The sequence below is a fragment of the Silene latifolia genome, chromosome Y (assembly GCF_048544455.1).
Source record: "Silene latifolia isolate original U9 population chromosome Y, ASM4854445v1, whole genome shotgun sequence".
Lineage (NCBI taxonomy): Eukaryota > Viridiplantae > Streptophyta > Magnoliopsida > Caryophyllales > Caryophyllaceae > Silene > Silene latifolia.
Genome location: NC_133538.1, coordinates 276,488,347 through 276,560,435, shown reverse-complemented (window position 1 = coordinate 276,560,435; position 72,089 = coordinate 276,488,347). Strand labels below are relative to the sequence as shown.

Here is a 72,089-nt window from a genome sequence, read left to right as displayed (position 1 = left end):
AACACTATTTTATTATCATATCATAAGTTTAGGTTCAACTGAAATAAATTAATGCAATGAAAGTAATAAGTATAACTATAGGCACACAGACTCACATAAAAGACCTTAGAACTCAGATGACATCCTACATGTGTGAACATTTAGACATACTCATTACTACCATCCCTGTGTAAACATTTAAACATAATTATTATAAATATTCATGCGAGTATATTAGAACAATCAAGTTAACATTTAACGCCACCAACTTTACCAAGATATGACAATATAGTTTTATATTTATATATATCCGACCACTATTCAAATATGATGAACACACCAGAGATATTATAACATGCCAAGCATAAAATATGCAAACAACTGGACTCGTATAAAATATTTCACCCTCGATTAAGAATCAAATTAAGCTATTCAATTTCACTCATACTATCATGCCAACAATGTTATAAACTAAACTTTAATTATTTTTTTTTATCACTAGTTAAGATACATAACCAATGAATATGTGTGCTACTATCATCATATAAGGACACTATAATTTCACATTAATAAGGCTCATGAAATAATCGAACAACTGCATGAAAACTCAACATAGCATTCACATTTTAAAAGTTATGATTCACGTTGTAACTTCCAAAAAAAATCACGAATAAATAACCGTTCAACGAAAACTTGAGTTATATTACTTTTTATAACATACAGACAGTTAATAATTCGTGAGAAAAAGAATGAGGTCCAAAGCTCAAGAATTCAATTTTTAAAGGATTTTACAACTCAGTTGGTCCAAACAAGTATGTGACAGCAATTGGTCCGAAACTTGGGTCAGTTTGCAAAACTTACCATTTAATATAGAGACATCAAGAATTTTCGTGGCTTATCAATTTGAAAACATATGCGAATCTTCTGATCGATGGAGTTGGAATTATGCAAAAATTATTAATACAATTTAAATGAGGATTTTTACAAAATCGTTGGTCGAAACATCACTGCACAGGAACTTCCTGACCACAGCCCACTAAAATATTTATTACTCCTAATCCGTATATCCTATAAGCATGAAACCAACGCCAAATGAACACTAACTCACGAGGCTATCTCTCATAAAATTTTCATCCATAGGAAATAAACAGAAACGAAATGGCAGTAAGGTCAATTAAAGAGTAAAATCAAACAAAACGAGTTTCAGCACTAGGTCATTCTTTACTATGTTACAAGCTCTTATGAACATACTATGTATACTAACCCATCCCAACTTAAATCTCACACTTTGTACTTACGTAAACATCTATCCCATAGAATTCCTTCGCATCTCGATCTACTCCTTACATCTAAATCACGATTGCTATGACTAGAAACAAGCAATTCAATAGTGTTTCTGATTACTATCACAATACTATACTAGCATGGCTTCGGGATCACATAACCGCATATCACTAGATATAATAGCACTATCAACACGTCATTCACATCCATCCAGATAAATATCATCAATTCGCAATTATTTTCACGCTCACGATTACCACAATCCAACACTTCATTGATTATCAATCTGAACACGAAAATTTATTTCTCATCTCCACAACATCATATGATCACGTCATCATTCATACAAAATACTTACCGTAACGTTGTCCTGCAGAATGGTTAGAATATATGGGTCTCAATGTATACATCAACTCGATTATATCCAAGGTTTTCCTTCTAACTACCCCATTCACTCAATTTTCTCTCGGGTTACCTGGTTCAAAACTGAGAGGGCAAAAGAGCACGTATTAAGGGCGCCTTCTTAACCGCACTGTGAGCTCCTAACAGTTTATTCCCAGGGGTTCATTTTATTTAGACACATCCTACGTTCATTGGGTTCATTGGTTTAGGCCTGAGGATCGTTCGCTCTGATACCACTTTGTAACACCCCGATTTATGAAGGAGCCTTTAGCAAGACATTCCCTAATAAACCGGACTGTTACCATCTCGGTTTCCCGAGGTAGTGAATAACAAATTAAACTCCAAGGCAGAATATATAATTACTTTAACTTAATTATTACAAAACCTCTTTTACATCAAATTACAAGGAACTAACATAAATGAAAGTGAAAGTCTTCTAAATGATGATCTAGCTACTAAGTCTTCGATCTAGTGTCTCACGCCCATCAAGCTCCCACCTATCTCATAAACCCGTCAAAGCCCGCTCCTCAATATTTGGATCATCACAGGTGTTCACGAATACACCGGGTCAACCACGAGGTTGAGTAGGGAATACAATGAAACAACAAAATATGATATGCATGCTCCTCCGTCACCTCCATCTCCATCTCAACTCATATCTCATAACCGGAACACCCGACCATACCGATCCCAGAGAGACTATATCGACCGTAGCCGATCTGCCCACTCGCAACAGGACACCAGGGGCAAGTCTGCAGAACCCGCCCGGGCCTTATCACAACATCATCTTCACCACACCACATCACCACAATATCCTCCATCTCCAATGCATATGAATGCTCGAAAGAAATTAATGCAACACAATATATATATCTTTGAACTGATCAATCATAAAATCATGCCGGTTACCAAATGTTGTGATAACATACTCAATACGATCAATTCAGTCAATCACCTTCCAAAGATATGAATCATAACGTAAATCAACAGCCACGAAGCAAGTCAACGTTCACAGTTTGATCATACGAAACACAAACAAGTCAACACAATTCAACATCAACGATAATAAGTCAAGTGTATTTCCCTACCTTTTCGCAATCCAAGCACACACAAGCAATCACTTATGATCCTTCACTTATCCATCACCTACATAACATAATTATGTATAATTACCATCTACTCAGTCAATTAATCATGCACATAACCTAGACTCATCATAACTTAATAGGAATATCAATTTAAAGAACAAACACGACTTTTCCTGATTTTCCTGCTCATGACAGACTCGGTATAAAATGAATAACTAATTCCAGAAAATTCTAATTGATGCAAGGCCAATTGAATTGGAACCCCATGAGTCTTAGCTACAATTTATATCTAATGTGTTTTTCTCAAATTCCAAACTTATCAAGGGTTTTCAGACCGATTTCCAAAAACTGACAGAAACCGTCGCATAAAAAGTATTGATTCATAAAACGAGTTTGACAAATGATTCTTAAGTAAAAACAACGCCTAACTCATCTAAACTCTTTAAATTAAATATATGAAAAAGACCCAGCACCAATTCAATATCTAAATTATGTTTTAGAAGTAATCTTTCAGCCTCTACTGATTTTCGGACTTTTTAGATAGGCGTTCACAAATAATTTCTTCAGGAAAAAATACACGGTGAAATGTTACCAATTTTCACAGGCATAAACTAGGCTTGGAATAAATATGAGTCTCTTCTTTAACTTTTTGCATCCCACGGCTTTAAGACAGGTAAAACACTCAAATAACACAGACCAACGAATCTGTAAATTGCTGTAACTATTCCATTCATTTATCTCATACAATTTATAATCAAAAACCCCCAAACCAATTCTAGGGTTACGAAAATTATCCCAATACTACTATAATTATGCTAATAATTGAATAAAGAGGTAATAGGATAGTCTACTTACGAAATAGGATGAGAATAGGCTGAGAAATCGCCTCGCAATTCCTCACGCGACTCCCTTCACACACGGCTCCCTCTTCTCTCTTTTCTCTCTTTTCTCATGGTTAAAATGAATATGGTGATAGGGAGATTAGGGTTTGGTTAGATGGGTTATACATATAGGATAGGTGCTATTAAGACGATACGGGCGTAGCCTAGTTAGATTAATTAAAACCCGAGTCACCTAATTACCCGAGTCACAAATACACTACACGACCCAGCTGGTAACTCGGCCTAATATAATATCATATTAAAATAACGGGTATTACATCATCTGTACAATTCCTTGGGTTGTATTAAAACGGAATTTTAGGTTACCTTTCTTTCCATGTACTAGTAGAAAGAATATGTATCATAGATGAAGATGATAACGATGAAGATCAATCCCTACAAACAAGCCTTTCTCACGACCTATATTTTCTGCCATATCCCAACATTTGTGTTGCTCATTTAGCCCGGCCTTCTAGTTGTGACGGTTTCCTGGCTAAATGAGCAACACCAAATGGTGGGATATGGCAGAACATATATGCCATGAGAAAGACTTGTTTTGGAGGGATCGATTATCTTCATCGTCCTCATCTTCATCTTTGATATATTTGCTTTCTTGTACATCTAAAGAAAGCTTGCCTTCAATGCCCTTATAATACAACACAAGGAATTGTATAGAAGCAGGCTGAATATGAGGACACTAATACCTTATGAACACAGTTGTAGGACTTAAAGTTATACCCTCGCGTGATAGGGATGTAGCTACTAAATTATATTTCAAATAAACCTATTATGCTTAGTTGTCGGTCGGTGTACTTAGGTCTATCACCGTTAGTATTTAATCTTACTTTTGTATACTTGCTAAGGCACCCTTGTATAAATATGTAATCAGTAGTTTTCTATTTCGGATGTTGTATCAACATAATATATGAATACTATGTTCTATTAATCAAGTTTATTTTCCTTTTATTTTGTCAATCCTCGAGCATCTATCTTTCATAATAACTTCGAATGCAACTTTCATAATAATTTAGCTGGCATGCACTTGATGAGATTCTGTTCTGTCTCTCGATGCTGTAATGTTGATTCATAATTACGTGAATCCTATACTTGATTTTGTGAAACTTGGAGTAGTTGTTGTGAAACCTAGATCTGCCATTGTGAAACTTATTCATTTAGTTACTAACCTACTATGCTTTCCTATTATTATTTTTAGTGAATTATGGAGTCTTGGTGCAAAGGGTGTGTCGTTAATGCTTTTGAAGAAGACGAATCGTCATTTCGTGCGACTTATGTCTCAAAAACAAAACGCAATCAGTTTGTCTTTTAAGGAAGCTGATTTGGCAGAAGTTAAATTATCTTCCCCTCGCTATCACTCACAACATTCTGTTTTCAATATTCAAGGAGTTATGCATAATATATTTTCTAAACTTTATGCCTTTGAAGACAAGGCAAATATGGCTATTGTGTGTCGAATTGGTCTCGATTATTTCTTATTCATCCCAATGCTCCCGGTGTAACCGCTGCATATTGGCTTTCTCTTGAAATCAACCATGTGGAGGGTATTCTAATTATTCATAGGGGTGCTAACCTAATATTCCAAACGTGCAAATGTTTCTTTGTCGATGATAATATGTCAGCTAAATTCATCCTTCATTTTCACCAATATAACCATCCAAGTGCCACGAACCTTCATACAATGCTATTGATCGCTACAATTTATGAGAACTTACGTTCTTTACCTCCGATGATGTCTCTTTGAACGAGCCCACTTTAATTGCTATTGCTGTCAACTTATTACGCAATTGTATAGATGCATGTTCTATTGATTTACCTTCTATTATGGACCTATAGCCTACATTTGTATCCCTTTTCCTAAAATACTATCTTTATAATTTTCGGCATTGAACTTGCTATCTTGTTTGCCGTGTTCTATTGTCGATAGTTTATAAATATAATGTATGACTGCTATGTTTTATTAATGAAGTTTGCTTTGTGTTCTTTGTTTTTTGTGAATCCTTGCGTTCCCTATTGTTTCATAATAACTTCAAATGACAATTTCAATAATAACTTCAATAATAACTTCATGCCCCGTTGACATTTCCGGCCCCCTACTGTTAACCCCGTCCCCCAAAAAGGGTTCACCCGTCCCCTCCTAGGGTGTCTTTTGGTCTTGGCGTTGGTCGAATGACTATGTACAAGGGAAAGAGTTTAGGGTTGGATTAGGCGGATCCGCGGTAGCGGATCCGCCTAACCCAACCCTAAACCCTTTCCCCGTCCCGTTAGGGACACCCGGCCCCCTCACTGTAACCCCGTCCCCCAAAAAGGGTTCACCCGTCCCCTCCTCGGGTGTCTTTTGGTCTTGTCGTTGGTCGAATGACTATGTACAAGGGAAAGGGTTTAGGGTTGGATTAGGCGGATCCGCGGTGCGGATCCGCCTAATCCAGCCCCTAAACCCTTTCCCGTCCCGTTTTATGACACCCGGCCCCCTCATCGTTAACCCCGTCCCCAAAAAGGGTTCACCCGTCCCCTCCTAGGGTGTCTTTTGGTCTTGTCGTTGGTCGAATGAATATGTACAAGGGAAAGGGTTTAGGGTTGGATTAGGCGGATCCGCGGTGGCGATCCGCCCAATCCAACCCTAAACCCTTTCCCGTCCCGTTTTAGGACACCCGGCCCCTCTTAACCCCGTCCCCAAAAAGGGTTCACCCGTCCCCTCCTAGGGTGTTTTTTGGTCTTGGCGTTGGTCGAATGACTATGTACAAGGGAAAGGGTTTAGGGTTGGATTAGGCGGATCCGCGGTAGCGGATCCGCCTAATCCAACCCTAAACCCTTTCCCGTCCCGTTTTAGGACACCCGACCCCTACTGTTAACCCCGTCCCCCAAAAAAGGGTTCACCCGTCCCCTCCTAGGGTGTCTTTTGGTCTTGGCGTTGGATCAAGAACAGTTTCAGACTATAAATCATATAGCTTATTTTTTTAATCCTATAGCTTATTTTGTGAGACTGGGGGTTTATTTTGTGCATCTCAGGTCTTATCCCGGGATTCAGACTATATAAATTTTATGCCTTATTTTGTGAATCATAGAGGTTAATTTGTGAAACTGGGGAGTTATTTTGTGAATCTCAGGTCTTCTCCTCACATTCAGACTATATAAATCTTATGTCTTATTGAAAAGAATCCTTGAGGTTATTTCGTGAAACTGGAGAGTTATTTTGTGAATCTCGGTCCTATCCCCCAAAATAGACTATATAAATATTAGTTCTTATTTTTGTGTATCCTTTCAGCTTATTTTGTGACGCTAAAGATGATTATTGTGAAACAGGCTACAAGATGAAGCGACCATCACAGGCGGTTGTTGAGCAAGCTGCCGCTCCTCCGCCAGCAAAAAAACAGAGGGTGCGTACAGAGGGACTGCCTACAGTGAGGACTCGAATGTCGCCAAAAGGGTTGTACAACTTTCTGAAAGATACGAAAAATCCACCGAGCGATCAACAGATTCAAGCTATAAAAGACATGGGCTTTGGCGGTCATTAATGATTGAAACAGACAAGGTTCCCGGGGACCTTGCTTATTGGCTAGTGTCAAATTACAACCCAGCAAAGGGATGGTTATTTGACAAAAAACTCCCTGTATTAGAGGAGGACATCCATCTTTGCATGAGCATTCCAATGGGTTCAAGACCTGTTGAGGAAGCGTCACATGTGGATAAGTGTCCTGCTTATTTAGCTACGTTGGAAAACTTCCGAAAGCAATATCCACACAAATATATCGATGATCACCATGTCTTGAACAAATTATCCATGCAGAAAGATGGTGGAGATGACTTTAAACGAAATTTCATCGTTTACATATTCTCGTCTTTGTTGGGTGGTGTGCAAGGGAATCGCGCAAGTTTGAGGATTTTAAAAAGTTTAGGTGATACTTCACGATTCCGAATTCAATTGGTGCAATTTCATCAAACAGAAGTTGGCTGACCAAGTTGAGTCTTGGCAAAAGGAGGAGTGGAGAGATGTCAAACGCTTGAAAGGAGATAATTTTTTTGGTGGACCCATTATGGTGCTCGTGTACATTTACTTGGACCGTTTCGTCTACAAATCAAGATTGGTCGTAAGAAAGTTTCCAACTTGTTGTAATTGGACGAAAGAAAAAATTGCAAAAAGAATTAAACAGGAGTTGAAGGCAAATAAAGGTTTCGGTCAAGGTTCTGTGGAGCCTCCCCTTGTCATGAGCTACCACACACTCGCACCCGCACCTCAGCCACCGGTCACAAAGCTTGAGCATGTTCAGTCCAAATCAACCATCCAATACCACGAAGAAGGCAAACCAGATATAGGGTCTGATATTCCACATTGCGGTGACAAGGAAACTGATGGCCTTAGTGACAGTAAGTGTGAGATTGTTCACAAACTTGCTGAAGCCGCAAAGGTAGCGGCTGCAGCTTTCGCTAGCTACAGATCTCTTGCTATTCAAGCTACGATCAACCTACCTTCCTCAGCAGCGGTCTCTACTATGGTGGCAGCCGTTAATGGTATTGCGGACGGGTATATTTCATCCCAACAGGATGAGTTTGATGAGAATGTTGGGGATGAAGAAAATGCCGATGATGGGAATAAGGAGGAAAATATAGAGATGGGTAATAATGAGGATGCTAAGAAGGATGAGGACGGTGAACTAAATTTGGACAACGTGGTCAATAATATCGTTGGAAACACGTTATCCATTGCAGCGAATGTTGTGGAGAATGATCACGTTGTTAATGACGATGTGGACAGGATGGGTGGATGGTCCGACGCTGATTTACGTGCGGCATTGGAAATTATGGATGACACTTTTGTACCGATTCGTCCACCAGATCCCAAAGTGACAAGCAAACCCATTCGGAAACGTTGTAAACCAAGATTGCCAACCCCATCAGATTGCCCACGGTGGAGGTCGCTGCAGACGACGATCATTTTTTGTCTTCGAAGAAGACAGATCTATTGATCCTCGGTCCCCACCTAACACCAACACCGGTTGTCGAACTAGCCGAAACCCCAATTGTTATTGATTTACCTGATACTCCAATGATTCCAGTCGTCCGTCCACCATCTCCGAAATCGTGTGTGGAAGAATCGAGCAATTGCCTGAAAAACCATTGGTCACTCACCGTACATTCGTCGTCGTCATGGAAACCGTTTGTCGGGTGATGAAACCACCGTCCGTGCCGAAAACGAAGAAGAGGGACCGGGTGAGGAAAGCATACAAGGTGAGGAAAGAATAGATCAGTGTCAGAGGGAAGAGGATGAGGGAACCAGATTTCCTACATTATCGGTACCATCAGTTTCTGATCATGTTGATGTCAATAATGTTGATGTCAATAATGTTGATGTTTAAGGGAAATATCCGTATAAAACCCATAATTTGAAGGATTATAACGCAAATTTAATACGTGATTTATAGTCATAAACGAAAACAACAATGAAACGATAAAGATAAGAATTAACCTTCGGTCCTAGTGCAAATTGGCAATGAGAGATCAAAGTAGATCTCCTCCTAAATGATGCACCCAAGATTGTCCGAGAAATGCCCTTGTGCTAGAATGAATCCTCTAATTGCCTTGCAATATTGAGAGGATTATTTTGTGAGTTTTTGCTTAGATGAGAGATCTAGGTTTCAGAGAAAAATAATCTCCAAAACCCTAGTTTTTTTACAAATGAAAATGCTTAGGTTAACAAAAGAGAGAGAGCCTCTCTTTTGTTCTTATCATTCGGCCAAGCCGAGTCCAAGGGGAGGAAATGGGCTTTCATTTCCTCTTCATCTTAACTCGTAGTCCGACATGTAATTCGCTAAGTGTATATGACGCGGTTTCATTATAAACTGTCATCGGTTATCGGTAATTAAAGCATCAACTAATAATACGGGTTAGTTGAATTATTAATACATGTCCGACAAAGACAATATTGTATAATTATATTCAATATACATTTAATCAAATATAAATCGCTTATATTTAATTTACGAATTAACTGCTTAATTCGCCTTAGCCGTTATTATTTAATCCGTATTAAATAAAATATCTCAACATCCCATTTTGACTAATTATTAGTCAAATAACTCAGACTAACTGGTTAGTCAATTTTTGGCATCTACATGACTGTATTTCCATACCGTCACATCTCTCAAACGTATCCTATAGGTGTGACTTTTAGGGACCAGTTGATCACCGCCATCTGTATGACAATAATGTCAAACTTATCTAGCAAGCCAACCGTTATTGATAAACGTGGACCAACTGATTATGATACAAAAGTATACCCTTTGATCCTTTTAGAGATTTATAAGTCCTTGCACTAACTGTAAAGGACACCAGCCCCAACAAGCTCCCACTTGTTCGTACAAGTGTATGTGCAATGACGTTATCCGCACTAACTGGAGGACACAAACAACAAACTCCCACTTGTCCGTACAAGTGTATGTGCGATAACCGATTCTCATATTCATTTAAAATTTCTCCCACTCAATGTAAAACAATTTGCAGATCCGGATCCGCAAAGGTCGTATTTTACAATCGATCTGTATCTAGAGTGGTTTCCCCGACTAGAGAGTAACTTAACTGATAAAACGAATTCGTATTCGAGCATGGCCATGCATTTCAGTTACAACTCCTCGAGTGGCCCTGAGAAATATCGAGTACCTGATAAAGGCTGAATATTTCCTTCAACTCGAACTCCTTCCGATCTAAGCACAGCATGAAATGACCCAGAAACAATCTACTTGGCCCCCTACGGATGACCGTGAGAAAGAAACCAAAGTCACCCAAAATCTGCCTTAGTCTCAAGAGACAGTCGATAGTCAAAAGAATCGACTCTTAGGATCACCATGGAGGTCCTATCCACGACCGGGCACCGAATGTTGTAAAACATTTAGGACTCCATGTTGATGTCACAATTGTGTCCTACGAGATATCTGTATAAATCGCCTCTGTGATTGGTCAGTCAACCTGTTGACTTATGGCTCGTTGAACCCACCATCAACCAACGTCACAAAATAATTACCTTGAGTTATCAGCTCACGTGGGTAATTAAGGACCATAAAATATAATGTTTGTTCAGTTCACTTTGTGGTGTTCAAAAATGTCGTACAAAACAACATGAAAAACAAAATATATATAAATATCAAAACGATGATGTCGTATAGAGTACAAAAGAGAATGAATCTAATCCATAAAAGAGTACTACAACTTAGGAACACGTTTAATTCCCATGAAATTAACATGCCCTTCATGCTTATCTTGTCGTAATGGTTTAGTGAGAGGATCTCTATGTTATCATCTCTGTAGCAATCTTTTCTATCACTACTTCCTTTTGCTCCACGTAATCTCGGATTAGATGAGCTTTCCGTTGTACATGTCTAGACTTGTTGCTAGACTTTGGCTCCTTAGCTTAGAAGATGGCACCTCTATTGTCGCAATAGATGGTGATCGGGTCATTCGAACTAGGCACTACAGATAGTCCATGTAAGAATTGACGCATCCATATCGCTTCCTTTGTAGCTTCAGACGCGGCATAGTACTCGGACTCGTCGTAGAATCTCTTTGTAACATTTGTTTGGAACTCTTCCACCGGTGATCGCAGCGCCATTAAGAGTAAAAACGAATCCAGATGAGATTTCGAGTCATCACGATCCGTTTGGAAGCTAGCATCTGCGTAATCGGTTGCGCATAGCTTTTGTTCGCCTCCATAAGTCAATGCCCAATCTTTAGTCCTCCGTAGGTACTTAAGAATGTTCTTGACCCATCCAATGTGATTCACCCGGATCTTTGTTGGAATCGACTTGTCATACTCAATGCATATGCCACGTCCGGACGTGTGCATATCATGGCATACATGATTGATCCTATAGCCGAGGCATAAGGAATCCGTGTCATGCGCTCTTTCTCTTCCGGTGTCTCTGGTGACTGAGACTTGCTCAAATGCACCCCTGGAGCCATAGGAAGAAACCCCTTCTTGGAGTTAGTCATGCTTTGAATCTCTCTAGGACTTTGTCTATGTAAGACTCTGATCGAGAGATAACATCCGTCGTGATCTATCTCGATAGATACGGATGCCTAGAATTCTTTGTGCCTCACCCAGATCTTTCATCTGGAAATGGTTTTTCAACCATACTTTCACCGAAGTTAAGAGAGGTATGTCATTCCCAATCAAGAGGATGTCATCGACATACAATATTAGGAAGACAATCTTGCTCCCACTCGACTTGATATAAAGACATGGTTCCTCGACCGATCGAGTAAATCCATTTTCTTTAATCACTTGGTCGAAGCGATGATTCCAACTCCGAGATGCTTGCTTAAGTCCATAAATGGAACGCTTAAGCTTGCACACTTTCTTAGGATGTTGTGGATCGATGAAACCTTCGGGTTGTACCATGTACAACTCTTCCTCCAAAAAGCCGTTTAAGAAGGCGGTTCTCACATCCATTTGCCAAATTTCATAGTCATGAAAAGCGGCAATCGCTAAGATAATCCGAATGGAACGCAACATGACTACGGGTGCGAAAATTTCATCGTAGTGCAAACCTGGCACTTGGGTGAAACCTTTAGCAACTAGTCGTGCTTTATAGATGTCTTTTTGACCTTCCACTGAATGCTTTATCTTGTAAAGCCATTTGCATTGAAGGGGACGAACCTTAGCAGGTAAGTCAACAAGATCCCATACGTTGTTCTCATACATAGAGTCCATCTCGGATTGCATGGCCTCAAGCCATAGCTTTGAGTCGGAACTAGTCATGGCACCTTTATAGGTTGCGGGTTCACTACTCGTTAAGAGTAGAACGTCATCTATGTCATGTTCCTCGACCATACCAATGTATCTGTCTGGAGGAATAGAGACTCTTCCCGACCTCCTAGGTTCCTCAGGAATATTCACCGCAGCCGGGATTGAAGGAATAGGTTCCTCCAATGGTTGCTCGGTATTTGGTTCTGGAATCTCCGACAGGTCGAAGGTTCTATCACTCTTTGTATTCTCGAGAAATTCCTTCTCTAAGAATGTCGCACTAGCCGCAACAAAAACACGTTGTTCGGTTGGCGAATAAAAGTAATGACCAAGTGTTCCTTTAGGATAACCTATAAAGTATGTCTTGACCGATCGCGGGCCGAGCTTATCCTCGTGTCTCCACTTGACATAAGCCTCGCAGCCCCAAACCCGTATAAAGGACAAGTTGGGGACCGTTCCCTTCCATAGTTCATATGGAGTCTTGTCAACACTTTAGACGGACTTCGGTTAAGTATTAGAGCAAACAGAAAGAGCATAACCCCATAATGAGTCGGGCAACACGGTGTGACTCATCATGGATCGAACCATATCAAGTAGTGTTCGATTTCTCCGTTCGAACACACCATTCAATTGAGGTGTTCCATTGGAGTTAACGTAAGGCAATCCCACAGTCTTTAAGGTGTTGATCAAACTCGTGAGAAAGATACTCGCCACCACGATCTGAACGTAGTGTTTTAATCTTTCTACCCAATAGGTTTTGTACCCTATTCTGGTATTCTTTGAATTTCTCAAAGGATTCACTTTTATGCTTCATTAAGTAGACATAGCCATATCTACTTAAATCGTCCGTGAAAGTGATGAAATACCTATAGCCTTCTCGTGCGGTGATTGACATAGGACCACATACATCCGTGTGTATGAGTCCTAATAAGTCAGCAGCGCGCATTCCAACACCTTTGAAGGAAATTCGAGTCATCTTACCGATGAGACATGATTCACACGTGCCAAATGATTGAAAATCAAAGGCCGAGATAGCTCCATTCTTTATGAGCTGTTTTACGCGCTTCTCATTAATGTGTCCCATACGGCAGTGCCATAGATACGTTTGATCTTTGTCACCAACCTTTAACTTTTTATTCATTACGTGTAATATTTCGGTGGTCTGATCTAAAACATAAATTCCGTTCATGGAGACTGCCTTGCCATAAATCATATCGTGTAATGAAAAAATGCAAGAATTATTCTCTATTACAAATGAAAAACCAAGTTTGTCAAGTGCAGAAACTGAAATAATGTTTTTGGAAAGACTGGGTACATAATAGCAGTTATATAAAGATAACTCAAATCCGCTAGGAAGCAGGATCACATATGTTCCCCTTGAGACGGCAGCCACTCGTGCTCCATTCCCAACACGCAGGTCCACCTCACCCTTTACGAGGGGTTCGATGTTTCGGAGCCCCTGCACATGATTACACAGATGAGAACCACAACCAGTATCTAGTACCCAAGTTCCGTAACTTGCATGGTTAATCTCAATCATATGAATAAAAGTAGAAGAGGATGAAGACATACCAACAGGTTTAACGCGACCTGCCTTTAAGTCCTCATGATAAACAGGACATGTACGCCTCCAATGCCCAGTCTTGTGGCAATGATGGCATTCCATGTTTTCATTCTTGCTCTTTGTCGCGCCTGATGAGGTGCTCGACTCACCAGGCCCACTCTTACCTGGACCCGACTTCTTAAACTTCGGTTTACCTACTGCTAGGTTTGCCTGAGCTTTGCCCTTACCCTTCCCCTTGTTTGTCACAACGAGAACATCCTGTTTACAGCTCCCACTGAACTTCATGTCCTTCTCGGTCTGTACGAGAAGGGGAGTGCGATTCATGGGGACTTTTCTTCAAATCATTCATATAGTAATTCGCTCTAAATTGCGAAAAACCATCGTGGAGTGAGTGAAGCATGCGGTCAATAACAATGTTCTCGCTGATCTTACAATCAAGCGTCTCCAGCTTCTCGACATTCTCAATCATGCTGAGAATGTGTGGGCTAACAGGTTGGCCCTTCTGGAGTCTCGCATCAAAGAAGCGAGTGGTATGCTCATAGGTCACGATTCTCGGTGCTTTCGAGAATTCCTTGGTGAGCGTGGTGAAAATCTTGTTTGCACCTTGGGCTATGAAGCGTTTCTACAAATGGATTCCATTGCAAAAATGAGCACGTTTTTAATCGCACCCGCTTCCATGACGAAATCGTTATATGTAGCGATCTCGTTAGCTCCAGCCGTGGGGCCTGGGTTTGACGGCATGGGCTCAAGCGAAATTTGAGCTTCCCGTCGTCGGCGGCGGCATTCCGTAATCTTTGCCTCCCGATCCGCGAAGTTTGATCCATCATTCTTCGATCGAGTTGACCGATTCATCGATTCATGAAGATCCGAAGCCAGGACTCACGGTCCAATGTGGCACTTGGCATTGGGTCGTTCAAGTGACCAGCCATATTGTTATTAGCAGTTTATGTGAACGTGATCTACACTGAAAAAGAAAGAAAACGCAAAACGAAATAAGCAACTCATCGAGGTGATTTAAGTCTATTAAAATTCATTTTAATCGTGTAGACTCATTGCACTTGTATAATTGATCTCCCTCAAGAATAATACAAGTGATCCCAAGACTCAATTTCCGTAAATTGATAAGCCAACTGTTTAGCCATTCTTAGTAAAAACTCTTGGTCGATAGATTTCCGTAAATCCTATCTATAGTCCACCATGATCACAGGATCGTACGAGTGACCATAGTGTTGAGATAAAATAAGTCAATCGGTTCCAACTTACCCGACGTAGAAGGGGTCATATTATACCTACCGACGAAGAAGGGATTCATTGGAGTTTGACCTATAAAGACCGTTCTCAATTTTTGTTTATACGAGGAAGATCACATCAACTAAGTTTCAATTCATTTTAAGTGAACGAATAACTAGCAACTGCGTGAATGAATTAATTTAGATGATGGCTTTAAATCGTGTGACATAAGAATGTCATAGAAAACTAACGCGTGACCTCTACATGAGTCAGTTTTCATGCAATAATTAGGTGGTTTGGTTTTTAGGCGGAAAATGATGCATATTATCGTTACGATAAAATAAATAAATGAATGCAATACGTAAATAAAAATTCCTAGTGTGGCCTATCCTAGTAAAAAGAACATAATACAACTTTGGAATCCACCGTTGGACCCGAAAAGCTTGTCTTGATGTTCCATCTTTGTCCATGTAGCGGGAGTGAGCATCCGGTCTCCTTCTTTAGTCTTCTCAAAATTACAATTAAAATTTACAAAATATAAACCTATTTACATTCTAAATAAAAACTGTAATTAAAAGAGATAAAAGGAGATACGAGATCTCAAAATACAACCAAGACCGTGTTCCATCATTACGGTAACACGTTCTACTAAAGCCACACTAAGTTACAACCGTTTGCAAAAATAAATAAATACGTAATTAAAAACATTCAAAATAATCAAAAATGATAAATAAAATGCATCAACTAAATTAAATTTATTCGTGACATAATTCCGTAATTATGTTAAATTATCCAAACCACCTTTTAACAATTAAAATTATGTGACAAAACTGCTTCATCAACTTAATTTTAATTCATGATAATCCGTTACTTTAAATCGTTTTAAAGTAACTAAATTGTTCGTGGGTGAACCGTTTCACTATCAAGCGAGTGCATAAATCCGTATTATGCAATAATTGGCCGAAAAAAAAAACAAAACAAAATTTTTCCACTGCTGTACGTGAACAGTACAAAAAAATTTTTTTTTTTTTTTTATTTTGGAGCTAAAAACCGTGAGCTCAAAAAGAACAATCGGCTCAAAAAAAACGTGAGCTTCATCAAGACATAACAAAATCGATTTGTAATAGCCAATTGTAAATTAAACATAATCCGTATTGAAGCAAAATTACAATTGACATGATCTTCACAAATTGTTATAATTATCGTTTAAAACAACAATTCGCAAAGAACAAAACGAAAACAAAACAAAAGATCGTCACAAGGCACAATTTCCAATGCACACAAAAAAATTCAGCCGTGTTAAAAAAGAAGAATAGTGACAAAAAAATTTTATGTGTCGCACGAAATTTTATGCAAACAAAAGATAGATCTTTAACATATTGTAATGAATATCGATTACAAAAACAATATGCAAAGATCAAATCGTAAACAAGACGAACAACAACCAATACCGTGTATACTTGACACGGTTCCCAAGACGGAAAAAAAAACGCAGCAAACGCAGCAAAAAAAAATTTCTGCCGAGAGCAATAACAGGCTGCCGCACGGTTTTCCAAACAAAAAAAATATCGTTTCAAATTCGTTTGATGAAAAACACATAGAAAAATTTACGTGGCCTCTCTCTGATACCACTTGAAGGGAAATATCCGTATAAAACACATAATTTGAAGGATTATAACGCAAATTTAATACGTGATTTATAGTCATAAACGAAAACAACAATGAAACGATAAAGATAAGAATTAACCTTCGGTCCTAGTGCAAATTGGCAATGAGAGATCAAAGTAGATCTCCTCCTAAATGATGCACCCAAGATTGTCCGAGAAATGCCCTTGTGCTAGAATGAATCCTCTAATTGCCTTGCAATATTGAGAGGATTATTTTGTGAGTTTTTGCTTAGATGAGAGATCTAGGTTTCAGAGAAAAATAATCTCCTAAACCCTTGTTTTTTTACAAATGAAAATGCTTAGGTTAACAAAAGAGAGAGAGCCTCTCTTTTGTTCTTATCATTCGGCCAAGCCGAGTCCAAGGGGAGGAAATGGGCTTTCATTTCCTCTTCATCTTAATTCGTAGTCCGACATGTAATTCGCTAAGTGTATATGACGCGTTTCATTATAAATCATCATCGGTTATCGGTAATTAAAGCATCAACTAATAATACGGGTTAGTTGAATTATTAATACATGTCCGACAAAGACAATATTGTATAATTATATTCAATATACATTTAATCAAATATAAATCGCTTATATTTAATTTACGAATTAACTGCTTAATTCGCCTTAGCCGTTATTATTTAATCCGTATTAAATAAAATATCTCAACATCCCATTTTGACTAATTATTAGTCAAATAACTCGAACTAACCGGTTAGTCAATTTTTGCATCTACATGATTTGTATTTCCATACCGTCACATCTCTCAAACGTATCCTATAGGTGTGACTTTTAGGGACCAGTTGATCACCGCCATCTGTATGACAATAACGTCAAACTTATCTAGCAAGCCAACCGTTATTGATAAACGTGGACCAACTGATTATGATACAAAAGTATACCCTTTGATCCTTTTAGAGATTTATAAGTCCTTGCACTAACTGTAAAGGACATCAGCCCCAACAGATGTCAATAATGTTGATGTCAATAATGTTGATGTCAATACTCCTGCTATTGTGCGTCCTAGAAGAGAGATAATTCCAGCTGCTGCCTATCGATCTCCGTATCTCCAAAGAAACATCAGTGTTATTACTCCTTTTAATAGGGAGGAGAAAATACTGTTGGATTTCGGGCTTTGCTCAACAGTAGAACAAAGGTATTTGACTATGAACTTGTTTTGTAAATCTCATGTCTCATTTTGCGAATCAGACAATTTATAAATCGTAGGGCTTATATTGTGAATCCAATAGACTGTTTTGCGAATCTGACGGCTTGTTTTGCGAATCTGATTGTTTTGATTGTTGAGTGCAGTGATATTCTTTTTCAAAGTAACACTCAGAGATTGACAAGGAGCATGTTGAGGACTATACCGAAGGTGATCGAGTATGTTACTCAAGTCGTAAATATTTGGTGTGAGATCCTAAACAGTAATGAGAATTTAAAATCACCGGTTTCTCCTGTTCGTTTATTTGTTCCATACTCCAATGACGGTGTTTGTTCCCCCCCCCCCCCCCCCCCCGGGTTGTCTGGATAATATTGATGTTTCTTCAGTTCAATTAGTAAGTTTTGGTTTGGTGTTATTATGTTTTGTGAAACCTATTTTCATCTTTATGTTCTTCTTTTCATTTCATCTTGTCTTGTTTTCAGATTTGCACTCCAATCATGTCTACATCATGCCCACCGTTCTTCTTTTGTTTCGACCTTCGATGGAATAAATTGACAATCATACACCCTATGAATGGAGTAGATGTTAACTATTCTGATTATGTGCAACCTACGGTGCGTCTTTTCCTCCATTTCGGTTATGCAAAGTCGTGAATTTACTTTTTTTCGTGAATTCACGATCAAAGTGTTTGACAAGCATGTAACGCATCCACATAATTAAGTGCTAATTTAGGTTGTGTCTGTGCAGAAAGACAGGCTCATTAATTGGGTTTCACCAAGATTCGCAGCAGATGGGCGACATGATGCCCGAGTTGTTTATCCCTCCTTCAATTTTGAAGTCTGGTGAAATGGATACTGGCGTCTATTTGTTTCACTGTTGGAGCATTACAAAGGGAACAAAACTGATCGTCCTTTAATTATAACTTCTGTAAGATACCTTTACTTAACCTTGTGAACCTAAGAGTTAGATTTGTCGGACACGGAGTTAATTTCACGAAACACAGGGCCGATTCTGTGAACTTTGGAATAATTATAAGGACTTTTTGTTTTGCATTTATAGGTAAGTCAACCAAACGCTATGCATTGAAGTTATGCCTTGAATTATGACCTCCGGTGACAACATGTTGAAAGCTCTTTGTCGAACGAAGTGCAGAAGAGTGGAATTGTGTGCCTATGTATGACCCATTCCCTTATTAATCATGTTTTGTGAATCTTAGATGTTATTATTGGTTTTATCTGTTGTTCTTAATTTCTGAATCGTGGGTCTTATTATGTGAATCAAAGATCTTGATTTGTGAATCACGGATCTTAAGTCGTCTTATTAATATTTGTCAGGGGCTACCGGCGTCTACCTTATTCTGAAGACGACCTTGTGAAGTTTATTTGGAACCGCAAAGGAAGAGATGTCACACAGTAAGTATTTTTCCCCTTTACTTTTATTTTTTTGTGCTTTTCCCTTGCCCCTTTACTTTAATTTTTATTTTTATTTGGATAATTCTAGTAATGTTTCTTAATGTGCCTTACTACGAGGCTATGGTGTGTCTTGAGTGGATGGAAGTCACACGAGCGGCTTTATCTACGCTTAGACCGCGTCGATGGGTTATGGATCAAGTAAGTAGACTACTATCAGCGTTCATTTCATTGTATTATCTGTAATCTTTTGTTTCATTCCTAATATTGTTTTTTTAGGTGATTGATATGTTTGGGATTAAGACGACACTTCATCGACCACTGGATCTTACAGACTTGCCATCGATTGTCATCGTGGTTAGCTTTGAACTTGTTTTAATATTCAAGTATCTTGATTATCCCAAATTGATATGGTTTGTAAAATCACCTTTTGTGGTATGTAGAACTGTACAAAGAAGAAAAACCCTTGTATTTGGAATCAATACATCAGTGGGACATACAAACCGGTGAATGGTGCCACAATCCGAAAGGTCTGGTCCCTCAACAATATTTTTTTTTTCTTTTTTTTTTTTTTTGTGGCGGACATGTAGGGTCAGAAATTGGAGACTAATCTTTATTATATCAGGTTTTTATACCGTTGATCAAAGACAAACATTGGTGGGCTTGTATATGCGATATGGAGAGTAAAACGAATTACATCCTCAACTCAAGCGAAAAAGTACGGTCTTATGATGTACATAATACAACCATAGACACGGTATTAATTATTTGCCTAATCTAACCCTTGACAGGTTTGTGAATCGAGTATATAAAACATTTTTAGTGTACAATCTGTATTAACTCGAAACATTTTCAGGTGGCCAAATTATCTCCTATTTTGGCAAGTAGTTCCCCGTCATATTATCCCATGCGGTTTCTGCACTCTCACAGGGTTATAACTCTCAAAGTTCCTCAACAATCAAATAAGTAAGTTATTCCCTAATGTGTCTACGCTACGGAAATTAAATATTGTTTACTAAACAGTTGAACACTATACTACATTCCGTTTTGATTGTGGAGCTCACGTGTTGAGGTATTTGAGTATGTTGGGTTTGTGAGCTCGGTGATTGCGAGAATCCGGACAATTATCGGTAAGAAACAAGTTGAACAATATACGTACATGAAATCTGTATTTGAAACTGTGTTGTTCATTAATTTCAACTATAATTTCTTACAATTGCAGAGAGAATGCCGATTTTGAAAGTCCTGTAATGATGCAACTACTTTCATGGGATGCAAATACTAGAACGGTGCGATCCGGTTCTTTAATAACTTTTGCATATCAAATCCCCATTCATTCATAGTATCCGCGATATTTTGAATAGTAGCGAGCCATGCTTGTCCGTGTATATATTTTGAAATATTTTATGTGTTTTATGATATAGGAGTATAAGTAGCAAGATGTGCTTGTCTATGGTGGTGATATGATGTGAAGCGGGAGATCGTTCTTCGATGTATGCTTCTCGGTTGGGAATTTATTCTTCATGATTGTCTTTGTGAGCGTGTAGTAGAAACGGGCAGCATTTATTCTTTTTCTTTGTGAGTTTTGGGTGTTATGCGATGTATACTTACTTATCTCTGGTTGGTTCGTCGGAGGCATTTGTCCCTTATGCGTGGAATTTAACTTGTGGTGGATACAATCAAGTATTATGTTAGTATAGTATTAGATGGTATATGCAGGATCTATCAAGTATTCTAGTGAATATGTTATTAGTCATTTAGTTGGGTGCTAATCTGCTTATTTAGTAGATCTCCTTTTGTAATAGTTGATTTTAATCAATGGAATTGATTAGTCGCTTGAATTTGTGAAATTTGACGTGGATGATTTATAAAGCGTCGATTCGCAAAATGAGACTGAGATTCACAAAAGAATGTCCGAGATTCAAAAAAAGACGATATTCACAAAAAGATGGATTCACAAAACAAGTCGACAAAATGAGACCTGAGATTTACAAAAGAATGTCTGAGATTCAAAAAAAAGACGATATTCACAAAAGATGGATTCACAAAACAAGTCGATTCACAATATTAGACCTCGGATTTATATATTGTCATTCACACGGTAAGATTCATGAAATAACGTCTATAATTCACACTAATCCATTTTATATAATATTTAAATTGTGTCATTCACAAAATAAGACCGTTTAGCCATCGACTTTCCTTTCTAATAAGATTACGAATCTTCCTAATAATCGCGAAAATTAGACCCGTGGATTCACAAATTAATACCAACAAATAAGATTTCCGTGTCTTTTGTACATATTAAGATTTAAGATTCATAAAACAACCTCTTACATTCACAAAAGAACCTCTCAGATTCACAAAAATAAGATAAACAAATAAGATGTCCATATTTTTGGAAACCAATAATATGTTGCCAAACTAAAAGACTGCTCCTTTCAAAATTGTCAGTGTCTTCTTCAATCATCATATCTATTTCTCAAGGCTTAATAAGACTCTTTCCTTCATTCTTCATCCTCATCCCCTTCCTCTTCTACTTCTTCGTCCGCTAGCTCTCCCTACGTAAAAGACAAAGCTGGAATTAGAAAGATATTTACAAACATTAGATGTACAATAATAAAAGTGAGGATAATGCAAAATTGGGTGACACGACGTGAATCACATTCATATAAGCCAAATTTGTTGTCATTTATGTTACAAAGTGAGGAATTATATCGGTTACTACATACAATCGAGTCTCATTTCGTGATTCACAAATAAAGATATGTGATTCACATAACAAGACACATGATTCACAAATTAAGACCAGGATTCACAAAGCAACCTCTGGGATTCTCAAAATAAGATAAACAGATAAATAAAATACTTGATTAATATCGGATGTAGTTGCGTAGATGAATATAAACCCGATTCACCGGAGGAAGGTCTCGCAAAATCATATGGACAATTCCTTTTGTCATGGTTACCCTTGCGCTTACGATTAGCACACAACCTTTTTGCTTTTTCCGCCTTCTTGATTGCCTTATTTTTCTTGCTCACCAACCGTTTACCACAACCTTTGTTCCTAGACACATTAGGCGGTAAGATGTTGGTTTCTTCCGAACCTTGCGGCCAGTAGAAGCTCAATCATTTGTTTTTGTCAACGGTTGAGTGTTTCCCTCTAGTTTTATCCTGAATTCCTTGATTAACTTGGCAAACTCTCTCACATCCGACTCTTCTTTCCTTTTGAGCATACCAACAGATTAATTCGAATCTCGGACCACACCACGGACATTCCAACTGTTTTGTCTTGGTAATGTTGTATTTCTCTATCAGATTCCCATTCCAATCATAAACGTCACTTTTGAGTGCATTCTTGCTCCACCTTTGCAAAATATATTTATCAGGTATGTCCTTAAACTTTCCCGAACAAACCCAAATGATGTGACTGCATAAAATACCTCTCCTTTCAAACAGTTTACATGTGCACCTTACATCATTCGTGCTTCTACCGCACTCAACCGCAAATTTTAGTCCTTTCTTTGCATCCTCAACTAACGACACTTCAAAGTTCGTCACGGGATCTCAGCGGAGTGTATCCAACCAAACTGCAGGTATTTATTGAAAGCTTCACCTGGTTTTGGAACTCATAGAACATCGCATGGGTATAGCTTTTCACTTTGCTTGTGTCTCCCATTTTGACCCATACAAAGTGTTTCGAGGGATTGAATTCGCATTCTCCTCTTCACGGAGCTTGACGAGTGCTTTTGGTGGTCAGTGGCGCTTTCATAGCGCACCAAGAACTCGGTTAATGTCCCGTATTTGTTTTCAAACCGCTTAAAGAAACTATTAGCACTCTCGACCTTTGTGTAGTTAAGTAGTAAACCGCCCATTGGCACATTTAAAAATAAGCGGGTATCCATGTGTGTCAATCAGCGAACTTCCCATTCAACCACGTATTGTCTTCCAAGGAGAAATCGTTCATGACTTTAAGCCACTTCTCTTCAAATTCCCCGGGCTCCAGGTCATCGTCCCATACAACACCGTTCAGACGGGTTAAAAAGTCGGTATCTCTACAAATTTTACTCCCAACCTTGTCGGTTATTTTCTTCATGATGTGCCACATGCAAAACCGATGTTTATTTGTTTTGAACTTAGCTGCAATGAACAAAATCAAATTATCGACCGTCACCATCATTTTTATAATAACTAAATTCACGCATTTCATAACAAAGTCATACGATGCACTATTATGTAAATCTCAAGTCTTATCCTCCGATTCGGACTATAAATCATATAGCTTATTTTGTGAATCCTATAGCTTATTTTGTAAATCTAAGGGGTTATTTTGTGAATCTCATGTCTTATCCTCGGATTCGGACTATATAAATTTTGTAGTTAGTTTCGAAACATACCTGGAACTCGCTTTAATTATTTCGGTCTTAAATCGGTGATGATGTAGTTAGGCTCCTTCCCACCCATAGGCTTTGCCCGAAATCGGTCAAATACCCACATGAATGACTCCTCGTTTTCATGTTCTATAAGCGCACATGCAAATGTGATTGACCTTTTATGATGGTCAATGCCCGTGAAAGGCGTGAACGTCATGTTGTACTTGTTTGTACCATAAGTTGGGTCGTATGAAACTCCATCCCCAAACAGAGCATACGCTCTTTGCATGTCACAATCCGTCCAGAAAATCCTTGTCAATGCGTTCTTGGAATCTTTTTCATAAACAAAGTGGAGCCCTTTTGTTTCGACTAGGGTGTCTAAGCGTGATTTGAACATTTCCCCATCATGACTGTTCATTAGACACTTCATTTCCCTCTGAAAATTTTTGAATTGCTTGACTGTTGCCCCGACATTTTGAAAACCACCCAATTGTTGAGTGCATAGTTGGTGTGTTAAGCTAGGACCAACATTTGCTTTTGAATTGCGACAATCATTTGCATATGAAATTCATTGATATTTTCAAAGAAGTTTCTCAAATTCCTTATTTTTCACAACATCAAGCGGGTGATTGTGACCCTCAATAAACACGTCAACCATGTACTTGTTCTCATGGAACTTGAACTTTATCATTCTTTGGACAGCCCCACCTTCTAATCTTTGTTATTCTTGTGGTTGACCCTTTGTTGGAACTCTCCGCCTCTCCTCCACCTTTTTTCACCCTACGTTTAGCAAACGTGGTTTTTTCGGTTTGCTCTTTGTACCACCTATTTCGTTATCTCGATGCAACGGATTCATCCGCCTTTTCTCAACACCGCTTAGGGCGGTCGTCTTTTCTTCTTATTACTGACCTTCCCGATTGCAAACCATGCACTTTGTTATGATAATATCATCACGAAACCTTTTGCTTGAAGATTTCCTTGATTTAAACCCACAAGCAACAACAGACGTTTCATAAAACAAAGATCGCTGAGTCTAAGTCATAAATGTTTTCCCAATCGGCGGTGTAAACTTTTCATCAATCCTATTTATCCATCATTGGTCGCCACTCGGTGTGTAAGTTATAAGAGTAGTAGGTGTGGAAATAGTTGGTCTTTGTAAGGCTTGTTAAAACAAGAGAGGTAGAAGCTTCACCGCAATTAACATTGGAATCAACAATCAAAATTGTAGATTTACAAAATAAGCCAAAAGTGCAAGATAGGAGATTAACAAATACAGTTCCACAATATTAGCATATAAGGTTCATAATCTCTGTCACAAACCAAGTTTGAAATCTTATAGTCTATATTTCAATAAATAACCTACTAGATTCAAATAATTAGCTCTTATATTTACAAAATAAGCACTCGATTCACAAAATAGACAATGTTAAACAATCTACTCGCCACAAACCAAGCTTCATAATCTTATAGTCTATATTCACTAAATAACCTATCAATTCTCATAATTAGCTCTTATATTCACAAAATAAGCTATCTGATTCACAAAATAAGGAGAATAGCAAAACAATCTCAAAAAAATAACATCTCAAATTCATAAAAGATTGATGTTTCTTCGGTTCAATTAGTAAGTTTTGCCAAAAAGAGCAACATAGGAGATTCACAAATCAAGTTTCACAATATTAGCATCTAAGTTCCTCTGTCACAAACCAAGTTTCGGGATATTAGTCTATATTTTTCAAAATAACCTCTCAGATGCACAAAATTACCTCCTAGATTCGCAAATAAACTTCTCAGATTCACAAAACCAGACCAAAATAACGTCTCAAATTCATAAAATAGGGACAAAACAGAATACCTTTGCAATAGCACTCTTATCGAGTCGCCGTGTAGTATCGGGAGTTAGACTGCAACATCAGCAGGAACACTATAATAAGTAGGACGAAATTGATAAATTTTGATCAAATTGAGGATATTATAGCATACATTCACGAAATAACTTCTCGGTTTACAAAATTCACTCTTATATTCACAAAATAACCTCACATATTCACAAAATCGGGATAATAGCGAAAAAAGGAGATTACCTGTTTCAACAAAGAATATTATCACCGATTCTTTGTAATGTCTCGTAATCTCCATTGAAATTGAAGCTGCAACGTCAATTTGAGCCTTATTAGCTCTTATATTAACAAATAAAGTTTCACAATAATAATGTTTCAAATTAACAAAATAGTAGGAACACCATAATAAGTATGACATCGACAACCATAGATAAGAAAGCATGCAATATTACTGATACAAGACAATTAAAGCATTCAATGGTGCGGACTTGTGCAAACTTTTCTTAATTTGTCATCTTATTTAGTTTTAATCTTACCCAGGTTGTATATATTAGTTATTTAAGTTTCACAAAATAACCTTCTAGTTTCACGATCTAGGGTCTCGATTCACACAATAAGAAATAAATAAATTGCATCAATAACGTTTAACAACAGAGATTCACAAAATAAGGCCCAAGATTCACTAACTATAGGTTGAGATTCACCAAATAAAGTCCGAGATTCACTAAATAAAGTATCGATTATCGGTTCAAATAATTAAAAAAAAAAAAAATTGGTGAAGATTATGAATTCACTTTTAAGAAAAGGTCAGGTTGTATGTATCTAGATATTTTGTTGATTTGTTAATAACAGTTCCATTCCCAAGAAAAGGACATTGAACAATCAAGCATTCAATCAAAAAATTTAATATATGGGTAATGTGAACAGGCACTGTTGACAGTTGTGCCAAATACCAGGCCTATAAATATCTAATTTCTGAAACATAATAGTATATACCAATAACCTCTCTTCTCTCTTACAGAAAACATTTCAAAAATCCCTATTGCACACAATGTCTCATTTATTTGTATTTCCCAATACTTGTGTTTTGGCGAATGTTCCAGGTTATATGAATCAAAAAGGAAGTATGTTTGTCTGACCTCTCTAAATTGGCTGATTGTTTAATGAGCCAAGGTTATGAGATAGAGTCTTTGGTGCCTGTTATCTGCAGGCGGACTTGTCATTTTATGGGATTAGTACTAATTCAATTTGGCACAAATGACAATGGTCGCAAATGGCTTTTAAGTTGCGAGGAGAAGTTCGAGCAATTTGGGCGTACTAGATCTCGAATGGTCAAGCTACCTATTCCCGAGTTCGGGGGGCCTTTTCTATGGGTAGCATCAAGGCTTGATTCAAAATATTTTAGCTACACTCCTCCAGATGTAGAAGAGTCCCATATTCATCTAAACATGCGGGAAGATCACTCGATGCGGATGAATCTTTGCACCTATAGCTATATCAATATTGCTCTATGTGCATTGCCTCGAACAAATAGGGGTGATTGATAAACTAAACAAATATCATATCTTGTTTAATTTTTCAGCTTTTCGATTTATTTTATTTTTGAATGTTGTTGTTTAGTTAATTCAAAGCCATGAACCTGCGAAATTTTATGTGATGAAAAATTACAAGATTTTTAAGTTTTCTGAATATTATATTTAGCTCTTATATTCACAAAATAAGCACTCTAATTCACAAAATAGACAATGTCAAACAATTTCTGCCACGATCCAAGTTTCAGGATATTATAAACCAGAACAAAATAACGTCTCAAATTCATAAAATAGGGACAAAACAGAATACCTGTTGTAATAGCACTATTATCGAGAGTCATTTCTGATGATCGAGTTAGACACTGCAACATCGTGATAATACCATAATAAGTAGGGCGAAATTGATTATTTTTGATCAAATTCAGGATATTATAGCCTACATTCACGAAATAACTTCTCAGATTTACGAAATAACTTCTTAGATTCACAATATAACCTCACATATTCACAAAATCGGAGAATAGCAAAAACAACTTCATAAAATAGCGAAAAACGGAGATTACACTGTTTCAACAAAGATATTATCACCGATTCTTCGTAATGTCTCGTAATCTCCATTGAAATTAAAGCTGCAACGTCAATTTGAGCCTTATTAATGAATGAATTATAATCAATTAATGAATGAATTAACAAAATCAACAAATTTTACACCGCGAATGACGAAATTGCTCAATTGCTCGCTTTTGATCGAATTCAAACCCTAAACTAACGAAATACTTGATTTTGATCCTTATAAATTTACAAAACAGTTCGATTTTGTTCAAATTTGATCATTATATCATCAATTAATGAACGAAGTTAAGAAAATCAATTTTTCATCAAATAATATGAAATTACCTGGAAATTACCTCGAAATCTTCTAAGATTTCGATTAATTTGATGAATTCGCCTCTTTGATCGTCAGAATTTGATTATTTTGATGAAATCGTCTCACAAATTTGATGATATCGCCTCAAACTCAGTAGTTTTGGAAGGAAAGAATTTGGGCCTTTTGTTTAGATTAGAGAGAATAAGGTATTTGGGCTTTTTTTAGATTAGAGAGAGAAAGTGTTTTGGACCAAATGAAAAGTTTCTTGTTGACCCCTAATTTTCATCCTTGTTTTTCATCCCAACATTACAAAATCAACCCATCCATGTATAATGCAAATCAGTCCAAGGTAGTAATTTGGTGAGACCAGGCGCCTCGCCATAATGAGGTCTCACTCGGATCCGCCTCTATATATATATATATATATATATATATATATATATATATATATATATATATATATATAAGATATAGGATATCCAACTTGGATCCATTCCAGTGGCGTTTGAACTCTGAACAAGGATGAAGATGAATGAAATTTTTTCCAATGGACTAGGGTGAGATTAATGATATATAAAACTAAACGTATATGAAAATGACTCCACCCCATTTATGTTCTGCCAATTGTCATCCCTAGTCGTGACACTACTACTGACATGGAGCTGCTTCAGCGCAATTGCAATCACAATCACAATCGCAATCAAGCTCCCTCCTTGATGTCGTAATCACTTGTATGGAAAATAAAAACTGTGAAATTCCTCCATCCAATTCAGAAAAACTTCATGTACAACAGAATTTGGAGAAAATCCAGTTTATATAGACAGATAACATTTAACACAAAGATGTATCAGCGAGCTGCTTGAAAATCACCAAAGTCGTCATCAGCTACTTCCTCGTAGCTCTGACTTTCTTTTGCACTTGAATTGGGTACAGGTTGCACTTTCTGGGTTTCCTTTGTGTCTTCGTCCACACTCTTTTCAGGACTGAAATTTGGTGATGTGGGAGTCCGTGAAGAAGTAGGCGAAAGCGTTGGTGGTGGAGGAGGGGGCGGTTTGATGGAGAGCAACGGCTCATTGGGTTTACTTTTCTCAGTTAATGAAAAACTACTCACTCCTTGCTCAATGGATTTCGTCTTTACATTGCCAGCGGGTTTCTGTCAAATGTAGCAGAAATTCTAGTGCTGAAACTCAACCACATATTTAAAATACCAACTACTCCCCTATTTCTCAACTACTCCGTATATGATATGTGACTGACCCAAAAAGAGAGTAGTGCGACATAAATCAAGAAAACAAGCAAACCAAGTAACCAACTATAGCCGTGCGACATAAATTTTGTTTTGACCACCTTCATATATATAAATGTGTTATGATGATGGGCATATTTTATGTCGGGAAATATTCAACATAAATATGTTCGCCATCATCATAAACTATCAAATTGTCAAGTTCAAGGTTACCGTCAATGGATTTTTTGTGTTGGGCTATTGTTGAAGGGGTTTGAAAATATACAAAAACCAAGAGTGAAAAATAGACTCACATTTTTCAGCTGAAGAACGAGTGTCTCCCCGTCTTTTAAACTGTAGTCAACTGCTGAAGAATTCTGAAATTGCTGCTCCATTTCTTCAGCTGTTTTTTTCTTGTCGAGGTACCTAAATAAGTATAATTCACAACTTTGAGAAATTTTCGAACAACTTGAGTAAAACAAACACGATCCTCTGGTAGAATGATTGAGAAAAATATCTATAAGAAAAAACAAATAGTAGAGTAGGTAGGAGATACTTCATGTGATCATGTAGAGCAGCTTGGAAGTCATATGCCTCGGTTCTCTCCCGAAATCCAATCCCAATGAAAGCATGTCGAAGGCGTCCACCTGGATTTAGTGCAAATTGGAATTCACTAAATTCAGATAGTAAATCAATACAAGACTTAAATAATGGTTCCTTTGTGAGCAAATATGCATTCCACCTCCCAGGTATAGTTTCGGACTATGCTACCCAACTGCAAGTTTCTACGTAGGTATGTGTTCGGTCACAGCTATTTTTGTGAAAAGTAAGAATCATATTTTTGGCCTAAAATGAAGTGTCGAAGTGTCATGCGATGTTGAAAGGGTGCCAAAGTGTTGCGCCGTATCAGAAGGACTGTCGTGTCCACGAGCAACCACAGTACAATATATATGGAAGCAACATATATTCTAGATTGATTGTCTGCAACATAAATACAGCCTTGTACACAACATGGACTTTCAAAATTGCTGCAAACCATTACAATAATGTTTTCCTCTAATTCAATAATGAGTTAGCTTCCACATGCAGAAAAAAGTAAATCTACATATTAATAGAAAACAAAGATGACAAATCATTCACCTATGTTTTCTTCGATCCGGAGCACAAAGTATCTGCACAATGAAACAGTAATTTAGATGCTACACAACCACTTACTCTTTTAGTACAGCAGTGGATATATCACGCAATAACTTATATGGTTGATGGGTTTGTGATAGTGTCAAATTGTGACGAGTCAATAGGTTAATGTTATCACAATAAACATGCTTGATACCGGGTTTTAGTTGGACTTGTTGTAATATACCGGTTTGCACTTTTGGTAGTAATTTTAGAGTCTTAGCTTATAACTTACCAAGGCAAAGAAGGAAAGCAAAAGGAAAGCCAAGGGAATAAGTGCAAAATCAAGAGAAGCAAGCAAAAGGAAGAATTGAAGCCTTGACATGCACAAACAAGAGCCAAAATGAAGAATTGAAAACTCGGCTTCACAAGGGTCAACTTCAAACGAGTATATCTCGAGTTCTAGACCTCGTATCGACGCAAGGCCAATTGGAGGTGAAAGCTTGTGATCTTAGCTTTCCAACGGTAGGTCACACGCCTCGTTTGTCCAAAAAACGAGGGAGATATGGCCTTCGCAAGATGCTGCTGTCAGTCTGAAGAGCAGCCTGCGCAATTGTGTGAGCAGCCTGCGCAATTTTGTGCGCAGCCTGCGCAAATACGCGCTGTAATTCCAAATGCGAGCTTAGGCGCAGGCTGCGCACACGCAGCTGCGCCCGATTGCGCAGGCAAGAGTTAATTTGGCGCAACCTGCGCATCCTGGGCAGCTCTGTTTTACGGGCTTTCTATTCCGCATTTGGGCTTCTTAAGTGAGAATCTTTTTAGGTTTCCGTGAAGCCATATATATACCCAAGATTGGAAGACCTCAAAGGGCATTCACCTACCATCCTTTCATCTCATCTAATCTCATTTTTAGGGTTCTAATCTTGTAATAATTTAGAGACTATTTACATTCAAAGTTGTAATCTTTCCTTATTTCTTTGGGTTTTGAAGACTATGGAAGGCTAAATCCTTCCCTTCTTGGTGTAATTCATCCAAAGTCTCCAACTTTGGTATTGTAACTCTTTTAATCTCCTCTTATTTATCTAATGATCTTTCCTTATGCTTAATCTTCATGTTGAATGAGTTTATGTTTGGGTTGGCCATTCATGCTTCTTATTTGTTCAACTATTGTAAATTCTAGAGAAATGGTTTAATCTATCTAGGATTGTTTGGAGCATGCTTGTTGTATATTGATTTGGTTTAAAGGATTCATGCAATAAGTAGGAAATTTCATGTCTTTTCTCATTTGTATGGTTTAATCTTGTGAGAATTGATCCTAACTTCTTGTCTTGGCACAACTCTTAATGCTCATGTTTGATTTGCACTCATGGTTTAATGAATTGTTGATTAAACTTGGAGGACATGCATAGATGGTTTAATTTGTGCATGTTATTTTCTTGACTTGAAAGTATTGGGTAGAAATTAGGAGGAGAATTATTAAAGAGTTAAAATTTACCATTGTTGGTTACAAAGGAAGAATTGCACCAAGTTCTCTTAATTATTGAATCATCTTACTCACCAAGTGTTTGTTATATTGTTTGTTAGACTAAGATTGCAAATTTTACTTTGTTTCATATCACCAATCAACTCAAAAACCCTCCTTTTCATGTCTCTCTATTGTTTGCCATTGTGAATAACCATTGTTTGTTTATAATCTTGTCTTTAGTAGTCAATAGTTTACAATTCAAGTATTTAGCTTAAAAGACCTTCTCTTGGGACCGACCCTTACTTGCACTATATTAATTTATCATTTAGAGTAGTCTAGAGTATAGTTTGGCTTATAAATTGTTAATTTGGTAGGTTAATTCTAGTTTTTACGACACCTAGTTTTAATCATACCAAATTTTGGCGCCGTTGCCGGGGAGGGGCAACATAGCTAAAGCTTGTTTTTGAACTATTGGTCTTTAATTAGTGTAGTTAGTCTTTGTAAATATAGGACTCCTTTACTTGCCTTAGTTTGTTTACTTCTTTGATTTGATGGCTACTCGTTATTGTCGCCAAACTCATGATGAACCATTTTACAAGTTTTTTAATAGAATGAAAGAGTTTTAACTCTCTACGTGAATACCCTTATGAGATGAGAAAGCTTTGTAAGGTGGTATATAATGGGTTGAATGAAGAAACTTTGTTCCTTACCGATAAATTGACTAATCAAGAATTTATTGGCAATACCTATAACTATGAAGAGAAGTGGAAATTTTTCCTTATGTTGGCTATTGCGAGTAAAGAATTGGAGTTGAGAAATTTACTCCCTAGTGTAGCATGTGAGGCTATTCATGAAGAGGTTATTCACACTTTAGACAATGAGTGTTTTGATGATGGTTCCTATGATAAAGAGAATGATCTTGAGTTTGAAAACCCTCCTCCCCTTAATCTTGATACGAGCTACTCTTATAAAGAGTATTGTTTTTGGGATGATGAGAAGGATGCTTATGTTTTCACTACACTTCCATGCCACTCCCCCGTTGTGGTATCTACCGACACCTTATGCACTAGTGATGATGTTTCCTCGAGTAATAGTCATGTGGATGAGGACAACTCCTCGGTCCTTAGTGGCCTTGGTGAGGAGTTGTCGTGTGAGGAGGCATTGGGTCAAATTGTTGACAAAGATGAACATGAGGGAAGTAAGGTTGAGGAAGAGGTTGTTTGCACCTTTGACAACTCTTATTTTGAGGGTCTATTTGATGAGGAGGATGATATGTGTGACTTGAAACCTTCTTTGGCTTTGCCATCCATTAAGATCCCTATCCACATTCCTTGTACCGAAGTTGACGCCTCACACCTTGGAAACAACTCTTTGGTTCGTAGTAACTCTTACCCGGAATTGACCTTTAAAGAATCGGGGAGTGAGGTGTTTGAGAAGAATGACCAAGAAGCAATGATTTTTGAGGTGGTTGGGATAGAAAAAGAGAAGGTGGAGGCTCTTGAAGACATGATTTGGGAACCTCCAAAGCCTATGAAACTTGTAAGTGTGGGGGTCAAGGAAGATGCTAAAGAAGAAATGGAAAATGAGTTTGTAGAGGTATACCCCCTCAAGGAGGAACCACCTCAAATTTGTTTTGAAAAGCCATCAAGCTTATCACCCAAAGAAGCTCATGAATCCCATCATTCTTACTTGGTTTTTACCAAGTCCATCCCATCATTCAAAGAACCTTATCGTGACAAGAAATCGTTCCTTAGGCATGCAAAGTTGAAATATGTGTCTTGTGCACACTCGGTCCTTACTTATGCTTGCTATGTGGGTGATCTATACTATGGTCATGCTTCTTGTTTATGGGCTAGTGTGTATGACAAGTTACTAAGGGCGTTGCGTTGTTCCGCTCTTGATTCTTGAAGAAGAAAAATGTTGAAAAGGCGTCGAGCAAACGACGAAAACCAAAAGCGCTTTACGGGGGGCAACCCGTACTCCTTCTACATTTCTTTACTCTCCTTTGCTTTTCTAGTACTCTCCTCCACATTGAGGACAATGTGGAAACTAAGTGTGGGGGAGGAGTTTGGTTGTAACATATGTAAGCTTATTTCTTGTTTTGATGCATCATTTTGAAAAAAAAAAAAAAAAAAAAAAAAAAAAAAAAAAAAAAAAAAAATTGAAAATTCCGGCTAGGTAAAAACCCACAAGGGTGGGCACCTAGGCAAGATTGGAAAAGGTGGCCGAGGACGGAATGAAAACCCGAAAGGGCATTCCGGGCAAAATGAAAAATAGAGAAGCGAGCCACCATGAGAGGAAAGGAAAAGCTAAGGTGAAAACCCGAAAGGGCACCTTAGGCAAAATGAGGGATTTTCAACAAAAAAATCAAAAAATTGAAAAATGCACCACCAAAAAGATGGAGGGATAAGAAGGGAGCAATAAGGAGGATTTAGGAAGGAGGCTAGATTTAGGATTTAATTTCTTTTTGAGTCAAAGAAAATTGCTTCAAATTGGTGGTTTTTCATGTTGGCTACTAGGTTGTTGATCTTTATTGGTGTTTGGCCAACTTAGTAGCATAACTTGCATTGCTTGGAGTGATAAGGGGGTGATATAAGGGGAGTATGAATGATTTGGAGGATTGTGTAGGTCACTTTGCTATTGCCTTGGGATAAGGCAAGAGTGACCATTACTACTTTGGTGATATAAGAAGGGTGGAGTTGCGTGATGAATCAGAGTTGGTGGTGTGTCGTGTCCTTGTTTGAGGGAGATATAAGGCGGGGGAGTGAGTGAAGAGTTTGTGTAAACTTTGAGTCTAGATTTTCTTTTTAATCGGTGGATTGTTCAAGAGGGAGACATAAGAAGAAAGAGGTAAGGGAAGAGTGATCGGATTCTCCTACACTCACTTGATGGACTTGTGTACCTCCCTACTTAGTCTTGAGTTTTACTCAGGACGAGTAAAGTCCAAGTGTGGGGGAATTTGATAGTGTCAAATTGTGACGAGTCAATAGGTTAATGTTATCACAATAAACATGCTTGATACCGGGTTTTAGTTGGACTTGTTGTAATATACCGGTTTGCACTTTTGGTAGTAATTTTAGAGTCTTAGCTTATAACTTACCAAGGCAAAGAAGGAAAGCAAAAGGAAAGCCAAGGGAATAAGTGCAAAATCAAGAGAAGCAAGCAAAAGGAAGAATTGAAGCCTTGACATGCACAAACAAGAGCCAAAATGAAGAATTGAAAACTCGGTTTCACAAGGGTCAACTTCAAACGAGTATATCTCGAGTTCTAGACCTCGTATCGACGCAAGGCCAATTGGAGGTGAAAGCTTGTGATCTTAGCTTTCCAACGGTAGGTCACACGCCTCGTTTGTCCAAAAAAACGAGGGAGATATGGCCTTCGCAAGATGCTGCTGTCAGTCTGAAGCGCAGCCTGCGCAATTGTGTGAGCAGCCTGCGCAATTTTGTGCACAGCCTGCGCAAATACGCGCTGTAAATCCAAATGCGAGCTTAGGCGCAGGTTGCGCAAACAAGGTGCACAGTTGCGCATCACAAACAAGGTGCGCAGCTGCGCAGGCAAGAGTTAATTTGGCGCAGCCTGCGCAGCTCTGTTTTACGGGCTTTCTATTCCGCATTTGGGCTTCTTAAGTGAGGATCTTTTTAGGTTTCCGTGAAGCCATATATATACACAAGATTGGAAGACCTCAAAGGGCATTCACCTACCATCCTTTCATCTCATCTAATCTCATTTTTAGGGTTCTAATCTTGTAATAATTTAGAGACTATTTCCATTCAAAGTTGTAATCTTTCCTTATTTCTTTGGGTTTTGAAGACTATGGAAGGCTAAATCCTTCCCTTCTTGGTGTAATTCATCCAAAGTCTCCAACTTTGGTATTGTAAGACTCTTTTAGGGGTCGTTTGGTTCATTACTTAGGAATGGAATGGATTGGAATGAGAAACCATAGGAGTATGGGGTTCTAATTCCATAACTTCCAAAACATGTTTGGTTCATTGGAAAAATAATAATGAAAGAATGGAGTTTGAATCCATGGGGAAGAGGTGGGTATGGGATTCCAAGGGGTTATGGTGGAATGAGAATCCATCAGGATTCTAATTCCATTTCAAAACACCCCAACCAAACACTAGAATGACTAGAATCCATTCCATTCCATTCCAAACCTCCCAACCAAACACCCCCTTAATCTCCTCTTATTTATCTAATGATCTTTCCTTATGCTTAATCTTCATGTTGAATGAGTTTATGTTTGGGTTGGCCATCCATGCTTCTTATTTGTTCAACTATTGCAAATTCTAGAGAAATGGTTTAATCTATCTAGGATTGTTTGGAGCAAGCTTGTTGTATGTTGATTTGGTTTAAAGGATTCATGCAATAAGTATGAAATTTCATGTCTTTTCTCATTTGTATGGTTTAATCTTGTGAGAATTGATCCTAACTTCTTGTCTTGGCACAACTCTTAATGCTCATGTTTGATTTGCACTCATGGTTTAATGAATTGTTGATTAAACTTGGAGGACATGCATAGATGGTTTAATTTGTGCATGTTATTTTCTTGACTTGAAAGTATTGGGTAGAAATTAGGAGGAGAATTATTAAAGAGTTAAACTTTACCATTGTTGGTTACAAAGGAATAATTGCACCAAGTTCTCTTAATTATTGAATCATCTTACTCACCAAGTGTTTGTTATATTGTTTGTTAGACTAAGATTGCAAATTTTACTTTGTTTCATGTCACCAATCAACTCAAAAACCCCCCCTTTTCATGTCTCTCTATTGTTTGCCATTGTGAATAACCATTGTTTGTTTATAATCTTGTCTTTAGTAGTCAATAGTTTACAATTCAAGTATTTAGCTTAAAAGACCTTCTCTTGGAACCGACCCTTACTTGCACTATATTACTTTATCATTTAGAGTAGTCTAGAGTATAGTTTGGCTTATAAATTGTTAATTTGGTAGGTTAATTCTAGTTTTTACGACACTGAGTTTTGCCCCTACTAGTTTGGTCTCATGGGTAAGAGTGTTCTATACTAGTTTTTGTGTTAGCACAGAGAGTTCAGATTATCATTGACCAAACACATCCAATCTGAGGAGCAAGAGTCCGTTTCAAAAAAGATTTCAGAAAACAGACCTGCTGCTATCAATGACAGGTTCCACAGGATGCGGCTCCCCTTTTCTCAAAAAAGCGCGAGCATATAATTCGCCTGAACCAATTCATTAAGGGACCCACATATAAGACCACACACAGTTCGCTAACTCTAAGGTCATGGACAGATACTTTACTAATTTATTTGAAAGCCATGCAAAATTACCCGTTGATTTGTCCTCCAGTCTGATAATGCACTCCTCTCCCTTGCTGACAGCTTTCAAGACTCCTTCCCATGACCATTTATTTACATCCCATTCATCAGCCCTACAATTTATTAATCAAACCTAACAGTGTCAATAAACATACAAGACCACCAATAGCATACACAAAGTGTCGGTCGCACAACACGAGCAGTGAATTTACATTCAGGCAGTGTTGTAAATGTTGTCATGTTCCTGATTGGATCCTTGTTCATAGAGCAAGTTTAACGTTAACCAAATTTATCAAAAAAACAAAGGAAATAAATAAAAACAGTGTCATCAGAGAGAGGGGGGGTTGGGGTGGAGATATCAAGTCATCCCATGCCCACTATTAGACTTTGCTATCATTTTCCAAATACGAAAACAAGTACACAAAACCATTTGCAAATGGTGTGTGTACATGTTTAAAAAAAAAGCCGCAAGAGAGAATATCGACTACTAACACGGGAAACCTAACGTGATACACTACTAATACTTTTGGGGTCTTACTAATAGTTTTTGAAATTACACCGCATCACCCGCAGCCGGTTACATTCTTGACATCTTGATACCATAACATTGATATTGTTAACGCTATTGGAAGCGATACTGCATTCTTCCTTATTGTTTTAGCAATCATAACGCGAGCTGGATCAATTTTCTATTTTATTCTAGTACCTATTTTACTCCGACTCTGCTTGTTCCCTCACGTACCCATAACCCATGTCTGACACTCTATACTTGGACATTAGTATGACACTTGTACACCTCATTAACTCATTTTAAGTCAAATATGCAGATTTTTCATACAAGTAGCCTAATCCGATACTTGGACACACACCCGTGACGTAGGTAGATATGGGGACCGTTTGCTGTGCAGCTAGATACTTCTCAACGAATCTGAGTAACATAGCATTCAAGAAACCAGCTCATTAATACAAACGAGGACAGCTGATGAAATGAAGGTCATAGAATTTCGGTAAAAAGATTTTTGTCACAAATTAGTGGGACTCAAATAAATGAATAACAGATTCTTAAGAAGGATTATTAACTCACTTGTGTAATGTCAATTAGTACTCTAAAAACACTCGTTGAGAACTTCAGAATTTCAAATCCCATTTTCAATATAGCTTGTTAGGTATTGTAAATAACTGATCCTGTAATACAAAATTTGATGTTTTACAAGAAACGTTTGATGCATTACTTCAATCATTTTTTTTCACCGACACTTCACAGACTCACAGTAAGTAGTGTCTTATCAGCATGATGTTTGATTAGTGAAAGACATAAGAAGCCAGACCATAATTCATAAATAAATAAATAAATAAAACACCTCCCTCCTTAGAACGTGTGAATTAACAGCTACATATCCATTATAAATATAAGAAGTAGGAGAAAGAACAAATCAAATGCATCATTCTTAAAAGATGATGCACACATCGAGAAATTAACGACTGCACAATCTCATGGTAGTACACTAGTCCATGATGTTATGCGGAAGCGTGAATATCCTTCTGTTGGGCCTGTGTCCACTGTCCACTGCTCATAATAGTACGATATTGTCCGCTTTGGCCCAAGCCCCCACAGATTTACTCCTCGGCTCCTTTCCAAAAGACCTCGTACTATTATATTCTCTGGACACTTATTGCACCCTAACAAATCCTCCCCTCAAACCAAGGACCATCATCTTGACTCGTACCTTGACCTCCTTGGAGAACTACCCACACCCTACGGCTCCAACTGTCTAGACAACCTTAGCATCCCCTTAACCGACACACCATGTGTCTCCCTAGGGGTATGTGCTACACTTGCGTACCAAACTCCTCTCTATCCAATCTACCCTGGACTCGGCCTCAGCGCGCCACACCTACACCTACACCTGGACCGCCTTCAGACTACCATGAACCGCTTTTGTTGCCTCCATTAAGCCTCAACCCACCACACCCACCACACCCACCAAGGTCGCTGACGGTCGTCTCTTGGATGGATGGTCTTCTCTTGGATGGCCTGCCGTCTCACCACCGTGAGACCAATGTTGCCTCCACTAAGCCTCAGCCCACCTACCTCGCCTCGCCGGTCGCTGACGATCTTCTCTTGGATGGCCCGCCGTCTCACCACTGTGAGACTCGCCGCGTCGCTGACAATCTTCTCTTGGACGGCCTGCTGTCTCACCACCATGAGACCAATGTCGGAGTTCCGCACCTTATAATGTAAGCCACCTTCAAGTCTTGTCTCTATGCTTCACCAACGTACCACCCATCTCAGATCCAGTGACTCGCAAATGCTATCTGTCCCGCTCTCCAAGCTCCGCCATTTGTACGTCATGGGCCTAGGCCCAAGTTTAACCGCGTGAATATCCTATTGTTGGCCTGTGCTGCATCTGTGTCCACGGCTCATAATAGTACGATATTGTCCGCTTTAGGCCAAGCCCTCACGGATTTACTCTTGGACTCCTTCCCAAAAGGCCTCGTACTATTATATTCTCTGGACACTTATAAAGATGATCTTCTATCTTTATTCTACCGATGTGGGACATGGGTTTGCACCCTAACACATGACATAAGATAAAAGGTAGTAGCAATATGCTGCTTCTGCTTCCAAGTGCGTTAATGAGTTCTTTTGAGCTTTTCACCCTTTTTTTGCTTTTCAAAATTAGGATGTTCTACAAAGTTCCTAATAATGGTGGAAAAAGAAGCTTTAAAACCCAGGTCAAACAATGACTAAGTGTTCCGAGCTCTAGTGATGGAAGACTAGAAAGTTGTCAATTTCTTGTCTACCATGAGTTCCACATGCCTATTTTCTCCAAGTATAAATCAACAATAGCGTGCCTACAGCCACCAGTATTAGCCAAGCCCTACATTACGTTGACACTTCACTTTTTGCCCATACCCACGTGGCCATGTCCAAACAACACTTAAGGATAGGGTACTGAACAATGCCCAAAACTTCTCAAATTTAACAGTTTCCCTAGCACTGATTAAATGGAATCCTTGCACAAGAAAAGTGAAGGATGAGATCGTTACTGAAGCATTAATATGATATTTGACATTTTTTAAGCCTTGATACTTAAATATCTCTCAATTCCACTATTAAAAAGAACACACACTTCTGACTTTTAGTTAAATTCCGGTTTTGAGACTTGTCCCCATACTTGTGTCCTTCACATTGGACCGAATCAAGAGGAACAGACACTTGGTTATGTACTTGTATGTGACACCCATACTCAAGTGTGGGTAACTTGGGTCATGACCATGTACTCATAAGTTGACATGTTCCATAGGGGGCAAAGCAAAGCTCCACATTAAAAGGTTGAGTTTTCAAGTCAGAAGAACTAATAGATTAAGTGAACGAAGAGAAAGATAGTATTGACGTATCAATAACACATTGTGTCATCTACTCATCATGCATCGATTACACATACACTTGACCTCTATATTGAAGCTTGTAAACTAGATTAGTTTGGTTTAACATGCTCTAATAATGTCAGTATTATCTGACACATTTGGTACTGTTATTTTCTCATTGCCATTCTTAATCCAGAATTTCAATGCAAATCAAGCTCGGTAACCCTTATAGGTCGTCAGTTATCCTAAAACATGGACAATTACGCTTGTAGAAGAAGTGTCAGTGTAAAGTTGTGAAATATTTATTGTAAGAGAATATGAGTAATATACCTGTATGAAGCAGCGGTTTTCCTTGGAGGTATCTGCAGAACAAATTGCCAATGCAAAGAAATTAAAGAAAAAATTAAATAAAAAATAAAAAATTCCAAAGGAAATTAGTGTCTGTTAGTTTTTTGTTCTATAATAGGTAATATATCTGGCACATAGTTCGCTAAGCAATTATTCTAATATCCCAATCAACCAAATTAAACCAAACCTCAAACTCCAAATTTCAAGCCAGAAATAAATCAAGAACAGGAAAAGATCATGAACTAAAAGGGTCAGCTATCGTATCACTTCAAATTTCAAATAGAAATTAACATATCAATCCCTATATCTCAACAATCATATTCTACCGCATCAATCAGTCTAAAACTGAAAAGGGTCGAAATTTGCTAAAAAATCATACTCCCTCCTATTCTACGTAAACTTCTCTCTTTCCTTTTTCATCTATCCACAATATCTTCTCTATTTCCTTATTTGGTAAATTTTTATACTTATTTTAATCATCTTACCCCACAACAATACCCCACCTCACCCCACAACAATATTCTTTAATCCATCTCCTTAATTCTAGAATAGGAGGGAGTAATATAAATTGGGTTTTGATGATCAAGAAAATCGAAAAAGAAATGAAGTAGTGAATTAGATAAAATGGAGAAAAAAAGGGGAAATTACAATGTAAACGTAGCATTCGGGAACTTGAAAGAGGATAAGCTCAATAGGGTCGGTGTCTTCAATATCATCTGTTGATTGTTGTTTATCACCATCTCCATTTCCATTTCCAGTAGATGAATTTTCTGCCTTCATTTTTTATTCTCTTTACACTGATTAAGGAGAGAAAGGAGAAAGAATTGAGATCAGGAAGAATAATCTGTTTTTTTTTTTTTTTTTTTTTTTTTGGTAAGTAAGAGGGGCAAAGCCCCGAAAATTAAATGTTAGCTATTACACGAGGAGTGGTAGCTCCAAAAATGTCCTCCCTAAGGATTGGACGGAGCTCATTAAGAGGAATATCTAGATGCGTAATTAAAGTACTCGAATTAACTCCTTTGTTGGCCAGAAGATCAGCTGCTTTGTTCGCTTCTCTATACGTGTGTTCTAGCTTGACCCTCCAATGAGACCCTTTCAACAAGTCTTTACATCTTTTGACGAGGAACTTCAAGCTGTTGCTCACTAATTGGTCTTCATTTATGAGATCGACACACGGAGAGTTATCCATATGTATAATCAGCTTCGGAATACGCGGCTCCTTTGCTCTTTCTAAGCCCGCCAACAGAGCGAGTATCTCGGCCTTCATAGAGGTACACACCCCACATGAAAAGAAGTAAGCAGTAATAAAGTTACCTGTTTCATCTCGAAAAATACCTCCACCTCCTGCTAGACCCGGGTTTCCCTTTGATGCTCCATCTGTATTCAACATCACCCACCCGTGGGGAGGTGGTAACCATCGAATAAATATTTCGGTTGTGGCCCTTCGGGGGATAGGAGTGAAGAGATTGTGACGGTCTAGAGCTTGTTTCGTACTGGCAAATTGTTGATAAAGAAAAGTATGAGGATCTATGGGGTTCTCTCCTTCTCGACCAAAGACCACATTGTTGCGCCATCTCCAAATCCACCAACAAGTGATTGCGAAATTCATAGGCCAATCCTCTATAGAAGACTCGACATCATTGCTGGCACTTTTGGTTAGCCATTCCTCAAACAGGATATTAAAAAAGAAGGCGTTGCTTGGATTAATGCCCACCAAGTTCCAAATTTGTATAGATATTGGACATGAACGAAGGAGATGTTCGACTGTTTCTTCAGTTGCGTGGCATCTCGGGCAAAGGGAGTCGTCCCCCATATTTCTTCTAACCCGATTAACATTAACCATAAGGCGACCATGGGCTGCTAACCATAGAAACATACGAATTCTTTGTTGGACTGGTAGTCTCCAAATGGTACGCCAGACTGGAGACTCAGGTAATTGGTCATAATCAATTCCCTTTAAATAACCCAAAGCGGATTTAATTGTAAATTTACCTGAAGACGTGCCTTGCCAGTACAAAGAATCTTCCAAACTCGGGTTGTGAACCAAAGAGATCGAGGCGATCCTAAGGAGGATGGGCTGCGGCAGAAGATCGGCGAATAAGTCCCACTTCCATCCATTAAATTTGCACCATATATCACTGACTGTTGTCCTTAAGGTTTCTTCCGGTATGGGATTTAAAGTATGGTCAGAGAGACAGATACCGTCTACCCAAGCGTGGTCCAAGAACAAAGTTCTTCTTCCATTCCCAATCTACGATGGCCGTGTGCCTCGTACAATTGTCTTGGATCGTGAGGAGATTCACGCCCGGACATTTGACATGTTTGTCTTGGGCTGGAAAATGTCAATATCACACCGATTCTTACAATATTTCGCCCGGAGAACTCTCGACCATAAGCTATGTGGTTCGGCTAAAACTCGCCACCCAAGTTTTGTTAAAAAAGCTGCATTGGCTTGCCTAGCTGAGACGATGCCCAAACCTCCTCGAGCCTTAGGTTGTTGGACCGTTTCCCATTTGATTAAATGGATGGATTTTTTGTTTTCATCTCCACCCCATAGGAAACGACGGGATTTCCTGTCTATAGAATCACAAATAGTTCGCGAAATTTTAGCTGTCTGCATACTGTAATTAGCCATGGTTGTTAAAGTTGATATAACCAAGGTCTCCCTGCCCGCTAGAGACAATTTTTTTGTAGTCCAACCCGCTAACCTGTTATTCATTTTCTCTTCTAAATGCGCAAAGGTGTGACGGGTTACCCTGCCATTGATGGTGGGCATGCCTAGATAAGTCCCAAGATCAGCTGTTTCTTCAAAACCCAACATCGTACTAACCTTCGATCGAATCTCCTCGGCCGTGTTACTAGAAAAGAAGACCCGCGACTTAGCCGAGCTGATTTTTTCGCCTTAAGCTTCACAAAAATTGTCTAAAACATATCGCATAACTAAGGCTTGTTCCTCATTGGCTTCCCCAAACAAAACCATGTCATCCGCGAAGAAAAGATTAGTAATCGAAGGGCCATTTCTACCGACAACAATAGGACGCCAATTTTTGTTCCGGACTTCAAGGTCAATTGCTTGTTGTAATTTTTCTAGGCACATAACAAATAAATAAGATGATAAAGGATCACCTTGTCTGACGCCTCTAGTAGGGGTAAATTGCTCAGTCGGCTCACCATTCCATAAAACTTGCATTCTTGTTGAGATTACACATTCCATAACCACATCCACCAAAAGACCCGGAAAGTCCATATTCTTCATGGTGTCTCGAATAAAGCTCCAACGAAGGCGATCATACGCTTTTTTCAAATCAATTTTTATCGCCATGAATCCCTGCTTTCCTTTTCTTTTTCTCATAGAGTGAATAACCTCCTGGAAGACCACGATATTGTCTGTAATTTGCCTTCCCGGAACAAAGCCACTTTGAGTCTCTGAGATGAGATGCGGAAGGACCTTCTTTATTCGATTAGCTAGAGTTTTGCTTATAATTTTGTAAGCAACGTTACACAAACTAATAGGACGGAATTGGGAAATAGTCTCCGGAGAAGGGACCTTGGGTATAAGGACCAAATGAGTATCATTTAATCCTACTGGCATCCCTTTACCCTCTAGAGCTTTTATGACCATCTCACATAAGGAATCAACAATAGTTTCCCAATTTTTCCGGTAAAAAAGAGCTTGAAAACCGTCTGGACTAGGCGCCTTTAGCGCTCCCATATTATTTATTACTCTTTCTATTTCGGCAATGTTGAATGGTCTAGTTAACCATTCCCAATCGGTGTTCGAGAAGTCGTGGAATAAATTCCAAGGCAACTTGTCCTCTACGTCATTCTCCCGTTCTTCCAAATAGAGGGATTTGTAGTAATTAACTACTATTTCTTTTATTTCATGTGGTTCTGACGTCCATTCTTCATTTTCTTTTTTTAGCGATGTAATCCGATTCCGGCATCTTCGAATAAGAGTACTAACATGAAAGTAAGAGGTGTTTCGATCACCATCTCATATAAAATCCATGCGTGACTTCTGGTACCATAATAGTTCTTCACGGGCTAGTATCTCTTCTGTCAAGTGGGTTTTTGAGTTTTTCGTTGGGGGATGCTGTGATTGTTGAGAATCCACAAGGTGGTTACGGATCAAACAACCACCCCATTCAATTCATTTTTCAATAAGTCTTGTTTCGTTTGAAATAAGACGGATTAAATGTCTCTATTTTTCTATAGAATGTAACTAGATTTAATGCCCGGGCGATGCCCGGGTCAATTTGTAATATCCTATGATTATTGATGTAATAATACTACGACCCTGTTATTTGGGATTTAATTTTGCTGAACTTATAAGAGTTTAAGTTTTTTAAACTGGACATATAAAAGCTGAATTAAATTTATAGAAGCTTAAATTTTCTGAACTTAACTTATAAAAGCTGAATTGGACTTATAAGAGCTCAGCTTATGGAAAAATGGGTGTGCAATTTGGCATGAATTAAGTTTAAGTTAACTTTTTTGAACTAAACTTATAGGAAGTTAACTTTTCTCAACTGAATTTATAACAGTTCAACTTTAGGTATAGTCAATTTGTAACTTATTATTCCCTCTATCCCGAATAATAATTATTATCCATTTTTAAGTGTATCAGTCAATAATTATCATTGATATTTAAAGTAAATTACCTTGAGTGTCCATGTGCAAGTGGGAGATTTGAAATCTAATATTATTATTAAAGTGATTTTTCTTACCCTTCATTAGTCTTTGTATCGTATTTAATTGATAACTAATGAGTAAGACAAAGGCAGAAAATTTTAGTTGATTATTTTGGAATAAAGTAGAATGGATTGGGTGCATTCTACTACTGTCACTACTTGTTCTATTAGATAGACATGCAACCTAAAAACACTATTTTCTTATGAGACACTCTATAATATATAATTTCATAAAATTTGTCACATAATAGGTAGTTTTGTTTCACCCGGTTTTTTAGTTTACATTGATATATTTTAACATTAATATAATGTAAAATAATTAATTAAATGATTGACCATATCCGCCTATTTAATATTTAAACAATTAGTCTCTTGTATAACAGATATATCCGTTATTATAATGAAACGGGTCAGGTTGATATCATTTAGAAAGTATTTGGTTGTGGATAATTTTGAGAAATTAAATAATTTTAAAAAGGGTAACAAATTGTAACAAATAATCTTTTCAATATCGTTTCCTAAAATCGCGTTATTTTCCACCAAAAAATCCCACGACCGTTTCTACTCCTTTCTTCTTCACTTTTCTCCTGTCTCTTTCTATTCCCATAAACCCTAGATTTTTTCTTCCCAAAAAAATTGTTACAGATCCGAAAAATTGGGGCTACATTCTAGAGATGAAACGCGTGAAACAGGTAGCAAGAAAGGGCGTTGTTCAAGCAGTTTCTAGTGACGTTGAAGGTATGATTTAGTAATTTAATTGTACTAATTGATTTGGATGTAGATTCATAATCGTTAACATTGTTGGTCGTGTTTTTGCTTGTGTTTTAAGGAGTCGAAATTCCGACGACAGTAGCTACAAATAACAATAAGAGGAAGACTACTAGCAGATCTATTGATGGGGATGTTGCCGTGGAAGAACCACGGTCTGGTAAGTTTCTTATTCAATTTTGTCATTTCAATTTATTTTTGAATAATTTGTAGAAATGCATTTCAATGTTTGTTAACCCGATAAGGTAATCTCGGAAGTCCTATTTCGAAGAAAGGAAAAACCTTAGACACTGAAGTGGAGGCGGTAGAAGGCGGGACAGTCGAGCACGGGGGAGCCGTAGTAGAAGATACGGTACATGTGGAAAAAGACGCCGTTGTTCCTGAAGATGGGGTTCCTGCTCGAAAAGTTAGACAAGCTCCGGTAAATTGGAGACGGCATGGTAAGATGGTTGTATCTTCGGATGGAGCTCTGATCAAGTAAGTTGACTACTTAGTGCGTTTATTGTTTTTAATGTTGTGTTTTTTCTTGTACTGTGTTGGAATTATTGAGTTGTTTGTGACCATTCTGGTTGAGTTTGTAGGTATTTATTGGTTGTGTATAAAACCTAATGGAATGGTTGTTCAAGTAATCTTGTATAGACATTCAAAATAAGCTTGCCATTCATCCTCAGTAGTTGAACATTTGTTTAAAAGTAGTTGTTTGGATTGTCTGTGACCATTATTTTTTTTGACCAATATGTTTGGATTTCTGTTTGTACGGTATTAAGAGAAGGTTGTGACCATTCTGATTCAACTTGTAGCCAGTTTTCGAATGGGAATAAAATGTGACCTATTTTAAGCTTTGTATAGTTTTTGATTAATTACCAATAGGTTAAGTTGCTTGTGACCATTCTGGTTGAGTTTGTAGGTATTTATTGGTTATGTATTTTATCTACTAGTATAGATGAATTATAAGGTGACCAATATGTTGAGTTGTTTGTGACCGATTTTTGAAGTATTTGTAGCTCTAAATTAATTAACATAGATTTGTGTTATTTTTTGTTGTTTTGACCATTATAGGTTAATTAGTGGCCAGTTCTTATTTTACATAGTTTAACCTGTGATTGTCTTATAGTTTTTACTTGTTCAACTAATCTTGTATAAATATTATATAGGTCTGCTAAAAAGGTTGTTGATGCATATGGGTCCCCAAGGATTTAAGTTTAAGGCGATTAAGAAGATGACGTTAGAGCAAAAGAGAAGTGTAGAAGAGATTGGTTTCGGGGTCATTGGAGATCGAGCTAGCGGTATGTATCACGTGATGATAGATTGGTTGATGAATTGTTATGACCCGACTCGGGATGTTCACAATTAGTGAGGGGCGGTACTTTATTTTGACGAGAGATGATGTGTATGACACATTTATGTTGCCTTGTGACACTGGGAAGGATGTATTACGTACCTCGAGTAAGAAAAAAGATAATCCTGATCTTGGGCTAATGGAGTGTTGGAGAAAGAGGTTGGGTATAAAAGCGGGTGAGGAGATTTCTAGTGATACATTGGTTGATGATATGTTGAAGATGCCTAAAGGAGGCCACGATTTCAAGCAACTTTTTGTATTGTATGCTCTTGGCACTTTCCTTGCACCGACATGCCATAATCACGTTGACCTTAAGCTTATAAAGGCCGTGGAAAATGTTGAGGACATCATTAATCAAGATTGGTGCCTTTATGTGGTAGAAAAGCTTAATGAAGTCGTGGACAAATGGAAGGAGAAGCGAACAAAGAATGTAGGTGGATGCATGATGTTGCTTCAAATACTTTATTTTCATCGCCTTATATGGAGGGATAACAAAAACACGTTAATAACCATTCCTTTAGTTAAACATTGGACATACGAGAAAATAAAAGTGCGTGTGGAGGATGAAAGGGCTGGTGCATTGAAGAACAACAACGAGTATGGTCGTGGGGGTTGGGATAAGAAGACGTACCCTATCTCCCGAAATCTGCCTAAAGTAATATATAGGCTTCCAACTGAGGGTGATGATCCTAGACATGATGACCGCATAAAAAGAACTACCACGTTTGAGTTGCCAAGTGATTTATTGAGTGATGAAGAAATTGCAAGCAAATATAATGATGTAAGTTGTTTACTCTTTAACCTTTACATTAGTAAAAGTGTATTTTTATTCTGTTTGTGACCATTCTTCTTGGTTTCGTGACCATTTTTTTTTTATTAGAATTATGGCTTGTGACTGTTCTGATTTGTGACTGTTCTGGTTTGATTTGTGACCATTTTTTTATACTTTGTGACAGTGGTTTGGTAGAAAGATTACTGAGACTATTCTGATTTGTGACTGTTCTGGTTTGGTTTGTGACCAACTTTTTGTAGTTTGTGACCGTGGTTTGGTAGAAAGATTGATGAGACCATTCTGATTCGTGACTGTTCTGGTTTCGTTTGTGACCATTGTTGTATAGTTTGTGACCATTGTAATTGAAATTTGACAAACATATTTTGTAACCTCTTTAAATTTTACAGTGGCCATTTATTTTTTGACAAACATATTTTGTAACCTCTTTAATTGAACTTAGTCGTTTTTAGCATACTAATTCTTTTTTATGAAGTATAGTAATTGTTTGTTCATGTTATTCTCTTTTATAGCCCCGTTTGGTGAGTTGGATGATGACAAAACGGGATTTGGAACTTGTGTCAAGGTTACATGAGAATAGAACGAAAGAAGTGGAAAAGCAAGCTAATGTCACCCCGATTGATGAAGAGCAGGTTCGTGAGGAGATGGAAGGAGAGTTTACACAAGCCTTGAAGGATCCAAACTTCTTGGCACAATTTCTAGATATGGGTAAGAGGATTGATGAGATAGCGGAGATGAAGTTGGTTGAGGCGCCCTCCTTTGACCTTGGGATCGATTCAATTGGTATCAATGATTCAATTGGTACTAATGATACCAACTGCCCGGGACCTTCACAAAAGAAGAGTGTGCATTGTCCAAAGCGACCACGAGATTCAAACAAAAGCAAAAGCGTGTATGTAAGAAGATGCACAAGGTTGGCAACGAAGAATGGAGCTGAGGGGGCCGTTGTAGAGGATGATTGCGTAAAGGATAAGTAGCAAATTGGTGTAGTAGTTGGGAAAATATTGATATTTTAATTTGGATTTGGTAGATGATTAGAAACTGTTGTTGCTTTCTAGTTGAGATTCTCCTTTAAATTGCAAACATTTATGAATTGGACACATCTTATTTTGGTAATTTATTTCAAGTGAATTGAACACATTTTCCTCTTTCTTTGTGTTAAAGTAGTCGAATTGTGCCTATTATTCATAACTGGTCACATTATATTCTTAACTGGTCACATTATAATATTTTGTGGTTAGTTATCTTTTGTGGCCACATTACAATCTTAACTGGTCACATTATAATCTTTTGTGGCCACATATCTTTTGTGGTCACATTATAATATTTAATTTGTCAAATTATAATCTTAACTGGTCACATTACAAAAGTCCTTTCCATTTGTGGCTATATTACTGCTATTTGTAGCCCTATATATACTATTTATACGTTGTTACCAACAACAAATTTTTACACTAATTTGTAACCTTTATAGATCAAATCGTGACTTTTATTTTGCGGGATAATTAGTGTGAAATTAGAATCTTGCTACTAATGCCCGATGTCTACATTTTTATGTTTATGTTGCTTATTAAGATTAATTTGTGACCAGATTTAGGAACATTTGTTGAAGAGTACTTTTTAAATGTTTGTGAACATTTTTTAATACTTAGTGACCAATTTTAAACTATTTGTATTTTTTAAATGAATTAGTTATTTTATAGCCATGTAGCCATGTATCTACTATTTGTAGCCATGTATCTGCTATTTGTTAGCTTATTACCAGCAAAATATAATGAAACAAATTGTAACCAAATATCGGAACATGCAGTAGAAGAAATAATTTTGCGACAAATTAATTAGAAAAACAATGTATAAATATTCGGTGACTAAAACAAAAATGCTACGTTCAAAAAATAAAGCACAACCAAAAATGCATAGTACCAACTACCGCAAAGTAAAAACTTATTTTGCTTATAAGAGCCTAGGAATGGGAGTGTATGGCAGTTCGACCTCATTTGTTTTAGCGGGACGGTTTGACTTTCGTTTTTGTATCCCGCTTTTCTTCCTTTGTTTACGCCCCTTCGTAACTGCTCGTTTAGGATCAAGTATCGTAGGACCTGTGCGTGGAGCACTATTTGTTGGACACTCGACGCTCTTCTCTTGTTGAAAAAGTTTGGATATCTTCTAGAGCTCTTGAGTAAGCATGGTCAAATAACGACCTCGCTTCGGGTACACTCTGACATTTTGTTATCAGATTGTTGAACATGGTAAGCGATTGACGCCGCCAATTAACAGCCTCATTAATGCCACTTCTACGCCTATCATTAGGAAGAAGTCTGTCCCACACTTCCTTCTTGGCAAACTTAGTCCACCTCCTTAAAATGTATCGATCGGGAATTTCGGAAACAGACCGGAGGTGTAAGATGCGGATGGAGTGGAAGCATAGCCTTCCGCATTCCTGAAATTTACGACACGTGCAGTCGATAAGCAAATTAGAAGAATCAAATGTGACATGGTGTGGATTTTCATCACTACCCGATGGATACACAAGGTATGACTTAATATGATCTTCAGTCGTACATTCTATGGCCCTTGTACCGATTGCGATACCGAATTCCTTCTCAAATGCCCTGAACAATTTCAGTGTATAAACTTGGGATGCATGATCTAATAAGTCCACCATAGGAAACACAGATGTGGGCTTGGCACGAATATTATTAAATTCATTTCGTTCCTCTTCCGACCTCCATCTTCTGACCGTTGACTCAAATATGTGAAAGAATTCGGTAAGTGAAGTAGTCTTAGTTGCTTGGAACCCCAAAGCACGGTTGGTGCTTTCACTCCGTTGCGACGATAATATACCTGCTGAAAAGTATCCCTTATTAAATGCGGTGCACCATTTTTCCCTTAAAGTATAAAGACGATCAAACCAATCACTATCTTGTAGTCCGTAATCTGATATCATTTTACTCCATGTATCTTCGAATTCCGCCTCGCTATAACAACCATTAAGACATTTGTTGAATACGATGCGAATGATCGATTATGCTTCAGTGAACCATAGTGTGAAACAGCATTCTGTTGGATATGCCATTGACATAACCTATGCCTTGAAGTTGGATAAACCTAGAAATTGAGTGATAACAGTTAATCGGGGGGTAACTATTACATATAGAACGTAAATATAGACTGTGTCCATTTTACTATGAATATGTGACCATGTGAGTACATAAAGTAACCGTGCTGTAACAGGTTAAACTAATGAAGACATCGGTCAATATTTTAGCCTGAATGGTCACAAACAAAACAAAATAAAGAAATTCTATAGTAGTTATTCATAACCTACACATAGCTTAAAATTGGTCACATTTTGATCTTAATAAGATACAAAAGAAAAGGAATTAAGTCATAACCACAATTGGCCACTAATGTCATCAGAATGGTCATAAACTATAAAAAAAATGGTCACAAACCAAACCAGAACAGACACAAACCAGAATGGTATTGTTTAATCTTTCTACCAAACCACGGTCAGAAACTTTAAAAAATTGGTCACAAACCAAACCAGAACGGTCACAAATCAGAATGGTCTCATCAATTTTCCTACCGAAACTACACATAGCTTAAAATTGGTCACATTTTGATCTTAATAAAGAACAAAAGATAGGATTTAATTCATACCCAGAAATGGCCACTAATGTCGTCAGAATGGTCACAAACAACAGAAATAACACAAAGTTGGTCCCGTATCGATATTTGATTACAAAATATGCACATGTTGAGTTATACGTAGCCATTTTCAAAATATTATGTAACTATTTATCACTTACTTATGAGGGTCACACTTTTGTGTGGGAAAATGCACCATTTCTGACTAAATATTAAGTTGTAACCATTTACGTAAGAATATGTGACCGATTAAGTGTTATTTACCTCTTTGATGGCATTTGTCATAGCAAGGTCTTGATCAGTAAAAATAGTTACAGGACGGACATCTTCTCCCATTGATTCATTGAAGGCTTTAAACAACCACTCAAATGATTCATCTTGTTCATTCGATATGAATGCAAACCCAAACATAATGTTCGACCAATGGTTATTAATCCCAATTAGCGGACCGCAAATCAAGTTATATTTATTTGTACGGTAAGTGGTGTCAAATATAAGCACATCATGATACAATAAGTAATCCTCCTTCATCATCGAGTCCCGCTTGAAAAACATGGCACAATCTTCCGTCGGCACCAAATTTCAAACGGAAGAAGAAACACCTGGTCTTGATTGACATTTGGTCAACAATTCGACCAAGGTTGATGCATCACCGCCTTCAATAGCACGCATCTTAAGCCTATTAACGTAATTGATATGGTCTCTCTTTGTATGTCCAACAAACTCCTCGCCTCCGAAATAGCGGCTAAAACACGATATTGGACAGATGGTCGAACCAAGGCTTGATCATCATTTCAATCACCTCACCCTCTTCAGCGGTTATTTTCCTCTCTGACCTGTGGTTATGTTGCCATTGAGGGGGCGTTAAGCTATGGTTATGATCAAGGTTATGGTTTAATATTTCCCAAAGACCTTTCTCGTTGAGTTGTGTCCGAATGGAAGCCTTGCAAATAGATCTTGTGATGTTGACTTTCTTCGTACCTGACGAAGAGGTGTCCCATCGAGTTCAATGATCGACCATTACCGTGCTCACCCCGACGATTCTGAGACAAAATATCTCTCATACTCGACATTCTTTTCGATACGACGAGTGCCTTTTCTGGTACCAAAACCAGTTGCTTTGCGGCATGTTTGTTGTACAGAGTGAGTAAGTATTCCCATTTTGTAGCCTTCAATCCGACAAGAGAACCAGAGGCGTCAAAATCTACAAAAATTGCAGACAAAAGAAAGACTGTAAATGATGAACGATTGAATAATTTTGGATGATAAATTGTAGCAACCGCATAAACAATTGACAAGCACACCAATTCAACGCATAAACAATTGACGAGTAGACGGATATATATTACGAATTCATTGTTTAATTTATAGGTACAAGTGCAATCTGTTTTAGCATGATAAAATGCAGGGGTTGACCAATATAATCTTGTTTAGTTGTTCTTAGTTACAATAGACGCATCAAAAAAATGACGATCAGACAAAATAAACGCATCAAAATCTTGCAATACCTTCTTTTAGAGAAACAATTGATCCGTCCTTCAAAATAATTGAACCGGGATTAGCATCTTCATCTACAATATCGTCGTTATGGAATTGAGGTATTGTATCATCATTGTCATTGTTAGTCATCTTTCAGAGAAAAAAAAATGGAGGCCAAGAAAGGTAGAAGGTGAAGCTGTTAAACGTAACGTGGGAAAATAAAAAGTCAAAAGAGAATATTGTAAATAAGGTATGTGTATTATTTAGTTGCTATTTTTGTGGATATTTTATTTTTTTAACATATGAATGATTAAGTCAACCCGTATGACTTGTTGTTTGGGTTTAAATAACCAGTATCCGAGTCCGTTTCACTATTGTCGTGTTTACAACCGTTATAAACAAGAATTTGCGATATTTAAATGATACGGACTATTTTTTTTTCGTATTATTGTCTTTACCTTGTATCCATTTTTCTCAGTATTGTATTAGTATTATGTACGTATCTTTTACTTGATAAAGTTGGACTATTATCACACTAATAATTTTAATTTGCAAATTGCAAAAAGTGTTTAACACATACTTCCTCCATTCAACTCCACTCTACCATATTTCTATTTTCATCCATTCAACTCCACTCTACCACTTTCCAAAAAAAGAATGCCAAATGACCCTTTTGTTCTAATGACAACATCTTATTTACACAAATTGCCACTAAATAGCCCACTAAGTTTAGCCAACAAGATTTAATAAAGCAATTTGCACAAATCCATTTATACTTTAATTACTTGTTTATTGTTACCTTAATACGTGTGCATTTTACAAATTGGTAGAGTGGAGTTGAATGGAGGAAGTACATGAATTTAAATTCTAATTAAGATTAAGATCTTATCCCATTAATAAGATGAGGAATCAATAACATGGATATTTTAATAAAAAAATATATTATGAATCTTGTTCGAAACAATTTAGCTAACGTAAAAAATAATAACATTTCATTAGCACTACACTTTCTATATAGTTGCAATTCTTACATGGTTACAAGTCTTATAACTATGTACGGATGGGTTATGAATGTGGCCCGCCTTGATCCTCTCCAGCTTCTGATGATGAAGATAACAATAGTGATGATTTCGACAATAGTGAGATGAGTGACGACGATGCTGATAGCCCTTCAAGAAATCAAAAGAGGCAACGCAAATAATAAGCTTTTTGCATTGCATTCTTATTCCATTGTATAGTAGTTGAGTAATTGTTGCAAATTGATATGCTCCCTTCTCATCGTATTGCCCTATATCTATCAATCAAGTATATTGATACTCCCCCATCCCACTTTTATTGTCCTAATAAAATAACTAATAAAATAAAATCATTGGTTTATCCCTTTAATCAATATATATATATATATATATATATATATATATATATATATATATATTAATAAAGGAAGCTTTTTTCGAGCGATTACAGAGAGTCCATGTTTCTCGAAATACTTTTTAATTAAACCCTTTAAAAATGTGTTAACAAATTACTTAAATTACAAATACAATTTACGTAAGAGCTAAAAGGACTCTACAATTTGTCTACCTATTGAACTTTGAAAGACCAAGAAAAGATAAACAATTACGGTTACATAATTGCATTAAATTAATGTAGCTATGTAGGACTCTAATTCTTAATGCATATGCCTATATAATACTCCCAAACATAATTCTTTTTATACCTCTCATCCATGATTCTTGATTAGTGTTATTTAGGACCATAGCCAAGATTTTAAATTACGTTAGCTTAGCTATTTTTGATATTATGATTTATGAGTTTTATTATATTGTTATTAATTTATCTGCATGAATTTTTATGTTGTACGACTAGCTATAATCTATTTTGTTTATCGTTTTTGTTGTTGTTTCTAATTGATGCTCTAACCTCCAATAATCAATGTTCAGATATTATTGAAAAACGGAAACACAATACCACTATCAAATCCAGGTTGTATATGGAGTACGCGCACATAATGACTGGTTTGAGACATTTTTCGATGGATTTCTATGCGCATATTATTTAATTTTCAGGTTATATGAGCGTTGATCTATTTTTATTTATCATTATTTTTATTTCATTGTTACTAATGCCTGCAAGCCTTTTGTGATAATTGTTCAGGTATTATTATAGTAACAACCAATTTTTTCATTAATTTAATTTTGTGTCGTTGTGTTACTAATTTTTATTTGAGAACTAATGAATTGCTTGATTTTTAACTACAGGATTTCGGGATAAAACCTTGACAAAAAGGTACGGGTACGATTTTATAGTAAGGTGATAAATCTAATTTGTTTATTGATTGAACAAATGTCATGAATTCTTACAACTATATATTGCGTTCCAATATTTTTGTAATTACCGATTGCAAGAGTGTTGTATGTGGCCTTAATGAATGAGTTATATTCTCAAAGTGCAAAATACAATAGGTAAATAAATGATCGAGACGAAAGAAGTATACAAGTTTTTATAGGTTTTTTTTATTAAGAGCTTGAATTTGAGAAAGTTTTGTTTACAGAGCATATCCTAATTAGAACACCTTCATATCATTAACAACACGTCTTAAAGTCTTTCGATTTCGCCTCCTTTATTTTATTTGCTTATGAGATGTATGATTAAATAACCTTTATCAGTATCTAGGACATATATATGAAGATTCAAATACAAGTTTCAAATTTAGGAGCTTCGACCGAATGAAGGATCGGCTGAGAATCTGAGATCGAGTTAATTTATCAAACTACTATTGATTTGGTGTTTTGAATTTTTGTATGCCTTTTTCATTAAGATTAAGTTGTTTACGCTTTAGTTTAACATCTGAATTTTCACTATTCGTATTCTTATGGCAGGAAATATGTATGCCTTTTACTTGTGTATTTTTATATTAGTCGGGGCCATTATGTTAATAATGAACTCTATAATTTTCTACTACATTCCATTAAAAAATTGTGCTCGAGGGGCAGTGGATTTTTCATTGTAGGCGACTTTCCCCTAGGCTGCAACTATATAAGTTAGACAATTCATCATAGGTTCAAGGACATAGTATGTACTTGAAAAAATTTACAAAAGATTGTAAGATTTACATTATTATATTTGTCACTCAGTTATTTTCTTAGAATTGTGTCACTCACGTGGTTGTTTATGAGGAATTTAGCCTTTAAACCTATAATGTATTTGGTGTCTATAAGAGCGTAGAGATTTGTTAAAGCTAGAGTTTTGCAAACATATACTCCCTCCTATTTATAATAACTCTCCCCTTTTAAAAGGGCACGCAAATTAAGGAGAAGATTATTTTATTGTAAAGTATTGTGGTGGTGTAAGGTAATTGGAGAGATGTAAAGTATTATTGTAGGGTAAGATATTAAAATAAGTATTGTTGTGGGGTAATCTGATTAAAATAAGATAAAATATGAGTATTGTGAGGTATTGTTGTGGGGTGAAGTGATTAAAATAAATATAAAACTTTATTAAATAAGGAAAGAGGGGGAGTTATATGAATAGATGAAAAGGAAAAGGAGGAGAGTTATTATGAGTAGGGAGGAGTATGTTCTTTTGAACTCGAGTGTACATCTACATTATCAAATGGAATCATACTCTCGAATAAAAGTGACGAGTAAAAGTTACGAATTCATATAGCCGATACATGTGTATTAAGGGAATAAAAGTGACGAGTAAAAGTTACGAATTCATATAGCCGATACATGTGTACTAAATAATGACGAGTAAAAGTGAATTTCAAACAAGAGTACAAGAACAAACTCTACTCTATATCATATTCTAGATCATATCCTATTATGCTATTAGAGTCACTCACAATTCACAAACTAATTAAGGAGATACCTATACGACTATACATACAAGTATATATTCAATCTACGTTTGTCTACTACTCACTTTTCATGTTTCTCTATTTAACTGTTTGTTTTCAGGCCGATTATTATAGTCTTGCTAATTTACAGCCGTTGTCTTTTATATTTTCAATTTTTGCTTATGATAAGGTGAAGTTTTGACAAGTAAAGGACAATAGAATACAACTTCGAGCTCTATTAGAGACTTGAAGTTCTTCCACGTATACTACACTAAATCCCAATCTAACTAAATTATATGACTATTTCAACACAACGTGTTGAAATTTAGCCACCAGTAGAATGAAGCAGTATATTACCAGAAGCATGGACTTTTACTTCCACCATCAATACTTAATGCGGAGTATTTGCCAAGTGATAATGATGATTTCACATTAATAAGAACCTTTGAAGGAAATATTGGAAGACGAGTCAAGTTTAATGAAGGGCACATTGTCTTTAAATTTCCGTTTCCGGCTTCTTTATGGAGTTACATCTCCTTAACAGAGGTAGGGGTCACCTTGCTTCGAAACCGGGTTTATGAAAAACCATAAAATCTAAACTAATATAATAAAGTGTATTAAAATAAATTATTAAAAATTAAAAATTCAATACTAATTTTGATTATGAATTATAGAAACTTGCTCTCATTTTTGGTATATTTATGTGTCTATAATGATTTTTCTATAACTTGACATTTAACGATGCTTCAAGAGACAGAATAATACAAGTGGCCCGTGCATCGCACGGGCATTAAATCTAGTCTAGTCTAGTCTAGTCTAGTCTAGTATATTAATAAAGGAAGCTTTTTTCGAGCGATTATAGAGAGTCCATTTTTTGCGGGCTATCTAGAATAAATCTAATCTTAATTTAATATTTTTTAAAAATAAAGATAAAGAATTTTTACAATAGAGTTTGAGGCATATACAAACTGGAGAAATACTACCAAAATATCACAATATATAAGGTGGTATGATGTATCCTACCAAGCATAATTTATTTGTTATTCTTTTTCTTAGGTGCCGTTTTATTTGAGTGCAATTTATTTGATTGCAATTATATGTTATGTGCTATGCATTTTATATGATTAATTGTTATTAGTTATTACAATTATAATTATAATTGTGTTTATAAATCTAATTAATTTTCTCTCTTCAATGTCAGATTAGAAGAATATATCAAGCATTCTCCCATTCACTGATGTCAGACTGGATTTTACAAGCAATTACTAAACGTCTACACCCCGATACTCCGATGCTCCGAAATACAGTGTAAGTATACTCTCTCATATAACTACGATATTTCATGTAGATTTATATTTCTTTTTGATAGTACAAAAGTGTATACTCCCAAACATTAATTTTTTGTCAAAACACTAGATTTTTGTCACATTATCTACGCTAATGATTGATTTTCTTTTGATAAAGCAAGTTCATAGATTTACTGGATTTTACATATGATATTTTTCATTTGTACTGCATAAAATTGTCGGATACTCAATGACAATTGGTATCCTTGAGGTATTCATGTTCTTCCAATTTGTAAATTTACTAGATTTTACATGCAAATGCAAGTTACATACCCACCATCTCATAAAATTCTTTATAAATAATTCCTATTAGTTTACGACTATATCAATCATTATAAATAAAGTTTGTTTGCCCACAGCAATTTCCGGTATGCATGAAGATTTATCGTGATGAACCAACATGTAAATTTTCCGACGTAAATTTTCCGCCTGCCACCAAGAAATCAACCTTCTTGAGTCTTTGTGCCGAATCCAAATTCCGATATATATTGCTTTATATAATTTGACGTGTTTACAAACTGAAAATAATTCATTAACAAGCTAGGAACCTCCACTTCAAAAGTTTAGTATGATAATTCTATTTCATAAAAATATGTTCTGCTAAATCAAAAGTTCTATTAATTGAACAATACAACTAAGCCTAATTATTAGTCTTAACTAAACCTAATTATTAGTCTTCTTTGAAAAAGCTTAGCTATACTCTCCATTTGTTCTTTTTTTTGTTTATGTGAAATCATATCTCATCTTACTGAAGAAAAACGTCCTCTCCTTAAAAAAGAATAGTAGATCTCTAAAACTCCATCGTAGATTACAATTCTATTCCCTTACAAATTATTCATTAAAGTCGTGCCATTTCCTCCCTTTGTTTAGTGCAAATTATCTTACATAAGAAGTTTGATTAATACACGTACCTCACATATCTTGAACAAGCATTCTCCTCAAAAAAAAGTACTCCGTAGAATAATAAAAGTAATAAAGTGTAGTTAGGATTCTCTAATAGTCTAATGTTGCTCGAAATTTTTTTCCGGAAAATTGTACTCACCCACTTGCACTATCCACTTTCATTTGTGAGAGGGACACTATCCGTTTATAGCTATAGACGGATAGTATCCGTCTATAATGAGAATTTGTGAGGATCTAATTACCCATCAAAAGCAATTCTAAAAAAGACGGAATAATAATTGACTCAAACACCCAAAAATAGAAATAAAAACAAATAATGGGGCAGAGCCGCAGAGGGAGTAACATTGTATAATCATAAAAATAACTATGTCGATATCAAAGTATAAGATATGTTTGTGACAATCCAGCCAAGGTAAAATCCATCCCTGGATAATCTGAGTGGAGAATTGATGAGTTACTGAATAGTTTATGATACAACATAACCCGCAATGTAAATAATAAGACTTCAAAATTACTCCGTATTTCTTTATCATGCATTAGACTATGTGTATATTATAAGAGTTCCTAAATTCCTAAATTAGTTGTACATGCTTTACTTTGCTCTCAGTCAACTATTTAGATTATTAATCACTATTATTATACTCCATATATATATCAAGATAATTTTTTTTTTAAAAAAAACACCCAATGGCCATTACTTCAATAGCGATAAATCAAAGAGTACGTCAAATCCTTTCACTTTATTAAACAATAAACCAAACTTATATTTAAGTTACAAATTGTATATAGCTAGGTATTTGACTTGGGTTGCGCTATAAGTGAAAAGCCTCTAACTTTTATTTAATTTTAACGTTATTACCGTTCTATAAATAAGTACTCCGGGTTTTAGAATAACTTATGTCATCCAATTTAATCACTTAGGATCAGAGTTAGATTTAAATTAGTTGCTAAATTTGAGTAGTTAGACCATGTTCTTTTAGACTTAAAGTCATTCCTTTTAAGTTCAGTTCAGCTCTTCCAGTTAAGAAAAGAAAGTTTCAAAAGATTTAGGGTTATTCTACGTAGTAACCCTGTGTTTTTCTGAATTCTAGCTGGTAACCCTTCGTTTTTCAACTACCCACATGGTAACCCTGAACTTATGAAAAAAGGTTCTCCATGACCCTCAACTTTTATTCCGTTAAAAAACTCCGTTAGTTTGAATGTTTATCGAGACTTGGGCTTGTCTTTTACACTTCAAATGCTCAAATGACCAAGTAACTATGGTTTTCTCAACTCAATTAAAATAAATAAACCACGAATTTTGCTAACAAATAATTATATTATAGATTTATAGGTGTGTTAAGAGTATAATTCATAATATTTTTATTATCATTCTTATTATTATCATCATTTTTATTGCTTAACAAAGAATATTAAAGTAGTAAATATATTGAAACACATCTTACTTTTGTTTTTGTTATAAATTATATTAGATTATAATTGATATGATATTATTATTATTTTTATAAAAAAAAGCAAAGGTAAGATGTGGATCGGTATTTTTACTACTTTAATATTCTTTGTTAAACAATAAAAATGATGATAATAATAATAATGATAATAAAAAGATTATGAATTATACTCTTAACTCTTACCACACCTAGAATATAATTATTTTTTAGGAAAATTTGGGGTATATTTATTTAATTGAGTTGAGAAGACCATAGTTAGTTGGTCATTTAAGCATTTGAACTCTAAAAAACAAGCCCAGGTCCCAATAAACATGCAAACTAACGGAGTTTTTTAACGGAATAAAAGTTGGGGGTCACGGAGAACTTTTTTTGATAAGTTCAGGGTTACCATGTGTGTGGTTGAAAAATGAAGGGTTACCAGCTAGAATTCAAAAAAACACAGGGTTACCGCGTAGAATAACCCAAAGATTTTAAGTTACTATAAGTTTAGTTTAACTCCTATAAGTTCAGTTAAGAAACACTATTAAGCTCAATTCATGCCCATTTTTTCTATAAGTTAAGCTCTTATAAATCAAGTTCTGCTTCTATAAGTTCAATTTTTTAAAAAAAATTAAACTTCTATAAGTTCATTTCAGCTAATATGTCCAGATTAGAAAAGTTAAGGTCCTACAAGTTCAGATCAGTTCAATAAAATTCAGACCAAAAGAACAGGGCCTTAGAGTATTATTACATCATAATCATAGAATATTACAAAATGGCCCGGGCATTGCCCGGGCATTAAATCTAGTCTAGTATATTAATAAAGGAAGCTTTTTTCGAGCTATTATAGAGACTCCAGCTTTCGCGAAATACTATTAAGAAAATTAATCACTTAATATTTATAATTATATTATAGAAAATAATTATAACAGATTATAAACATTAAAAAAGTGTGAACCAAAAAAGATAGATTTAAAATTGTTAAAAGATAGAATTAGAATTGTTTTCTTACTTTTTAATACACTCTCATACACAATAAGATTCTACTAAAAGTAAACTATAAACTTATTATATATAAACCATGGATTTGGGGTGTGGTAATTACCTCATCAACATGTGCTCGTCTGATTTTTTTTTAATTTATGTTTTCTTAATTGATGTTAAGCTTTGATTTTGTATTCTTTGTTCTTTAATTTGCATAAAATAGAGCTTGCATAACTAAACACGTTTTGGTTGTGTGTTGCAGAGTAAAAGATGGGAAACAAGATCGATTAACAATTTAATGTAAAGCACTCCACATGAGGTCTGATAAGCACAAAACTAGGTGTCGTAAAATACTAGAATTAAGCTACCAAATTAACAATTTATAAGCCAAACTATACTCTACACTACTCTAAATGATAAAGTAATATAGTGTAAGTAAGGGTCGGTCCCAAGAGAAGGTCTTTTAAGCTAAATACTTGAATTGTAAACTATTGAGTACTAATGACAAGTGTAAAGACAAACAATGGGTATTCACAATAACCAACAATCGATAAACATAGACAAAAGGGGGGTTTTGAGTTGATTGGTAACATGAAACAAAGCAAAATGCAATTTTTGTCTAACAAGCAATAACACAAGCACTTGATGAGCAAGAAAGTTCAATAATTAAGAGAACTTGGTGCAATCCTCCCTTAGTAACCAACAATGGTAAAGCTTGACTCTTTTATAATTCTCCTCCTAATTTCTACCCAATACTATCACCTCAAGATGTTGATACATGCAAATTAAACCATCTACACATATCCTTCAAGCTTAAGCAACAAATCATTAAACCATGACAAGAGACTAAGCATGAGCATTAAGAATTCAACCAAAAGATGAAGCTAGGATCAATTCCTCATAAGATTAAACCATACAAATGAGCAAAAGACATGAACTTTCCTATTTGTTGCATGAATCCTTTAAACCAAATCAACAAACAACAACTTGCTTCAACAATCCCAACTAAATTAAACCATTTCATTAGGATTTGCAATAATCAAGTAAATAACATGCAAGGATGGCCAACCCAAACAATCAATTACTCAACATAAGAAATAAAGCACAAGAAAAGTTCATTAGATAAATAAGAGGAGATTAAAAGAGTCTTACAAAACCAAAGTTGGAAACTTTGGATGAATTACACCAAGATGGGAAGGATTTAGCCTTCCATAGTCTTCAAAACCCAAAGAAATAAAGAAAGATTACAACTTTGCATCCAAATAGTCTTCTAAATTATTACAAGATTAAACCCTAAGAATGAGATTAGAAGAGATGATATGATGGTAGGTGATCATCCCAGGTCTTCAAACTCTCGGGTATTTATAGGCCTTCACGAAAACCTAGAAAGATTTCCACTTAAGAAGCCCACGAAGAAGATTAGAAAAACCCGTAAAGCAGGGCTGCGCAGGCTGCGCAAGCACTGTTCATGCCTGCGCATTTTTGCGCACCTGCGCACCCTGTTTGCGCAGGCTGCGCACGGTCTCGCAATTCTGAACTTCTATTTCCCACGAGCTAGACCTCTTCAATTGCCTTCATTTCTTCTAGTCTTCATTCCTACTTCTCCCAACTGATTTCCGGGTTACAAGTGATCCTCTTGTGCCTTGCCTTGACCTTTGAAAGGTGCTCTAATGCCACTCGGGTTCCATGCATAAGGATTGAGTGCCCAACCGAGTAAAAATGCACAAGTTACCACCATATAACCGATTGCCAATTGTTAGGAAAAGTGTACCAAAAGACCCATGTTGATACATGCAAATTAAACCATCTACACATATCCTTCAAGCTTAAGCAACAAATCATTAAACCATGACAAGAGACTAAGCATGAGCATTAAGAATTCAACCAAAAGATGAAGCTAGGATCAATTCCTCATAAGATTAAACCATACAAATGAGCAAAAGACATGAACTTTCCTATTTGTTGCATGAATCCTTTAAACCAAATCAACAAACAACAACTTGCTTCAACAATCCCAACTAAATTAAACCATTTCATTAGGATTTGCAATAATCAAGTAAATAACATGCAAGGATGGCCAACCCAAACAATCAATTACTCAACATAAGAAATAAAGCACAAGAAAAGTTCATTAGATAAATAAGAGGAGATTAAAAGAGTCTTACAAAACCAAAGTTGGAAACTTTGGATGAATTACACCAAGATGGGAAGGATTTAGCCTTCCATAGTCTTCAAAACCCAAAGAAATAAAGAAAGATTACAACTTTGCATCCAAATAGTCTTCTAAATTATTACAAGATTAAACCCTAAGAATGAGATTAGAAGAGATGATATGATGGTAGGTGATCATCCCAGGTCTTCAAACTCTCGGGTATTTATAGGCCTTCACGAAAACCTAGAAAGATTTCCACTTAAGAAGCCCACGAAGAAGATTAGAAAAACCCGTAAAGCAGGGCTGCGCAGGCTGCGCAAGCACTGTTCATGCCTGCGCATTTTTGCGCACCTGCGCACCCTGTTTGCGCAGGCTGCGCACGGTCTCGCAATTCTGAACTTCTATTTCCCACGAGCTAGACCTCTTCAATTGCCTTCATTTCTTCTAGTCTTCATTCCTACTTCTCCCAACTGATTTCCGGGTTACAAGTGATCCTCTTGTGCCTTGCCTTGACCTTTGAAAGGTGCTCTAATGCCACTCGGGTTCCATGCATAAGGATTGAGTGCCCAACCGAGTAAAAATGCACAAGTTACCACCATATAACCGATTGCCAATTGTTAGGAAAAGTGTACCAAAAGACCCATATTAAAAGACACGAGGGTGATAAAATCGCCCTCTTAGACCGACACAATACATAACTATCAAACTCCCCCACACTTAGACTTTTGCTAGTCCCGAGCAAAACCCGCAACAAGCAACCATGAAGTCTACAAGAGAGCGTAGGAGAGTAAGACCACTCTTCCCTTTCCTCTTCCTTCTTATGTCTCCCTCAAAACACAACCACCAATTAAAAAGAAAAAGACATGACTCAAAGTTTTTGCACACACTCTTCACTCACTCACCCTCCTTATTTCTCCCTCAAACAAGACACGACACACCACCAACGCCGACTCATCACGCAACTCCACCCTTCTTATATCACCAACAAGAGATGGCCACTTTCACCTTATCCCAAGGTGGAAGCAAAGTGGCCTAAGCAACTCCTAAAACATCCTAATTCACCACTTATATCACCCCCTTATCACTCCAAGCAAGGTATGATCATGCTACTTGGTTGGCCACACTCCGAAGTAAATCAACAACCAAAGTAGCCAAAACAAAAATCCACCGATTTGGGACAAGTTTTGTGACTCAAAAAGAAATTAAATCCTACTCTAGCCTCCTTCCAAGACCCTCCTTATCACTCCCTTCTTATCCCTCCATCTTTTTGGTGTTACAATTTTCAATTTTTCATTTTTTTGGTGAAAATCCCTCATTTTGCCTAAGGTGCCCTTCCGGGTTTTCACCTTAGCTTTTCCTTTCCTCTCATGGTGGCTCGCAACTCATTTCTTCATTTTGCCCGGAATGCCCTTTCGGGTTTTCATCCCGTCCTCGGCCACCTTTCCCAATCTTGCCTAGGCGCCCACCCTTGTGGGTTTTCACCTAGCCGGGATTTTCATTTTTTTTTTTTTTTTTTTTTTTTTTTTTTTTTTGCATTCGCATTTGACTTGAAAGACGATTTACATATTTTACAATTCTCACTCCCCCACACTTAAATGTCACATTGTCCTCAATGTGAGGGAGTGCCAACTTCTTCAAAAAATTAGTTGGAGGGGCCCGAGCCTTCGCCTTGCTCATATGCCCCCCGGTTCTTTCTTCTTCTTTCTCTTCTTTCTCTTTCTTGTTGGGCCCTTGTGTAGGCCGCGTTAACTTGAGGTTCATCGATAGTGGGTTGATAGGTTGGGTCATTGGAGTGAAGAGTCATGCCGAAAAGGCCTCGAATAAGGCCAAAGGAGTCTTCATGGGCTTTGGCGTCATAGTAGGAGTCGTCAAGGTATTGGTGGTGCCTCTCGTTTTGCACCCCAAATTGTTGACTCACTTCTTCCCGCCACTTGTTTTGTTCTTGCCACATAGCTTGATTTTCCGCCCAAGCTTTGGCACATTGTTGTTGCCATGCAAGAGACTCCTCTTGCCTCTTGGCAATGTCTTCAAGAATTTTCTTTTGGGCCTTTTCGGCCTCATCTCCCAACCGTCTATGCTCCTCAAAAGATCTTCGGAATTGATCAAAACTCTCTAATCTTGGCGTTTGTTGTTGTTGCCAAGAATGGGAGCTCTCAACCCTCCCACTAATCGCTTCCAACGTCCCCCGGGTATCCTCAAAGTACTTAAACAATTGGTGTTGCCATGGTGGTAAAGGTGTACTTGAAGAACCCCTGGCCTCAAACATAGGAGTGTCTTGAGGCGGTTGGTAGGTCGACGGAATGTGTGGGGTCTCATGGAAGCCCCCCTCAATAATCTCAACTTCTCTTTCTTCTTCTTGTTGGGGACCTCGGGAAGGCTCAACGGCTCTTCTCTTCCTCATTCGTTGCGGTGGTGGGTTAGGGAGGTTGCCCTCGGGAGGACAAAAGAAATCCCGGACTCGTGGTCCACTCGGGAGGGGGCCATTCAAGGGGAGCTTCATGTAAGGTACACCCCCCTCCCCCAACCAATGACAACTCCATGGAACCGTGTCCAAGGAATGAATCATGTGACACTCCACCAACCCCGCTTCATTGTAGAGGTGATTCCCCCACACATGAGGTTGTTCGTTCGGAATTTCCCCAACCAAACTAGCCACAAAAAGAGTGACCAAACCTCCACAATTTATACTTCCTTTCTTTTCACGTTGCTTAGTTGCACCCACCACAAAAAGCCTTGCCCAATCCGGCACTCCCTCCCCCTCGGGCAACATCGCCCACAAACACTCACGGACCCCATCATTGAGCTTGGTAGGCTCCCCCATCGTAAAGAAAAAACATGAAATCATTCGGGTGAGAATCCGGATGGGGGGGTTTGTGATTGAGGATATTTTGTCATTGTTTGTCCGGGGTGATCTCCGTGTGAGTCCAAACCAAGTATCGTCCAAGGCCGTACCCGGTAGGTTTAAGGAGGAGGGTGGTTTGGTGATTCTCAAAATTTCCCTTACCCGCTCAAAGGTTATGGTATGCCAAGTTTTGTTCAACCTAAAGTTCACCCTTTCATTCCCTCTTTCCCCCGTGATTTCGATGGTCGAGAGGAATTCTAAGGTGTAAGCGGAGTAGGTGCGAGGTTGAAGGTGAAGGTACCTCTCTAACCCCACCTTAGTGAGGAAGGCAAGGGTGTGGTCAAGGATTCCCATATCCCTCAAGGTTTCCGGGTGAAGGAATTTGGAAATTGGGAGGGGCTTACTCTCAAGGAACCTAAAGTGAGTCTTAAGGTTGTTTGGTAACCCTTCATCCCCCTTAAAAGGTTTGGGTGGTGCACTTGGTGGAGGTTGGTTTGAGGCTTCCCCCCTCTTCTTAGACTTCCCTTTTCCAAGACCAAAAACCATCTTGTTCTCTTTTAAATTTGCAAAAACAACCACTTAAAAACAACCAAAAATCTGAAAAATTTTCTAAGGGGCAATTCAACAAACACCTTGTGAGCACTAGCACAAAATGGTGTAGCTAAGGTAATTTTGTTGAATATTTGCCTTCCCTAACAGAAAATGATTGCCAACAATCCCCAAACAAGTAATTACAAGCAAGAAATCAACTCAACTACTCAAAGGAAATCGAATAGAAAAAAATTAAGACAAGGATAGTGAAGAAAGTTGTTGTACCTTCCCGAAAATCCTCAATCTTGCTTGAATACGGAAGAATGTTGCATAAAAACCCCTTTATAACCCAGAAATCCACTTGAACAAGCTTCAAATCAACCCGGAAAAATTCTAGGGTTTGGGAGATTGGGGGATTTTTGTCAGAAAATTGGAGTTTTAAAGGTGTTTTTGATTCCAAGGATGAATTTGGTGAAGAAATTGGTGATGAGAAGGAGGTTTGTTGTTGATATGGAGTGATTTGGTAGGATTCTTAGTGAATGAGAGGAGGGTTGTTTTGGTTTTGTCGAAAAAAATGGGGTAAATTATGAGGATAAAGCACGGGATAAGAGAAGATAAGGAAACGAGATTGCAGACCTGCGCAGGCTGCGCATTTACTGTTCACGCCTGCGCAAAATTGCGCACCTGCGCAAGCCTTATGCGCAGGCTGCGCTGTGCTTCGCAGTTTTGGACTCTTGTTCTTTTAATTCCAAACTTACTCCTTAGCCAAAATTTGTCCCATTTCTTCTTATTCTCTTTTCCTTGGTCTCTTCCTATAACTTTGTTCATCAAACCCGACTCTCATCTCCTCTTGGGCACGCCTTCCAAGAGGGTTCTTGCAAATCACTATATCATTAAACAAACCTCAAGTGCCTTTTTACATGTCAAATGCAAATGAAATTAATTCAACGAAAATTAACATGCGAGTAAATAAATTGCGGAATTAAATTGCGGAAATAAACTACTCTAAGAAAGCAATGAAATTGGGATAGAATATTTACAAATTTGCCGTTATTTAACGTCGATGGCTCGACTTAGTCAAAGTTGGAGAATCAATCTTTATAAATTGGATCTTCTAAAAGAAGATCCTCTTCACCTTGTAATTCGATTCCTTTGTAGTACTTCTTCAACCTTTGCCCATTTACCTTTATCACTTTCCCCGAGGTCGGGTCTTCCACCTCCACCGCTCCGTGGGGAAAAATCTTCTTGACTTTGTAAGGTCCATACCACTTTGACCTTAACTTGCCGGGAAAGTTCTTGAGGCGACTTTGAAAAACCAACACATCTTCTCCCTCTTTGAAAACTCTTCTTGTGACCATCTTGTCATGCCAAGACCGAGCCTTTTCCTTGTAGATGCTAGCATTGTCATAGGCATTGTGCCTAAGCTCTTCCAATTCTTGTATTTGAAGCTTTCGGTGCAATCCCGCCTCATCGATATTTTGATTAAAAGCTTTGATTGCCCAATAGGCTTTGTGCTCCACTTCTACGGGAAGGTGGCATCCCTTCCCATAAATTAGCCTATATGGGGACATGTCGATTGGGGTCTTATAGGCCGTTCTATAAGCCCAAAGAGCATCTTCAAGCCTCTTGCTTCAATCCTTTCGGTCGGGATTGACCGTTCTTTCCAAGATGTGTTTAACCTCCCGGTTAGAGACTTCCGCTTGGCCATTTGTTTGGGGGTGATATGCCGTAGAAACTTTGTGAAGCACGCCATATTTTTGAAGCAAGGTTGAGATCACCTTGTTGCAAAAATGAGTCCCCCTATCACTCACAATGGCTTTTGGGAAGCCGAATCTTGAAAATATATTGCTTTTGACAAATGCTTGCACCGTCTTGGCATCATCACATTTTTTGGGAATGGCTTCCACCCACTTAGACACGTAGTCGACCACCAAGAGGATGTAGATGTATCCATAGGAGTTAGGGAATGGCCCCATGAAGTCTATTCCCCAAACATCAAAAATTTCCAAGTAGAGCATCGGTTGTTGGGGCATTTCGTTCCTACGTGATATGTTGCCAAAACGTTGGCATCTATCACAAGTAGTAACGAAAATATGAGCATCTTTAAACAACTTGGGCCAATAGAAACCGCACTCAAGGATTTTACGTGCCGTTCTATGAGGCCCAAAGTGACCCCCACAAGCGTACTCATGGCAATGCTTTAGGATGGATGGAATTTCTACATCCGGCACACAACGGCGGATGACTTGGTCTTGGCACATTTTCCACAAATATGGCTCATCCCATATATAAAATCTAGAATCGGACTTGATCTTGTTTCTTTGACTAGATGAAAGGGAGGTGGGAAACTTCTTGGTGACCATGTAATTGACAAGGTTGGCATACCAAGGCTCAACGGCCTTCATGGAGTAAAGGGATTCATGTGGTAAGCTACCGTCAACTACCCCCATAGTCTTCACGAGATCTTCATTGATGTGAAGCCTACTCAAATGGTCGGCCACCACATTAGCACTCCCTTGCTTGTCCTTGATCTCTATGTCAAACTCGCTCAACAAAAGCACCCATCTCATGAGCCTAGCCTTGGTGTCTTTCTTGTCTACAAGTTGCCTTATAGACTTATGATCGGTATAGATGATGACCTTAGCACCCAAGAGATAAGCCCGGAATTTTTCAATGGCATACACCACCGCTAAAAATTCCTTTTCCGTGACGGTGTAATTTCGTTGAGCGTCATTCAAGAGTGAGGAAGCATATTGGATCACATATGAAGCTTTGTCATCTTTTTGTCCCAATACGGCTCCAATGGCAAAATCGCTTGCATCGGTCATGATCTCAAATGGTCGATCCCACTTGGGTGCTTGAATGATTGGGGCCGATACAAGTCTTTCCTTCAACAAGTCAAATGCTTCCCTACAATGATCATCAAACACGAACTCTACATCTTTGTGCAAAAGTTTGCACAAGGGGTTAGCTATTTTGGAGAAATCCTTAATAAACCTTCGATAAAAACCCGCGTGCCCCAAGAACGATCTCACGTCTCGAGTATTAGATGGATACGGTAAGGTTTTAATCACATCCACCTTTGCCATATCCACCTCAATCCCTCTTTTCGACACTATGTGTCCTAACACGATTCCACTACTCACCATTAAGTGACACTTTTCAGAATTTAAAACAAGGTGAGAGTCTATGCACCGTGATAGGACCATAGCGAGATGGTCTAGACACGAGTCAAATGAGTCTCCATGAATGGTGAAGTCATCCATGAAGACTTCCAAAATACGCTCCACATAGTCCGAGAAAATGCTCATCATGCACCGTTGGAAAGTGCCGGGGGCATTGCACAATCCAAAGGGCATGCGGCGGTAAGCATAAGTACCGAATGGGCAAGTAAAGGTTGTTTTGGATTGATCCTCCGGGTGAATGGGGATTTGAAAATACCCGGAATATCCATCCAAAAAACAATAGTACTCTTTCCCACCTAACCTCTCTAGCATTTGATCTAGAAAGGGTAGGGGGAAATGGTCCTTCCAAGTGACTTGGTTGAGGCGACGATAATCAATACACACCCTCCATCCCGTTTGCAAACGGGTGGGGATCAATGCCCCTTGAGTGTTTTTGATTACCGTCACCCCTCCCTTCTTTGGCACAACTTGAGTAGGACTTACCCATTGGGAGTCACTAATTGGAAAGATAATACCCATTTGAAGAAGTTTGATAACTTCTTCCTTGACAACTTCCATCATAGGTGGATTAAGCCTCCGTTGTGGTTGCCGGACGGGTTTTGCATCCTTCTCCAATCGAATTTTGTGCATGCAAGTGCTTGGGCTTATCCCCTTGATGTCCGCGATGCTCCATCCAAATGCTTCTTTATACTTTTGCAAAACATCCACCAACCTCCTCTCTTGATCACCCTCAAGTTGGTTGGAAATTATGAGGGGTAGAGTTTCATTGGCCCCAAGAAAGATGTATTTCAAATTGTCGGGGAGTGGTTTGAGAGTGGGGGTGGGTGGTTTGATGATGGATGGAAGGGGTCTCTCAAGGGAAGCCTCTAAAGAAAGAAATTTGGATGGATTGTCATAGGAATAGGAGGAAAAACACGACTTAGTGGGGTGGGAAATTGCGCAGGCTGCGCATGGGGGTTGCGCAGGCTGCGCAGGATTGCGCAGGCTGCGCATTGGGCATGCGCAGGCTGCGCCTCTGCTCGACATTTCTTCCTCAATTACTTGCACTTCTTTTTCTTTGATTGATTCTTCCAATGGTTCTTCCTTTTCCAATGCTTCTATACTTTCCTGCACATCATGAGACAACAAAAACCGCAACCCTTCCTTTTCGACATTGTTAGTGAGGGCCACTTCAAGTGGGTCCCTATGACCAATTTGGTAAACTCGATTTGCCAAGTTCTCAATTTTGTCAATAAAGTAGCAACAACTCAAATCATCGGTCTTTTTCATCGTCTCATACACATTATATTTCAAAACTTTCCCTTCAAATTCCATGGT

At 37.5% G+C, this 72,089-nt stretch overlaps 3 protein-coding genes across 3 annotated transcripts; 2 read left to right on the top strand and 1 right to left on the bottom strand.

Moving 5' to 3' along the window:
* Nucleotides 1–28,709: 28,709 nt before the first annotated feature.
* Nucleotides 28,710–41,870, bottom strand: LOC141634398 (uncharacterized protein At1g03900-like). The gene is made up of 8 exons (XM_074446587.1): nucleotides 41,489–41,870; nucleotides 40,823–40,854; nucleotides 37,133–37,233; nucleotides 36,952–37,024; nucleotides 30,386–30,417; nucleotides 29,802–29,892; nucleotides 29,560–29,671; nucleotides 28,710–29,173 (listed from the first exon to the last, which is right to left on the bottom strand). The coding sequence occupies exons 1-8, from the start codon at nucleotides 41,618–41,620 to the stop codon at nucleotides 28,868–28,870; spliced, it is 879 nt and encodes a 292-aa protein (XP_074302688.1). The 5' UTR covers nucleotides 41,621–41,870; the 3' UTR covers nucleotides 28,710–28,867.
* Nucleotides 41,871–46,179: 4,309 nt separating this feature from the next.
* LOC141633920 (uncharacterized) lies at nucleotides 46,180–46,855 on the top strand. Its single transcript, XM_074446259.1, has 3 exons — nucleotides 46,180–46,269; nucleotides 46,361–46,459; nucleotides 46,545–46,855. Exons 1-3 carry the CDS (start codon nucleotides 46,206–46,208, stop codon nucleotides 46,778–46,780), a joined length of 399 nt encoding a protein of 132 aa, XP_074302360.1. The 5' UTR covers nucleotides 46,180–46,205; the 3' UTR covers nucleotides 46,781–46,855.
* An 847-nt stretch (nucleotides 46,856–47,702) lies between these two features.
* On the top strand, nucleotides 47,703–49,405 carry LOC141630741 (uncharacterized). Its single transcript, XM_074443505.1, has 2 exons — nucleotides 47,703–48,419; nucleotides 48,941–49,405. Exons 1-2 carry the CDS (start codon nucleotides 47,703–47,705, stop codon nucleotides 49,403–49,405), a joined length of 1,182 nt encoding a protein of 393 aa, XP_074299606.1.
* Nucleotides 49,406–72,089: the final 22,684 nt, after the last annotated feature.

Excerpts from the sequence above, each read along its gene's own strand:
- LOC141634398 (XM_074446587.1), bottom strand. The coding sequence starts at position 41,620 with ATGAAGGCAGAAAATTCATCTACTGGAAATGGAAATGGAGATGGTGAT. Across the intron at positions 37,025-37,132 it reads ACTGGAGGACAAATCAACGG|GCGAATTATATGCTCGCGCT; the intron begins GTAATTTTGCAT and ends GAATTGGTTCAG. Across the intron at positions 30,418-36,951 it reads CCTGTCATTGATAGCAGCAG|ATACTTTGTGCTCCGGATCG; the intron begins GTCTGTTTTCTG and ends TTCATTGTGCAG.
- LOC141633920 (XM_074446259.1), top strand. The coding sequence starts at position 46,206 with ATGAAACGCGTGAAACAGGTAGCAAGAAAGGGCGTTGTTCAAGCAGTT. Across the intron at positions 46,270-46,360 it reads AGTTTCTAGTGACGTTGAAG|GAGTCGAAATTCCGACGACA; the intron begins GTATGATTTAGT and ends TTGTGTTTTAAG. Across the intron at positions 46,460-46,544 it reads CGTGGAAGAACCACGGTCTG|GTAATCTCGGAAGTCCTATT; the intron begins GTAAGTTTCTTA and ends TAACCCGATAAG.
- LOC141630741 (XM_074443505.1), top strand. The coding sequence starts at position 47,703 with ATGTTGCCTTGTGACACTGGGAAGGATGTATTACGTACCTCGAGTAAG. Across the intron at positions 48,420-48,940 it reads TTGCAAGCAAATATAATGAT|CCCCGTTTGGTGAGTTGGAT; the intron begins GTAAGTTGTTTA and ends TCTCTTTTATAG.